The following is a 68,739-nucleotide window of genomic DNA, read 5'->3' on the forward strand; positions in this document are numbered from 1 at the left end:
CGATCATAATAAAAAATTTCTCTAATCAATGGAGACAAAAATTTTACTCCTCATATTACAAGAAACGAGGACAAAACAAAAACTTGCCTAGTGAAACTTGAAGAAAATGAATACAAGAAAAGAAGAAATTGCTGCAACCAAGCAACAATGTACAAACCATATCCCAAAAGATTACCTCGGAACAAAAAAAATGGAACCAAAAAAAAAGGAAAGTCCGGCTCATTTATATATAATGCCTCTGCAAAATCAGGTACCAAGTATCACCACATAAAACTATTATTTTTTGCACCAACTCTTTTAGATGATGCCTCTCGAAAATCATTTACCAGCTCTTCTATATGGTGCCTCGAAAATGCAAATTACTAATTATTTTTGAGAACTGGTATTATGTCACATCCCGGCCCGGGTCCACTCCACCACCGTAGCACGATATTGTCCGCTTTGGGCCCCGATCACGTTTTCACGGTTTTGTTTTTGGGAACTCACGAGCAACTTCCCAGTGGGTCACCCATCATGGGATTGCTCTAGCCCCCTTCTCGCTTAACTTCGGAGTTCCTACGAAACCCGAAGCCAGTAAGCTCCCAAAAGGCCTCGTGCTAGGTAAGGATGGGAATATACATATAAGGATCACTCCCCTGGGCGATGTGGGATGTTACAATCCACCCCTCTTAGGGGCCCGACGTCCTCGTCGGCACACACGCGACCAGGGTTAGGCTCTGATACCAAATTGTCACATCCCGGCCCCGGTGGCACCACTTCCTGGGCCCGCTCCACCACCGTAGCACAATATTGTCCGCTTTGGGCCCCGACCACGCCCTCACGGTTTTGTTTTTGGGAACTCACGAGCAACTTCCCAATGGGTCACCCATCATGGGATTGCTCTAGCCCCCTTCTCGCTTAACTTCTAAGTTCCTACGAAACCCGAAGCCAATGAGCTCTCAAAAGGTCTCGTGCTAGGTAAGGATGAGAATATACATATAAGGATCACTCCCCTGAGCGATGTGGGATGTCACATATTAGCACTTCAAAATCTCATTCTATACTTTTCATAAGTGTTTTTTTTTTCTTTCTAATTATAGAAGGTTTGAAGTGTCAAATGAGATTTTTTGAGTGTTAATAGCATTTCCCTTATTTTTAACACAAGTTTTTTTGAGAATATTTTTTGTCACCACCATATTTATCATGGTTAAATGAGTTTAAATTCTAAGATATGTATAATGAATAGACATAAATCTCAAAAATGCACCCATTTTATTGTCATCAACTTTTGCTATGATCATTTTATACCATTTGTCTTTGTAAGTTGACGAACATTACCAATTATAAAGCATTTTCCACCCAATTCAAGTCGGTCCCCAATTCCAATCCACTTATCTTGTGCAAAGAAGCATATATAATTCGAGGTAGCATAACAACAAATGCCTTAATCGTGATTCATTATTTTTATGTTTTCTGCTAAGTAAATTTATTACACAAAGTTGGTGGACACTAATTAATTTCTAAACTAATATATGTACAGGATTATGGACAACAACTGTGCAAGAAGCCACCTTTTTCATGGCGTCTGTAGATATGTATCTCTCAATCTTTCCCCAGCTGGGAACCATTATTCCTAATGTATGCATACATTATTTTAACTATAGTTAATGTGTTAACTGTAGTGTTTGAAATTTATTCAATATGAGCCATATTTTCATTGAAATATCAGAAAATTACAGTTATTCTTAAATTTCGGCTAAAATCGAAAAATTTCGTCGATATTTTCGACACATCTATTTAATAACAAAGAAACTTTATATTTTGTTTAAACAAGTGTTTTTAACATTGAGCAACTTTCATTATGTCTATTGAAGGTAACCAATATCGATATCGATATTTCCATAAATTTGCACATCGATATTTCTACCGATACCAATATTTTAAACACTGATTAACTGTAAATATACCAATATTTTAAACATTGGTTGACCGTAAACGATTACCTATACTTGATGGTGAAATTTACATGTATATCTGAACACTTATCACATGGATTTTTTTTTTAAGGTAATAAGAATTTATTTTGTTTTTGTTGGTACCACTTGTTGGACTTGGATCCTCCTCAAGGCAAATCTTCAAGATCTTGCTGAGCAAAAAACAAGGGTCGTTAGATTTCGATCCAACGGTTACAAACAGAGAAATTCATTTTAAAATTATAATAATTATAACCGTTTGATCGAAATCCAACAATTCGTGTTTATCACTCAATAGGATCCCGATCGGAGAGGATCCAGTTCCCAACTTGTTGACCAATTAAACCCCAAAATATCTAATCGACGAGGCACCAAATTGTGGGAGTCCCTATATTACAGGGACTAATGGGCCAATAATATAACACTCCGGACTCCATGATAAACAATAAAGCTGAAAGCAAACGGCTGGGAATGTGGTGGTCCCTACCATTTCACCAATCACGACACGTCGCGGTTTCAACAACCACCGAGCACGGGACCCACTCACTAACGGTTGAACCAGATCGTGATGCATGGAGGCCACGCGTCAAGACGACCGCTGCCGTCACCCACCCACAGCCCGGATTTAGCATCGTCCCTGTCCTCACCTGCCCACCGCCCCGGCGGCGTCGCTGTCGCTGAATAACAACCGGCAAACGGCAAGTCGGTAGGCTAAACGGCCACTCGCAGGGTGATGATGGAAACATATCGGGGAACGGTCTGTCATGAATCTTGAGGCGGGAAGGAAAGGGGCAAATGTGTCATTTCATAAATAATAATTTTTTGTTTTTTTTTTTTTTCGTTCCATACTCTGCTTCTTCTCTCTATTAATACTGTTTACGTGTGCTCTAAGCGAAAATCAAGTAAGCCCCAACCCTTCTCTCTCTCTCTCTAAAACCCTTCTCACTGTGCACGATTCTCTCTCTCTCTAACGCTTTAGCAGTTGCGAATTCACAACCCCAAAAACCAATTTTATAAATTTTGATCAGATTTTTCCGGTTCTAGAGAGAGAAAGGGTCGTATATTTCTGCTGCTTTTAGAGAGAGAGGATTTGAGGTGGGTGGAGTGATGAACGTTTAGAGCTTTTTATGGGAGGGATGAGAAAAGAGTAAAAACGATCAGGAAAAGAAAAATGCGAAAGTCCTTCAAGGATTCTCTCAAGGCGCTCCAAGCTGATATCCAGTTCGCCAACACTCTGTAAGAACTCAAATTCTTTCTCTCAAATTTCATACGTTTCTGTTAATTTTTGTAAATTTTCAGATTCTGGGCCGTTCCCAATTTCCATTTTTTCTTTTGGGTTTATGGGATTTTGATGGAAAAAGATCGTATTAGCAATTCGATGATGTTTCAGAATTTGGGTTATCTGTTTCACTTGATATTTGTTCATCCTTCTGGATTTCTTTATGTTGTTTGCATTACAGAATTTACTGACATTTGGTAAAAGTTGAACAACTCACCACTGATTATTACTGTTACTGTATGAGGGTCTGAGCTTTCTGATGATATATATTTTTTCGTGTCCTTGTAATTTAGGGATTCATCGATATGGATTGAAAGTTTCCTGTTTTATAAACAATCGGTTCTGCTCCAAACCCACAATTCACAATTAATTTAATTTGTGGATGGTAGGCTGGTTGCTATAGATTCTTAATTTCTTAGCATACTTGTGGAATTTCGGTTTCTGATGTTCAAACTCTATATACTAATTGGTGTAGCCGTGTAGGAGAGGGATGTGAGCTGCTTCTTTCAGCTTTTACTCTGATTTGTGTGGTGGGAATTGTGGAGCTGCAATTATTGGTGTTTTCAACTGTACCAAAATTTTCCTTTTTCAAGTTGGGTAACTTATTTCTGTAGAACTTCAAAATCTGCAGTTAATTTTGATAGAGGATAATACCCTCATCCTGTTCTCATCCTAGCCAATCTGGGAACTTTTTGTTGGCCCACTGCATATTCAAATGTTTTAGATTCCGAATTTTTTTTGTTTTGATGTCATTTGCTTTGGAATTTTCTGAGGGAAATAGAGGGCAAGTTGTATCTTGTAGGTTTTATCCGTTTGAAATTTAATGTTTCTTGTGCATACAGGGCTTCTGGTTATCCGAGGGAAAATGATGGGGCCTGCTTCCAAATGAGATTATCCTACAGCCCGGCTGCGCAATTCTTTTGGTTTCTCATTCAGTGGACCGATTGTCACCTTGCTGGATCCATGGGATTGCTTAGAATTCTAATATACAAGGTGAATTGTAGTGACCCCTCCATCTAACTTTTAATCTGGTGTATTGGTAATAAAGAATTGTAGCTTCTTGTCATTGTTGTGATGGTGTCAATTTTGTCGCAGGTGTACGAGGATGGGAAGACCACCATGTCTATTCATGAAAGAAAAGCTAGTCTAAAAGAGTTCTACGGTAAGTAAATTGAAAGCAATTTGTATTCTTTTCTTAGAATTCTTGAACAGAAGTGTTTATAAAACAAAGATGTACAACTCTTTAGCAATCCCGTTTTGACTGTTTCAAATCAGGCGTGATATTTCCTTCGTTATTGCAACTTCAGAGGGGATTGACTGAGGTAGAAGATAGGAAACAAAAAGAAATCCTTTCCACCAAGTACAAGAGAAAAGACGAGGCAGTCAAAGGAAAGCTCTCTGAAATTGATTTAGAGCGAGAACAAGAATGTGGTATTTGCATGGAGATGAACAGCAAGGTTGTATTGCCCAACTGCAGTCATTCTATGTGCATGAAGTGCTATCGAAACTGGTAACCAGCTGTTACTTTCTCCTTCTTTATCCCCTTTTGCTTGTTGATCTTGATTTCTCATCTTTCTTACTGAAAGTTTTCTGTTTGTGTTCAATTTTTTGTGCACAAGTGGTTGATGATTCAAGTAATCTTCACTTGCACATAGATAGGCTGAAACGCGATAATTTGGATCCATATACTTTCAAGTTTAGCAATCAACATACATCGTATTAAGAATGTATTGAAAGTGATGTTGTATAGTTCTCTTAAGTGATAACATAGCACCACGGTCAAATAGTCACTGGCACATATAATCTGGATCTAAGATATCTGTTTTTTCCTTGGCTACATCAGTTAATGTGTCTGTTTTTTCCTTGGCTAAGAAGATTTCCCTTTTGATTTATCTAGGCGTACACGGTCTCAATCATGCCCCTTCTGCCGGGATAGTCTGAAACGAGTCAACTCATGTGATCTTTGGATCTACACCAGCAACAATGAGATTGTTGACCTGTCTGCAATCTCTAGGGAGAATTCGAAGAGACTTTTCATGTACATTGATAAGCTTCCTCTCATTGCGCCAAATCCGGCGTATGTTTCTTATGATCTTCGTCGATAAGGGGTTTATACTCGCATGTTGTTTCGGTCCTTGTTATCAGTAAGGGCAATTAACAGGGGCTGGAATATCACCTGGGAAATTCTCATTACAATTCTTTCCGTATCTCCAATTTATTTATATTGGAAAGTGTAAATAGAGTTGCATTACTTTGACAATTTTCTCTTCAATTTGTAATTAATTACGATACTAACATGTCATTTGTGTTAGGTTAGAGGTTCTTTTATCTTTGTAAGCAAGCATGAAAATTGTTTTCTGTTTCGAAATCTAGAAGCCCAATTGGGAACAAACTGATCAAATTGCGTAAGCATTTGTAGTTTAATTATTCTTGAACTCCTCTCTTCGTTAGTTTGTAAATGGGTTTAAGAAGATACGCACCGTGATCCGCCATGCCAGATCTTGGTGGAAAGGCACGGCAGAACTTGGTGCATAAGCAACCTACTTCCGATTTTTCTTCCAAAGGGAACCTGTTTGGAGGAGGACGCGGTGCCACAGCACGCACAACAGTCTACTCCGGTGACAGATGACGATCAAGATCTTCTGACAGCATCCAGACCGCCGTAGACGCCATGCCGATAGTGACTTGCACATGATTCATTACAATTTCCTGTTACTTATGCAAAAGCTTTCTTAAAAAGACAATGACGCATCTAATCCTAAACATTCGAACATAGCATTAACTATTAATGTATTAACATCCAAAAGGGGTGGGTATAATTGGCTTCGCCATGAAGGCATGAAGTAAGAGAGAAACTTCAGTACGGTTATAAAATGGGACAAGCATGGATTTGGATAAGATTATAATATATTGGTCTTGTTTCTTTTGTAAAAAGTATTCTACTGATGATATGGTCGTGACCCGTTGGGTGTCCAAGATTTTTCTCATGAAGTACGTATTCCTTAAGATTTCCATTCTCATCCTGCAACACATTCAATATGAGATGGCTTTTTAGCTAAAATGGTCCATAACATTGACGTAACTCTGCACTTTAGTCTTTGACAATAAAAATCAATAGCAATGGTCTCTGAGTTTGTCCACCGTAATGCCGCATTCGAATCTTATGAGGTTATGCTACACTAAAGATTTGGAACCCCGCATTCCAATCTTATGAGGTTATGCTACACCAAAGATTTGGGTCCTTTACTTGTGGATTGAGCTTTACGAAAACGCCTTAGCTAACCTAATTCACATGCTCACGACTAGTTCTAGTTACCTGTCAAATCACTTTTTTAACCTCAATCCTTGATTAGTTAGTTATCACCCTCGGCTCTTGTAAATCGGAGTTTGGATAAATTACATTTTACACATACTCGGCTCTTGTCATTACAGTTAAAATACAATTCAAACGTTGGCTTACAAAAACATATATGAAACAGAAGAAACTCACCGAGGAAGTGGCAACCACAAGAAAAACGAACTAGATTTTAGGGTACTTGTGAACTCAACCACAAGAAATGCCACAATCATCTCAAAAAGAAAACAGTCAATTTGATGTCCAAATTTCCCAAACCCCACCATCAGATAAGGCAAAGATAAGGCCGATACCCTCACATCCGTCAGATGGATACTCTTCTCAATCCAAGGGCCAGTAATCCGCCACACCGGATCATCCATTCCAACCCGATACAATACTTCACTTCCATATCTCCGCATAAAAATCCCAAACAAATTCACTTAAACACACATTGCAATAATCTCCATCCTACCTCCACCCCCGGCGCACGTTAGCACATAGCCATGGCAACAACCACAGCTGCTGCCGCCGCTACATCCTCCTTCATCGGGACACGCCTCCCGTCCGAGGCGTACTCGAACTCGGGTCGGGTTCAGGCCCGGTTCGGATTCGGTTCCAAGAAAACCCCGCCCAAGAAATCAACAAAACCCACTTTCTCGACTGACCGCCCGCTTTGGTACCCAGGCGCAAAGTCTCCGGAGTGGCTGGACGGGACCCTGGTGGGCGACTATGGGTTCGACCCGTTCGGTTTGGGCAAACCCGCGGAGTATTTGCAGTACGACTACGACGGGTTGGACCAAAATTTGGCCAAGAACTTGGCGGGTGACATCATCGGGACTCGAACCGAAACCGCGGACGTCCAGTCGACGCCGTTTCAGCCTTACACGGAGGTGTTTGGGTTGCAGAGGTTTAGGGAGTGCGAGCTGATTCATGGAAGGTGGGCCATGCTCGCCACGCTCGGTGCTCTCACTGTTGAGTCCCTCACCGGGATCACATGGCAAGACGCCGGAAAGGTACGTAGCTTACATTTTGCATGTTTTTATTTGGCGCCAAATCAAAGTGCATATACATACTCATTATTACTTGCAATATTTTTTTTTTAATTTTCAACCGTTAGAATGAATTAAATAAGATAAACGGCAAAAGTTAATAAGAACGAGTGAAAGATAAAAATGGGTATGTGAATAGCTTGGTGTATTTGTCATTTATTACAGTCTAATAATATTTCTCTTCATTTATAAGTGAAAGATCTTAGTATCGATTATTGCCAAAAAAACAAATTTGAACCATCTTATTATTAGTTCATTGTCAAACTTAACTTACTCTCCCTTCTAAAGTAGAAAATCATTTGTTCAATCGTTGCCAAAAGATAAATTTGAATCATCTTATTATTAGTTTATTGTCAAGCTTAACTTACTCTCCCTTCTAAAGTAGAATATCATTTGTTTAAAAAAAAAAAAAAAAAAAAAAAAAAGTTAGGTGTATTTTTGTCTTTTCACCTCACAGTTAACGCTAATTACAGGTGGAGCTCATCGAAGGTTCATCCTACTTGGGTCAGCCACTCCCGTTCTCACTAACCACATTGATCTGGATCGAAGTTCTAGTGATTGGCTACATCGAGTTCCAGAGGAACGCCGAGCTCGACCCGGAAAAGAGGTTGTACCCGGGTGGCAAGTTCTTCGACCCGTTGGGCCTTGCCGCCGACCCAGAAAAGAAGGCCACCCTTCAACTGGCTGAAATCAAGCACGCCCGCCTCGCCATGGTTGGGTTCCTTGGGTTTGCCGTGCAGGCCGCCGTAACCGGAAAGGGCCCGCTTAACAACTGGGCTACCCATTTGAGTGACCCGCTCCACACTACCATCATCGACGCCTTCTCTTCTTAGACCGCCCATTCTCTACGTGCATATCATGTTTGGTTTTTTAATTAGTGGACAATGATTAATTATGTACCGTTAATTACATAGATGAATCATGATTTGTGATGCTTAAGCTTGTAAAGATTGTAATGTGGTCAAAGGATTAGTGTAAGCAACGGCATGTGAGCTTTTCCTACTTGCTAAATGACTGCATGTTTGATATTTTATGGTACTTGCTTTGGACGGCAAACAATTTATCTCGAGTTAAGAATTTGCTTAACTTAAGTAGCGAGTGAGAATAGTGTAAGGAGTTTTTGATACTTAATGTAGACAAATAAATTAGTATTGAACTCGTCATCCATGAGAGTTTAAACTTAATTTCTTACTTTCAAGAAAAAATAATGTCACTAAATGTAATATTAAGTGAATATTAAGGCATTTAACTTATTGCAAATGAAACCACACTTTAGGACTTGATCGAAAATAAAACATAATTGTATGGCCCATAGTTAAGAAAATTTTCATTTAACCAATCGATCGATTATAAGATGTTTTTATGGGTAAATAAAATCAAATTACACTATCTAAGTGAAAAATTATGGATTTAATTGAAGAAAAAAAAATACATAGTGTTTGTACCATATTTGACCAATCTCGAAACTACCAAGCACCGATCAACTTCATACCTTCAATGACCCACTAAAGGATTTATGCTTATGCCGAAGTATAAGAGTTTCCCTCTACCCAAGATATCAATCACAATACGACACGTGTCAACTTTAGAATAAAAGACGAAAGATAGAGACTCTCCTTAACTATAAAAGAAGGTCCTCTCACTAAGTAACCGAAACAAACGAACGAATGTCGCAAACTCAACACCTTACATTGTTCTAAAGTCTCAATGACTTTGTGCATCAACACATAGCATATTCAGGTTAAACCAATTAGTTGTAATAGTGTGTCTACCCCTTTCACTCAAGTTCGAGATTACATCTCCCACTCCCAAAATGATAACACAACTTAATAATTTTGCAAAGAATGATAATCTCATTCCATATAAATTAGAATAATTAACTTACCATTTTGTAAAATAAATAAATCAAAACTACAATAGATCAACTAGTAGAAGTCATTTTTTTTTTCATGGGAAAATGATTTTGTGCAAGTGACTTATAGCTCGAATGTCATAGAGCATTGATCACTACACCCTGGTCTAAATTCGAACTCCCCCCTCCTCCCCTCAACGCACCAATATCACTTGTGTAAAAAGATAACCAGTGAAATAAAAATTGAGAGTTTCAACTCTATGATTGGATTGGGCTTCGATTCCTTACTAAAAGGATCCAGAGATTATTTTAGAGATTCGTAAATCGTATCCGTTCATCGTATATCGTGCGATCAGTTTTTATCAGGTACTATTTGTATTTAATTTTAAATAAAAATATTTAAAATAATTTCTAACCTCACGATGTATAATAAACGAAAAAAATTCACGATTCCTAAATCCTACAAAGAGAATTCCGCGTGAATCCGGATTTTTTAATTTTTGTCACCCAGTTCAAATTCCTTGAGGTAAAAGCATCTGATATTTAGATCAAAAGCCGAAACATATTCCAGACTGCTTCTCCCCCAAATCACAAGTCCGCGACGGCGGTACACGACCTACCTCCTCCCGCCTTATCTCCATTAACGAAGACTACCACCGGCGAAGGAGGCTTCTCTCGTCCATTCAGCTCACCAGGTGTTTGATTGTTTGCCTCTGAGAGACTGGTTACTGTTTTTGCTTGTATAAATCTTCTTACTCTATCGACATTGCACATTTGATTTTATGTTTGGTAAAATTGATGATAAGCGTTACAGATTGTTGCATTTTTGGCATGAAATGTGAGTATTTACGGAAGAAAAACTGGACATGGGAACTCGGAGTGGTTTGTGGAATTTTGCCAACAAGTTTTTCACATGTGGGATTATAGGTGTATATGTTTCGGATCGATTTGCGAGTGTTGCTCCGGTGCGGGGTTCCTCTATGTCGCCTACGTTAAACCCTGGAACGAGTTCTTTGATGGGCTTGCCAACTGGTTGGTATATTGAAAGACATCTCATTAAGTTGTGTTGTGCAATATAATGGTTTGTTTTGTGGTCTGATTGTGATTTGGTTGCAGATGACTATGTCTTGGTCGACAAACGGTGTCTTCAAAACTACAAGTTCTCACATGGTGACGTGGTAGTTTTCCGGTAATTTCTGCCCCAAACACTACTCGAGTACTTTTTGTGCCTAGTGAATTATAACAAGAAGCTTGAGGGAACATTCTGCAGCTCCCCAAGTAACCACTAGGAGAGTCACATAAAGAGAATAACTGCCTTACCTGGTGAGTGGATTGGAACGCGTCACTCCTATGATGTGGTGAAAATTCCAGAAGGACATTGTTGGGTTGAGGGGGACAATTCATCTTCTAGCCTGGATTCGAGATCGTTTGGACCAGTAAGTATACCTAACTGCTAAGTTTGTGCACCAGAAAAATAAGTAGTTTAACGATAGTATAATCTTTCATCGTGGCCTTAATTATATTGATTTGGTGCCCAAATATGAAACCATAAGCTGACTTGGTATTTGAATTTACTTTTGTATTTTGTATGGCAAATCACTCCTCTTGTTTATATATATTCTGAAAATTTTGAATGTGGAGTAGGATGGAAATTGTTTTTGTATTCTGTTAGCTTGTGGCTTGTAAATGAGACAATATGTTTTTCAGGACACGATAAAATTGAAATGCTATATAGATAATTAGTTTGGCATTTTGGAAAAAGTTTGCAACTCATGGCTCTGTTAGATGATTTTGTTGTCGTTGGAAAACATGGATAGAATCCAATGCTTGACGTATTCTAAGACCTTGTTTCGGATGTTGCTTTCAGTTCAGTTGTCCGCATCAGAATTGATATTGTGCAAAATAATTTGAAAATGTGGCTACTTTTGGCTTCCTTCTAAACCTATGTTACTTTGGCTAACTTAAACAAGCTGTTGTTGGCAGATTCCTCTTGGTTTAGTTCAAGGAAGGGTTACCCACATTTTGTGGCCTCCTCAGAGAATGGGTGCTGTTGAGAAAATAACACCGCACGACACAATTTCATCTTCATAGTTGGACATTACTCGTGCATCCCCTCTTTTGAACGGAAGAATGTATACTTTTCCTTCTGGACCCCTTATATTTTGACCACACGTCACGGAGGCATGCTTTCATTGGAGTTTTATTAATCAAGGAAGATCAAATGATGCCCCTTTCAACTTCCGGCCCTCCTCGAGGTTTAGCCATCAGCTCATCAAGTTTCTTTGTCTTAGCTCTTGTTTGGTTCTCTACCTAGTTACTGTCTTGTGCTAAACCTTGTCCACTGGTCGTCAAGTTAACAAGAATATGTGTTTTGTGAAACCATCTATAGGGGATCACATCCAATTTTTGATTCAATAAAGACTTCATTTATTGATGAGTTATTTTTCAGTCAAGTGGCTTGATTTTTTTTAGAGGTTTGATGAAGTTTTGCTTTCTACACTGACCTAGAGGAGCCCTTTCCTTCCTTTGAGGCGGTCCCATCTACAGGTTTTTCACGTGCTCGGAATACGGGATGATACACATGTCATTATATAAGTGGTGGGACTCTTGAAAAATAAAACCTTCATACACTTATGTAATGACATGTGGTGTTTCACCCCATGTTCCAGACACACTAAAAAATTTCTCATTTCCTTCCATGGAGTTGCGCTCGGTTGCGTGGTGAAAGTAAACTCTAATACAAATTTTAAGGGTAAAAATTGCCCCTAAAAATCGGATTGGAAGGGAAAGGTAAGCAAAAGCTCTTAAAACGCCTTTAAGATACACTAAATGATGTGGGACAATTGGGTTCTAAAAACAATCATGGATCGTCTCTCTTATCACAACGTGAATAGTCAGATGATAATACAGTAAAACACATAATTGCATAAAACAGGTGTCGCTCCCAGTCGGATTGGGTTGGCTTTTTTGCTTTGGTCTAGTCACTATGAGTGAAACGTTTCTTTTGTGAATGAGATTGGTGAATGGCTTCTTTCCGTCCTCCAACCAAATCTGAATCTCATTCGGTTTCATGGCACGGCCCCCCCAAATAATGCGTCCTTACTTTCTACCGTGGCTTTTTCCCATTAGCGACCAGTTTTTTCAACCAAACAATGGGCCACGAGATTCTTCCTTTTCTTTCTTTTTCCCAAAAATAGTAGAGGGAATTTTTTTTTTCTTCTGAAAGCTACTGTGCAAAACTTTTTTATTTGTAAAATATTATAACGAAACGCATGTGGACGTAGTCACATCAGCGTGGAGATTGCACTCTCAATAGTTGAGTTTGAATAATGTCAAAGACGAATTTGAACCATATTATTGCTAACTCATTGTGAGGTTAAGTCTATCATTTCTCCTTACTATAAATTATATCGTTTTTTATTCAAAATAAAAAAAAAAAAAAAAAAAAAAGTTGAGTATGAATCTCTCTTCCCTCCTCTTTTTACAGTTTAGAATCAAATATCACGCGTGTAAAAATAATATTAAAATACAATTTCTTGTAATTTGGGGAGTCATTGGTTCATACAATTAAAGAAAGGCTTAATGGAATAAACGGTTTTTGAGGTGATAACTGATAATGTATTCGGAAGATAGTCTTTAGTTTGGAAAATTTAGGAATTAAACTCATGTAGTAAAGTCAGTTGGGGCATGAATCCTAATGGACTTCACCATGAGTGTTTGATTCCTAATTTTTTTCTCCACAGGCCTAACTTTGGAATACTATATCACCACAAAAATCATTTATCCGTTTAGGCCTTAGAGAAATTTAAAAAAAAAAATCTTCTTAAAGAATTTAACGTTTAAGTTGTCATGTTGGGAATTAAGAACATCATTCGATAGTGATGCAAATATTATTAATTAACAGTCTCTAGATGTAGTACATCAATTTCAAAGAAGGATACTAACGTTTCCACTCATTTTGCTTACCCTAATGAGGAATCAGAGACTACCATTACTACATTTAATAGCTTCCGCGATGAAAATAAGTACATCGCGCAAAGCTTATAAAAATAAAATTTGCACGACAAAGACATACAACGTACCACAACACAGAGAGATTTTTTTGGTATTAATCTTTTCTTTAAAATCTACATTTTTTCCCTTAAATGTTATCAGATTTATTATAATTTTATACTAAAAATATTACATTTTTATAATTTAAAGACAAAATATTTCACTTCAAAAAGATAAAAGAGAAGGAAAAAGGAAATAGAGGGTGTTAAGGTACCTTTGGTCCGATTGTATATTTGCACTCGGAAAAGCACTTTCTCTGCACTTCTTCTCAATTCTCCATGACAGCTCTTATTTCTGTTCAGCTCCCTCTGTAACTACCGGGAAAGATCACACTATATCCCAATTGTACGTCGCCGTTCTGTTCTTATTCTTCATATCACACAGTTATAGGAAATGCACTCCTGCATTGTGTAACATTTCATTTTTTTTCGTAATTTTTTTCTTGGAATTTTCAGGTTTTAATCACGTTGATTTTTCTCAAGTTTTCGTCAAGATAATTTCTGGGTTTCTTTTGGAATGCTTGAATTTCTAACATGGCGGTCGATCTTTGTGTTTTTGTAGGGAAAAGAAAATCAAGAATTAAGAAAGTTTAATTGTATGTGCGAAATGGGAAGGCTGTTTGTGATCACTCTCGAGGAAGACATGTATAGCTGCAAGCACTGCAGAACCCATCTCGCTCTTGTCGACGACGTAATCTCTAAGGTCCGAAATCGCCTTCCCCGTAATTCTGTTTGTTATGAATTTTGACAGTTTATTTGCATAGTGCACGCTACCTGGACATTCAAGAACTCTGTGATATGTAAATGTGTGGCGATTTTTCGATGAGAGATTTATCGTTGGTAGACGTAAGAATTTAGTTTGTGTGGGCTTGTCAAGCTAAATTCCAATAAGTGATAGGGGGTCTAATCATTAGATATTGAGGAGTTGTGATGCGTAAATTGTTGGTTTAGGTTTTGTTTACAGAGTTTTGTTTGTGATATTGAGGAGTTGTGATACCTTTATACCGTAGCGCAATGTGATGGTTCATGTTCAAACTGGTTGAGATTGGAAACTCAAACATTGGGTTGTTTCTGGGTTCCTTCTTTTATTCATGGTGCAGGCTTTCGTTTCCTAATTCTGTTTATGGCTCATCACAATCAGCTTTGGCTTCATGTGAAATGGCTTGCGCGTTTGATGAACGGATATGCAAAATGCTCAAGATTTTGAACCTTTATCTGTAACCCTCTATGATGATATTCCGGGTTTAATTATGCAATTCTAGGAACACAGATTGTGGCTTTACTTGCTGGAGAAGAATTAGGTCTTCAATTCCTGCTAAGATTAGGTCCAAGATATCTATTTTACACTTTCCTGGTTTAATTGTTAAATTTTGGCTGGAAGATTAGACACGAACTTGCGTCTCTGTTCTCTACTCTAATTCGAGGCCAAAATGTTGTCGTGGTTGTTTGTGTTACTGTCACATCCCGGCCCGGGGCCCCACCACATTCCGGGTCCGCTTTGGGCCCTGATATTGTCCGCTTTGGGCCCCGCCCACGTCCTCACGATTTTGTTTCTAGGAACTCAGACGAGAACTTTCCAGTGGGTCACCCATCCTAGGATTGCTCTCGCGCGAACTTGCTTATGATTGCTCTCGCGCGAACTTGCTTAACTTTCAGAGTTCCTACGGAACCCGAAGCCAGTGAGCTCCCAAAAAGTCTCATGCTAGGAAGAGATGAGAATATATATATAAGGCTTACAGGATCCTCACCCTTGGACGATGTGGGATCTTAGTTTGAACGTTGATCATATGGAAACTAAAGCAATGCAGTATGGTGTATGTTTGATATCAGGATTGATTAGTGACATTCTAACCCCTTGATTTGCTTTTGTTTTTGTTCCAGTCTTTTCACTCCAGGTATGGGAAGGCTTATCTTTTCGATAAAGTGTAAGTGTAATACTATTTTACGGTTGAAAATTTGAATAGATTCAGTCATAGCTAGGGATGCTTGTATATCAGTTTTAGGGTTATGAGCATTTGAGTTTATATTGGTCTCACTTGCCACAAAAAACTTGGCCATGTATTGTTTCTTGTCCCCCGATATGATATAGGCCAGAGGATTCATTCCGGTTGATGAATTTTGAAAGCTTAACTTTGAGGATGGCAAAAGAAAGAGAATTAATGAAATCAGTGACAGCATAGCAAATGTATTTTGGAGTATTGTTCTCCCAAATTTCACTAATTAATGCATTTGTCTCAAACGCATTTTCGTTCACTTGAATCCTATGAAGAAGGCTTATTCATAACTCCCATCAAATGCAACTTACACATATGAATGCTGAATTAACCTTTCGCTTTCCCAATGTATGGCAGCGTGAATGTCACACTTGGAGAGAAAGAAGAGCGGATCATGATAACAGGATTGTATACCGTTGCTGACATATTTTGTGTTTCATGTGGATCAAATGTGGGATTGAAATATGTAAGGATATCTTTTCTTCAAAACGATGCTTTATTTGTTTTCGGTATTTGCAGTACTTGCATCAAAGTGACAGCTGAATGAGAGTTTTATTTTGGTTATCGATTTCAGGAGGCGGCGCATGAGAAATCCCAGAAGTACAAGGAAGGAAAGTGCATCCTTGAGAGGTAAAACCAAATTGACGTCCGTGATTGCTGCATTAAAAGCATTTAGAGTGATTTTCTGTGTTCTTGAGCAGATTCCAGATTCTCGGTCCTGATGGAAGCGACTACTCAATTGCTCTCGAAGCTCAGATTGGCGGATGATGAGGCTTGATTTCCCATCCATTCAGGAAACTGCACTATTAGTTTCAATGTAAATTCTTTGCAATCTATTTTCTTTGTTGAGTAGGCTTTTGCTAATTGATTTAGAACATGGTCATTATTGAAGACCAATACATTTGCTAATCAAGTTCTTCAAAAAAAGTACTAGCGTACATTTGGTTTGCTATCGCTCTTTTAGGTTCATTGGAAATATACAGACATGTTATACGGTCACATGATAAGTGAGACACTTGTACGGGGATATGTTCCAGATGATAGGGCAAAATCTCGTCTTTTTGGCATCATGGATTGAGGTTTTGATGAGACCTTTGAACTTACAAAGGTCTGGTTCCTTGATTCTTGACTTCCGCAGTGCCTATGAAGGTATGCTTAGAAAAACTAAACTATACTCTCAGCGGTAGCAAATTTAAAATAATGAAAAGAGTATTGTACCAAAAGTAGTTTAGAGCACTTGCGTTTGCATTCTCGAGGTTATGCGGTTGATTTTCTCCTCCCAATATTTGTTTTAATGGAAGAAACAAATAGGTTTAAAAGTAGATACTTTTAACCACTTCAATTACAAACCTTTTTAAAAATGAATTTAAAGACGTTGGATAAGAACGACCACTCACATTATTTAGTAAAAAAAGTAGATGAGTCGAGAAGCGGTGCAAATGTGACTTAAATAAGTAGGTCAAGTCAGTTTGACGTTTTGACATCAAGTTTATATCTTTTTCTATAGAATATAATAGTGTTTCAGTATTTTTAAGTCATATAACTTAGTCACCAGAATTAGGTGGTATAAAACTCACCATCTACGAAAATCAAACGTAACATTTCACTTGTGTATGAATAAATGATTATGTGGTATTTTTTTGTTAAGCGCCATTTTCTGATTTGCCTATCAAACAATTAATATCCTTAATATGTATTTGGGGATTTGAATTTTATCTCAAAGGGGTAAAACCGTAAAATGGCCAAAGCTCGCGCCACAGCCTCTGTTGTCATCCCCTTCCTCACTTCATCACTCCCGCCACCAAGCCGAAGCCTTTGATCTCCATTAGGGTTTCTGCTATTTCTTCTTCAGCAGCAAAAACCCCAAAACAAAGAAGTCTCTCAATTCCTCACCACTCCCTGCACTACGTCGCCTTCCTTTCTTAAACCCTAAATTCCTTACCTCACAACCCCAATTTCCAAAACCCCATTCAGAATCGCCGCTATTTTCCAGGAATTCCGATCCAAGCACAGATTTAACGAGAAAATCACATCAGAATCTGATTTTCCTGAGAAACCCACATCAGAAATCGAATTTCACGAAAACCCAGTTGCATCAGACCCCAATCATGGCGAGTTCGCCGCCCCGATTTCAGAAGACTCGGAATTAACACAAACCAGTGTGATCAGTACTCTTCTTAGCCACAAAAGCAAGCCAAACTCGGCAGTAAATTACTTCAAATGGGCTGAGAAGGAGCGATGTTTTGTCAGAGGTGTCGATGCCGTTTGTGTGTTGCTTCACATTTTGATGGGCACTCCGAAGACTCATGGGCGTGCTAAGATGTTGCTTAACCAGTACGTTTCCGGCGATTCGGGCCCGGCTCCAGGAGTCTTTGTCGATCACTTGGTGGACTGCGCCAAAATGTTTGATTTTGAACGAGAATCTCAGGTTTTTGGCTATTTATTGAACAGTTATGTTAGAGCCAATCGAATCGAATGTGCCATTGATTGCTTTACTAGAACGCTAGAGCTTGAGATGTATCCTTGCGTTACATATGTGAATATTCTTTTAACAGAATTGGTTAGGAGAAATATGTTTGGGGAAGCACAAGAGGTGTATGGTAAAAGGCTTTGAGAGGAATTGGAGGTGATCGTGTCACTCTACGCGTGGTGATGCATGGTTGTTTGAAGCAGGGGAAGCCAGATGACGAGGAGGAGTACTTTAGACAGGCGAGGGCAAGAGGGGTAGAACTTGATGCAGCATCCTATAGTGTTGCTATTGAGGCTTTTTGTAAGAAACCCAATTCGTGTTTGGCTTTGGAGTTGTTGAATGAAATGAGAGAATGGGCTGGGTTCCTTCTGTTGTCACGTTTAGTAGTGTCATCACGGCTTGTGTGAAGCAGAGGAATATGGTTGAAGCCATAAGGATTAAGGATGGTATGGTAAGTTGTGGGTACCCAGTTAATTTGGTTGTTGCTACAAGCTTGATGAAGGGTTATTGTGTGCAAGGGAATTTGGAGAGTGCCTTGGATTTGTTCAGTATGATTATAGAGGATGGACTTACTCCAAACAGGGTTACGTATGCAATTCTTGTAGAATACTGCTGTAAGAATGGGAACATGGAAAAGGCTTATGAGTTTTACAGGCAAATGAAAGACATGGATATTTTGCCTGATGTCTACATTGTAAATTATTTGATACGAGGATTTTTGAAATATCGGTCGTTTGAAAATGTGTCTAACTTGTTTGATGAGGCCGTTGAGTGTGGTGTTGCTAATGTTTTCTCATATAATAATATATTATCAAGGCTTTATGGGAACGGTAAAGTAAGTGAAGCTTGTAGTTTATGGGATAAAATGATGTGTAAAGGTGTGGTACCAAATGTAGTATCCTACAATAGCAAGATACATGGCTATTGCAGAATAGGGAATATGGAGCATGCACGCAGTGTATTTGTGGAGATGCTTAAAAGGGGTTTGAAACCAAATTATGTGACTTATTATATCTTGATAAACGGCTACTTCAAGAACGGTGATGTAGAGCATGCCTTTGATGTCTTTGATGATATGGTGGCTGCCAAGATTTCTCCCACAGGCTTCACAGTTGGCGTTGTCATTGATGGCTTGTGCAAAGCTGGTCGTACATCCGAGGCAAGTGACATGCTAAAGAAAATTGTTGGGAGGGGTTTTATTCCGGGATGTATTAGTTACAATAGCATTATCAATGGGTATACCAAGGAGGGTGACATTAATCCTGCACTGGCTGTATACAGAGAAATGTGTGAAGGTGGAGTCTCTCCTAATGTTGTCACGTACACCAGCATTATTAATGGGTTTTGCAAAAGCAATCAAATTGATATGGCTGTGAAAATGTGGAATGAGATGAAAAACAAGGGCATTGAACTGGATGTTACTGCATATTGTGCTCTAATTGATGGGTTTTGTAAAAGACGAGACATGGGAACTGCGGGTGAACTTTTCTTAGAACTCCTTCAAGTTGGTTTATCTCCAAATGTAGCTGTTTACAGTAGGCATGATATCTGGCTTCCGGAGTTTAAATAACATGGAAGCGGCTCTTGACTGGCACAACAGGATGATTAGAGAAGCTATTCCTTGTGATTTGAAAGCATACACTACATTAATTGATGAGAGGGAGAGTTATAATCTGCTATAGATCTCTACTCAGAGATGCTTCAGAAGGGAATTGTACCTGATAAAAGAACATATACAGTTCTGATAAATGCCCTTCGTAACAAAGGACAGCTAGAGAATGCACGCAAGAACTTGGAAGACATGAATATTAGGGAATGACTCCTAGTGTTCATATTTATAATACTTTGATTGCTGGGTACTTTAAGGAGGGGCATTTGCAAGAGGCTTTTAGGTTGCATGATGAGATGCTTGACAAAGGCCTTGTACCAGATGACGATACGTATGATACTCTTGTTAATGGGAAGTTCCAAGGAACAAATGGTCTTGTTGAAACTTCATGTCGAGATATGTGCCAGATTTGACTATTTTGTTTATGACATGCATTTCTGCATTCCGTACCCAAGAACTGGGTAGGGAACTCAGCTTCATGCTTCAGATGTTGGGTGAGTTCTGAAGCATTGGTGCATGCAGTATGGTTTCGACAAGTAGGAGACGACGGCTTTTCCTGATGCAGTTCCCAAAGGTGTTGCAGCGCTGGTATGGATTTATTGAAGCAGCTGCGGCGTGTCTTGTCATGGAAGGAGCTTTGTCGGTTTCCATTCATCTGCTGGTATCTTTGGAGTGAAACGAACAATGTTCTACATGATCAGACTCCTCGCGACCTTGCCCTTCTTCTCCACCATGTGATGGCTATTGGGGTTTTTTCATGAACGCCATTCTCCATCTCCCCATATATCCATATCCAATTTGTAGTGGAGACTCCTAGTGTTTCAGGGCTATTAAAGTTGATACAGATGCAATGCCTCTTCAGGTTGAGAGTTGTTGGAGCAGTGGTTAGTCCATGACAAATTGAGTTGCTAGACACCTTCCCTAAAGAACCAACTGACAGCGTTACAGTTCTTCCGACAAAGTTCCAACCTTCTGAAACTCCTAGGAGTATTCGACTGTCGAAGGTAATATCATGGAAGAGTTGAAACGGATGACTTTGTTTAGTCCGAGCAAGTCTAATTAAACGGATCATTTTGTTTTTCTGGTTAGAAAAGAACCTGTTCGGCTAATCAACTGTGTTCGAGATTCACCTTCCTATGAACTGTTGCTTCTAGTTAAAAAGTTGCCTATCAGAAAATTGCATTCTTCCTGTGCTCATTATTCATTCATGAATCTAATTCTGTGAGAGTTATTCTCCAGCGATATTGCGAGAGGAGGGAATCAAACGAATAACCTCGAGGTCAAAGCTAAATGCTCTTAAGCACTTGAATTACGTCAACTTTTAGTGACATATAAAAATGGACATAAATATTGCATGATGATTCGAACCCTCTATTTTCTAGGTCGTTGTACCAATTCCGAAATTCTTTAGTCATCTAACTATGATTCAATGATTAGATGAATCATGTTCTTCAATCAAACAATTAAATATTGAAATTTTAACAAAATTAATTGAATGGTTAAAAGTTGATTGATTTGATAAGTATTTTGCAAAGTCGATCTTTAAAGGACGACCTAAAATGTTTATTGTTCAAGTCATTTTCAATCATTACAAAACAAGAAGAGAACCAAAATAAAAAAGAATCAAAAAAGCAGAACAAAAATGTCGAATTGAGAATGTGATTAACATCTCCCTTGCAATAATGTGGTGATGCCGACCACTTGCAATTATTGTTCTTATTCTGCAGCTACAAATGCTTTATATGGTCTCGGGACGAGACAGGACCTGATGGTGTAAAAACATCATTGTCTTAGGCACTGATTGCTCCGACCATGACCAAAAATTCTACACTCGATGCGACAGCCACGTGCCCCTTACCCACAACAAATAACACATGAGAGAAGCATGGGGCTCAAACGCATTGAGGATTGAGCATGCAACATGCCATGCACGTCTCACTTACTTCCAACCCAAAAAATACAAGAAGTTTTTCAGTGTCGTCTCACTTACTTCCAACCCAAAAAATACAATAAGTTTTTCAATATGATAAGAGCACGGTTTAGTATACAAGTATCATTATATAAGCGGTTAAATATTTGAAAAAAAATTTCAACTAGTTGCATTATGACACTTGGCCCTGATTTGACATTGAGGTGCTTAAAAAAAAAAAGTAGGGATGAAAAAAAATTGGAGCAAAATTTGCGTTTGGTAACTTTGCTTTCAAAGTCACTGTCATTTTAAGCTGTATTTGGCAAAATGCTGCTTCTCAAAATCAGCTTTTTTTAAGAGGCGGGTGAATAATAACAAAGCTAATGAACTTTTCAATCTTCCAATCCTACCCTCCCCTTTCTCGTGCTTGCCAAGTCCTCTCACCGGCGCCCTCCCGCCACCCTCCCCGAGCTCCCCAACCTCAAATGCCTCGACCTCACCAGAGATTGATCAACCTCAGATATCCACTTAGTGATCTACTTAATTCAACATAATTAAGCAGTGAAAACCAAAATTCGAAAACAAATCAACAAGTTGGACCAGTCGCGACCCGACCCCAGCAACTCCATAGCGCGGCCGCCGTGGAATCGTCGTCAACGATCAGGATCATCTCCTGTGCCTCGTTGTCGGTTGGCTTCTTTACCTGAATGCCACGACCACAGAGACAGAGGCTGTGGCTGCACCAGCTTCGACGACTCGTCGTTGTGTTCGCACAATCGGGAGACTGGTGAAATGGCCTTAATTTGACAGAAATTCCAGGCCCTTAATCTTCTTCGCGGAACCAGAATTGGGGGTTGAGGGAAAGCTTTTTTATATATCAATTTTGATTTTGTTGAGTAAGATTGGATCGGCGTTTACGGTTAGGAAATTGGGGGAAGAAAGGACAGAGAAAAAGTTTTTTTTTTTTTTTAATTAATGGCACATCTAGTATTATATCATTTTTTATCATTCCACAGCCACAACTGTTTTACATAAAAGTTTATCAAACACTATAATACTGTTTTTTTTCTTTTTCCAAAAGCACTTTTACAAAAAAGTTTACCAAACACTCAGCAGGTTTATTTCACAACTGCTTATTCTCACAGCACAGCAGAAGCAGTTTTTTTTCAAAGCACAACAGCACCAAACCAACCTTGATGTATTTGGTCATTTTTCCGAAAACACTAAAAAAATCTCTTAAAAAAACACCACAAGTAACACAACACATGTATTTCTATCCTCACCCAAAATGTTGTCATATTCCATTTTACTCTCGAAACTTACACGCAAACTATGTTTGATTTGTAAAAATGAATGTATGGATATTGATTCCCGAATTACACTGTAGAGGATTGAAAATGGAAGGTTGATTTTTTGTTTGGAGTTTGATGGTAAGAAATGCATTGTCTTGTTTTTCTGATTTTAGGCAAATCTTAATTTTGTAGTTTTCTTACTTATTTAATTTGGTATATTATAGTTTGTTGATTCAATTGCTACCTTCGTTAAAATTAAGAACTGAAATTTGACATGACAGCACATGTGTGAGTATCAGTAACATTTAACCTAACCACAACGATTAATATTTTGTCAAGAATCTTGAAAATCTAGTTTAAACGTTCAAAATTCTTAATTTTTCAAATTGATTTAAAACACACAATACTATAAAAAGTCAACATATGAAACATGCATATACTGCTACGCGAAATTTCATTCTCAAATCTAATGAGTTAGCAAGTTAAATCAAATTACAAAAGTACAAACTTTATGTCCAAAAATTTTAAAAATTGAATCACGTGATCTAAAGTGAAATTTTTCTTAAACTACAGAGCCTAAAAGTGTAGATTGATAAAGAAATTAATTAAAAAACTTTTGAGCTGAATAAAAATAAGAGTCATTTCAGGTTGGGCTTTGTGACCAATCACAGCAATCTGCAATCTCATCCGGACCCACGAACTGCATATTGAGGAGAAATTATTAGGGAGGGAGATTGTCTGACCTCCAGTTTGAATGCTCTTCCCATCTTTTACTATTTATGTGGTTACGATTAAATTACGGTAATATTTTATATTAATTTTTTTTATAAAGATAATAAGATAAAAATCAATAGGAATATAAAAGTGACCGCATAAAATATTTTATATTGACGTGACTTAATTGTGACCTTATAAAATAAGAGGGGATGCGAAGGACACCAAACAGGAGGGCAAACAATCCGCCTCCAATTATTAGTGTGCTACAAATATGATCTGGTCAACAAAGTATTTTAATATAAGTGATTGAAATATATTTTTTTTTAAATATCAAACCTTTTGTATTATGACATTTAATGACATATTGGAAATTTTTTTATTGTTAAGACATATCAAAATTTAAACCACACGATTCTCGAGGTGGGACCCATGAACACAAGCTCCTTATAATTCTGCCAACCAGCAACAGCCGTCCGATGTGGAGTAGGTCATCTCGAGGAAAGGAATCCAACAACCCACGTTTAAATCCGAGCATCTTTTGAACAAGAAAGTTCGAATTAAATTCCTCGGCGTTTTAATACGACATGTCGTCGGTCAAAGGCTCGCGGCTTCCACCATGTGCCATTACGTAATGGGAATGTTACTCCCGAATTTTATATCTCGTTTGGAAAATGGGTTTGCCTGAGCACTTAATTACGAAATTGTCACTGATTTCGTCATTTGCTTGAAATGTGATCATCTTTGAACAGTTTTGGAGCTTCTTGTACTTGTACATTCAATCAACTGCATAGAAGATGGGGGTAGAATAGTATTTTTAGGAATTGAGGAGGTGACCTATTAATTATAAGATTTCTTGTATTGCAAGTAATCAAGTATTTAATGTTAAGTTTCTTGATTAGTTTGGAAAGTGTATTATTAACGCAAGTGTAGGTAGTTGTTATTATAAAAAAAAACAATTCATTGATCGTCAAAGTTATAGGGGTTATCCATTGATTGACGAGTTTCGATTGTTTTTATCTTATGTTTGACCACAAAATCTCGATATAGTTGAGGTCATAGTTGACATGTTCACATGCAAACATGACAAAGGAGCAAAGTATTCTTTTATCACACAGTTTAACATATTATGTTGTCAGACTGTGACATCTCTCAACAATACATTTTATGTAATTAGAGTGATCAAATGTAATATGTATTCACAATCTTGAACATATTTTGCAACATACTAAAACTAATAGTCTAGTTACAAGCAATATAAAAATCTTATTAAGAGATTTTCCTTGTGACATATTGAAATTTAACAATCTAACAAGCTACGCTTTTGTTTTTGATATATTTGGAGGGAAGTGAACCAGTAACTTATTTCTCTCTCGTCTTTTAATCCAATCCCAAGAGCTTCTAAGATGCTAAACTTTGATTACCATTCTAGATAAGATACTTATATATAAAGTAATTAAGAGCGTTTACTCTGCACTTGAAGTCAAGCATTCAAATCTCAATCTTCTCCTGCAAAATCTTATCGAAGAAGTTCTAAGTTTTCACTAAACCAAAAATCGATTTTGTTCCAAGTCCCAAACTTTACATGAAACTTCATAGTTCACATGCATCACGCATACATGTATCCAATTCAGTCCAGCTTTATCTTCACATGTCTACAGTTGATGAGGAAGATGACTTAGGCCACGTCTCGCAAGAACAAATACAATGGCAGAGTCGTAATTATCGCCACCTCTTAGCCCATAAATAAAATATTAATTTCCCAATGCTTCGTTTTCGTATTCAAATTTCTGAATGCTTGCAAAACAGAGAGAGAGGAGAGAGAACTGCCAAGAAAAAACAGCACCTGAAAATTTCCGCTACCAAAAAACTCCGCTCCTCCCTCTCTCTCTCTCCTCGCAGCTGCCTCTGTGTTTGCTGAGCTGCAGAGACAACCATGGAAGTTACATTGGAGTCGAGGGCGCGAGAACGGAGCTTCGGGAAGGTGGTGAACGCGAACGACAGAGACGAAGAGCTCGCTTTGTTTCTCGAGATGCGGAGGCGCGACAAGGAGAAAAGTACCGGCTTTCTTCTTCTTCCTCCGAGCAAGAACGCCGATGAGCTCGACGCTATTGCCGCCGCTGCTCCTCCGGGTACGACGGCCTTTTGGGTTTCTTGTTGGTGGTTTAAAGTTTCGGTCTTTGTCTGTTGGTTTTGATGGTGTTTGCGTTTGTTTGTGCAGAATCTGATAACCGCGGAGGCGCGGCGGTTTCTAGGACTGTTGGGGCGCCGCCGCGGAAGAGCCGGGTGGATGAGTTTTTGAATTCGGAGAATGAGAAGTCTGATTACGATTGGTGAGTAAATTAGTGTTAAAGTTTAAGTCTTTGATTTTATGCTTATTTTTTGGTGGGATTAAATTTTCCTAGGACTAATCAAAGTTCAAGCCTCCGATTATGGTAACTTGTTGAATTGATGAAGATAATTGCTCGGTTGCTAAATTGGATGGGATTAATTATCCTAGGACTAATGAGATGGGATCTGATTTCCAAAACATTCTGCTGAGGTGTCCCAAAAATCGGGGGCTGTTCTGTTTCTAAGGGTTGTTTTCAAGAAAATTTGATTTGAGCCTTCACGTAGAAATTCTTGTTCAATTTTGTAGACTTATAGTTATAGTTATCACTCTAATCTCTGTGCTTTGGTCTGGACTCCGGAGTTGTTCTGCTATCGTTTATCGGTGATCTTTTCTATGTACAGGCTTCTTACTCCACCGGCTACTCCACTTTTTCCGTCCTTGGATATGGAAGTGCAGAAAACAAGAACGAATCAGACTGAGGTTACTAATGACCGTGTATCCGCTCCAAAATCTCGGGTAAGGACTCGTTAAAATGATTTCTAGATACATATAAGCATTCAATTCTATGAGATGTATGTGCTGCATTCGTATATTTGACTCATTGTTGTTAATTCTATGAAATGTATGTGCAGCATTTGTACATTTGACTCGTTGATCGTAGATTCTATGAGATGTATGTGTGTCATAGTAATGTTGGACTTGAATCTTCCCATAGTTTTAGTCTTCCTTACGATTTACAAACTTATGACTGCACATGGTGTTTTATTGTTTGTTTTGGGACATTTCGTTTTACTTATGAAGTCATGATTTGCAAATTTATGCTGTTATGTTTACCATAACTTGGGACTTTCAGCTAGCAAACAACCAGATAGAATCTGCTTCAAGGAACAATATAACATCTAAGCAGCCAACATTGCCGTCTGGACTGAACTCTTCCAGTACTGGTAACAGAAGGCCCTCAACACCCAGAGGGTCAGGAGCTGCTACTCGTAGGTCTACAACTCCAACTGGACGGCCCACAACACCAACTGGGCGGTCCACATTACCTTCATCAACCAAGCCCTCACGATCCTCCACCCCAAATTCACGAGCCACCTCATCATCCGCAAAGCTTGCGGCTCCTTCAGTGAGATCTTCAACTCCTCGGTCCACCCCTCGCTCTTCTACACCAACTAGCAGACCTTCTGCACCAACTTCCAAGTCAACATCAAGATCAGCAACACCAACCCGTCAACTAAGTTCATCAAGTGCATCTGCCATATCTGCCCCTCCTGGTCGATCTTCTTCAGCATCAAAGTTGCGTCCCACAAGTTCAAAAACTCCCGTTTCATCATGTGGAAGTTCTCCAACAGTAAAACCAAGGCCCTCAAAATCCTCTAAGATTCCTGGGTTTTCACATGATGCTCCGCCAAATTTAAGAACTTCATTGCCACAAAGGCCGGCTTCAGCCTCTAGGGATAGGCCTGGAGCGCCAAGTGTTAAAACATCTTCTGTTGTGGCTGGTTGCAACGGAAAACCAAGACAGCAATCGTGTTCACCTTCTAGAGCACGGGCTTCAAATCTTAGTACCGCCGCCAGTGGGAACTCTCATCGAGTCATAAGCAGAGCATCTGCCCATGACAATGATGATGTGAACCCTGTACTTATGGGAACACAAATGGTTGAGAGAGTAGTAAACTCGAGGAGATTGGCACCACCTAAGCAATATGACCATTACAATACTCTTAAGGGTTCTGCTGGGAAGCCTTCATCCTCTGAAAGCTCAGGCTTTGGAAGAAATCTTTCTAAAAAGTCCTTTGATATGGCTATGAGGCACATGGTATGTATCACTTTCGTTGTTCAAGTGCACTTTGTTTCACTTAATGCATAATGTTCTGCATTCAGATCTTGCAACCCACTTAGTACTATCCAAATTATGCTTGGTGTGATACATAATCATCCGCGTCACTAGCAAAGCACTCGTTGTAAGAAGTAGTTTTTAACTTAATTTTGAAACTTTTTATGCAGGATATAAAGCGAAGCATGGCAGGCAATCTACGGCCAGTTCTGACAAATGTTCCAGCCTCCTCTGGGTATAGCGTCAGAACGAAACCAACAAAAAGCAATACAATTGGTGCTATGGACTCTCCTCTTGCCACATGCAGCAATGCTAGCTCCGAACCAAGTGTCAACAACATTCCTGTTAGTTTAGAGGGGTGTGAAGTTGAAGATATTGATCTTGGAAGTGAGAGAGGAAATTCCTCTCCTGCAAGCCATCGAGGTAGGTGACCACCCCATGTGACCATCAACCCCGGATTATGGTTTTACATCCATCCTCGTCATTCTCTCAACACTATTATTTGACATGGGGTTGGCCTACTCAGCGTGATAATTAAGCGACAACTCATTCCTGAAGGAGCTGATGGTAGAAAGCACGCGATAATACTGTAAATGTTAGAGAAAGCTTGTGAGTGCATGTCTGTTCTGAATATCGGTCCTCACATTGCTAGCGGAACAAATATCAGGTGCATCCAATGAACCATATTCTCTGTAGACTTGATTGTTTGTATTATATTTTGATGATTGGAAGCTGAAGACCTCCTTCGGCATTTACATTTTGCCGTTCACTTCAAACTACGAAACTTGAAATTATTAAGGTTTCATTCTTCATATTGTTGTCATATTAGAACATTCCACGTCGAGTTGCTGAAGGTAGTGAATTTCACATTCCTATATTCTCCTTTTGCACTTGTCTCCTTTTTTCTGACTCTTGATTCGCTTATGACTTATTCAATCCAAATCCTAAGAAAAGGGGAGGAATGCAGGACAGAAAAATGAGTGCGGAAATCACTTCCGCGTACTTAATTATGTCGGACAGTAAATAAGGGGTGTTTGAAGTGAAGGGTATGTTGATAAAGGTAAAGCAATTGAAAACTAGAGAGACAGACAAAAATACAGACGTTTGACAATCGAACAAACGTTCAAGTACGTTCCACATGAATAAATAGATGTCCCTGTCAATTATCAACATAATATAACTATTCTGCTCGTTCTTCACCCACTGGACACTGGCAAATAACAACGGCTCTCTCCCATGTTTTACTAAAACTTCCTCATTGAACCCACTCTGTCGTAAAGTAAAGATTAGCAAAAGAGGAATAAAACATTCAAACTTAAATCTTTTCTTTTTGCTTCAAAAGTTCAGACAGAAAACTCGTAGTATGAGACCCTATTTATATTAGAGAATGACAATTTTGCATGTTTACTTTAAACATAAACACGTTAAAAATTAACCAGTTGGGTTGATAACGTCCACATGTTAACCCAAAAATCTCTGGTGCGTCAAGAAAGAAGGATTTTCCATCCTAGCAAGAAAAAATCAACTATGATATATTTTCTTTTGTACAAAACTTGGTTTTGGTGAGTTTGAAACTCGAGCAGTTTCTGTGTGACTGACTACCTACCAGTACCAGAAAATGCCTAAAGAATTATGGAGGAGAATGCCCAGATCAATCAAATTTGACTTACGAATGTGATCACTCCCATTAAGTCCCTCTCCACCAAAACCCCCACTTTAATTTTACCTAATCTGTCCCTTCCCTTGCCGTTTGGGGAAGAGATTAAACCTAAGAAAAACAATGTCAGCCGTCATAAACAGTCATATGGCTGGTTTGGTATTGTTGTGCTTTAAAAAAAAAAACTGTTTTTGCTGTGCTGTGAGAATAAGTTCATTTTTGCTGCTTCACGTTTTCAGCTTTTTTTTCACTCAAAACTATGAAAATAAGCTGTTTTTAAGTATTTACTAAACACATTTTTTAACTCAGTTTTTTTTTATACTCACTTTTTATAAAAGAACCTTAGTACCAAACCAGTACATAGTCTCTCCTCTCACTCGTTTCCGTAATTGGTACTTCTGATATCTTCAAATTTATCAAATTTCCCACTGAAAAGTGATAATTCACTAAACCCAATTCCTATTTCCTAAACTTTTGTTCATATGTAACATGGGTTTTCAATTTAATCCTCCCCCGTTCCTCTCCCACCTTCCATCTGCCTTCTCTGTTTCTATGCCATTTGGGTTTTGGTTTTTGGTTAAAACCAAACAGGCCCAGGAAAAGCAAAAGCACATTTCCGTTACAGAAGCAGGATTCCAGAGCTTCCCATTTCAGCTTAGGGTTCCAGATTCCACAGTAATCTACTTTTTTTTCAAAGTTCCCAGCTTTTGTTTTTTCAATGTCATTTTACAGATGAGAAAGTTCTTGACTTTAATTTTTGGTTCTTTGTCCTTTTGCTTCTTTTTGCTTAGTGGGTTAATTATGCTGGATTTTGGAGCTTGGTTCCGTGCTTTAGGATTAGGGTTTTAGGAGATAACGTGTTAGGGTTTTGCTGGATTTTGGAGCTTGGTTCTGTGCTTTAGGCTTTTATGTTTAACTGTCTTAAGACTTTAAATTAATTCGTTGTGTTGTGCCTCTATACCATGCCAAATGGTTCTGTCCAAGTTTCATTTTCTTTCGGGGGGAAGTGTGGTAGGGATTTGAATCTTGATAGCAAGCTAGAATGGGAAGTATGTAGTTTCAAGTGTTGTATGTCTTTAATTTAGGGAGTTTTAACGAAAAGTCTGCAGTATTGTTCACTTTAACGAAAAACCACATTTTTACACTAAAAAATCAATCGTGGTACTATTCACTGTACCTTTTATTTTGTTCTTATCGTTAAAACTCAAAGTTTTCAAACTTTTTTTATTAGTTTTCCTTTTAATTTTCTGCTAGACCCCGTTCTTTTATTTGTTCTATCTTCCACCTCGTTGACCATCCGTTCGAGTAATGGATTTATCGTATATATGGGGATTAACTGTGTTAGGATAGGCTATGTTGTAAGATGCATACCTGCTATTAGATCTTTTTTTTAGGGTTGGTCGTATTATTATTTCTGACATAAGGATGCGTTCGAGTTCGATAGACGTTTTCTCTGATTCTCGCAAAGTGAGAAGCTGGCTTGGGATCGGCTTTTCTTTAATGTGCGACTGTGTATCTGGTAATATGCCTATGCAAGTAACGCACAAATTCCTTGACCACAAAAAGTGAAGCACCAACCTTGAAAAGCTTCATTTCAAACCAATCTCCTTCAGGTCGATGGATTTAGAAGGTAAATGGATATTTTTGTTGGCAAGTCTTTCCATTTATGGATGCTATTATCGTATTTGTTTGGAGTTTTTCATGTAGATTTCGTTTTGAAGTGTTTTTGAAATGACTGCAATCGTTTTTAAGAAACAATTTCTGAATTCCAAAAGCACTTAAAGTTCTTCCTACAAGAAACATCAGTTATGTGCTTATTGTCGGAAGTACATCAAGTGTTTTTTCAAAATTCACTTACTAAAGATTGGTTCCAGAAACATTTTTTGCAAAAAACAATTTCACTTATTTTAAAAGAAATTTCAAGCTATCCGTATATGATTTTTTTTGAGAAAAAAATTAAAATTAGGAGAGGAATAAATCTGAGGAATCCTGTATATGTGTGGTCATGCAATTAACCTAACAAGTAGCAACCTTTTATTTATGAAGTAAATGTTTTTGAAAATATTTTTATTTTATTATTAAAAAATAGAGATCAACTAATGATTTCGTCATTACTATCCACATTCCGAGGACAGGAAGAGTCACATCTCACATATAACAAATTGAGTTGTCAAACCCTATTTGAGACTTCTAATTGGATTTTGAGGGCCAAGTATCTCTAGAGGCCCATTTTTACAGCCCCAATTTAAATAGAGTCCAATGGATCTCTCCCAGCTTATTAACATTCTTTATGACCGCGACGTTTATTCCTGGTCAATTGTATACCAAAACATTCTAAATACAACTTTTCCTGTTTCAGCTCATCCTATGTGGCCCGTCCGATAAAAAGAAAATCAGTCGATGCTCTTTTTATATAATAGGAAAACTAATGAATATGGTTTGAAAATTTTAAGTTTTAATAATAAAGATAAAATAAAGGGTAAAGTGAATAATATTATGATTGACTTTTTAATGTAACAATATGGGTTTTCGTTAAACTAAACAGTTCCGGAAGCTTTTCGATAAATGTCCCTTTTGTAGGTGGCTCAGCAACTGGATCTCAACCATTAATCTTAGTCCGTTTTCTCGGTTAAATTTGTCCCAAAAATAAGTCTTAATCCAAATCATTTTTACAGCCCAATGATTGGGGAAAATTTGGACGAGTTTAAAATAATTTTTACAGCCCAATGATTGGAGAAATTTTGAATTTTAACTCAACCATTAAGGTTGGTCTTATAATTAGATATACTAGCATTTTCTTACACACTTTATGTGTATAAACACCTTTTTTCAGAAGATAAGGAGAGAGGGAGAGAAAGAGAGAACGTGAAGGGAGTGAGAGGTTTTTGTTTTTGGTTTATTTTTTATTTTTTTTAATATTGGAAATATTTTAACATCACATGTAGGTGATGTTTTAATAAAAACCAGTAAAATTTGGACTTGTGTGTGTATAAACACCTTTTTTTAGAAAATAAGGAGAGAGGGAGAGAAGGAGAGAGAGAGAGAACGAGAGGGGGAGTGAGAGATTTTTGTTTTTGGTTTATTTTTTATTTTTTTAATATTAGAAATATTTTAACATCACATATAGGTGAGGTTTTAATAAAAACCAGTAAAATTTGGACTTGTGAAATAACATTATTGCCTATCAATTTTTGTGTGTGATAGAAGACTAAGTTGTTTTTTCACTATCTTTTAGTTGACAATGAGAGTTTCATTAATTAATAGATATATATATATATATATATATCTATATGTATGTATAAAATATATTTTCAAATTGTAATTTCACGTAAGTAATAACAAAATTCAGCCTGGTTTCCATTAATTAGTTGACAAAAATCAAATTAACTGTATGAATTACAAAAAAAATATCGTACTTTTCACGATACACGAAAAAGAAAATATTCTTGTTTGAACTGTTGCTGTTAAAACATCACAATATTCGTCTTTTTAGAGTTAAACCTCTCAATGATGAATCAATTATTCGATATTCTTTTTTTCGAATTTTGGACGGAACGAAAGAAAAGTAATGAAATTCGTGATGGCTATTGAATAATCTCATTTTGCTTTCGCAATAATAAAGACCTTTACCTTTGTATTTCGGTGGCCAAATCTTGATGCCTCTTGGGCTGAAAGATTCGAAAAAGTCCTAAATACGGCCCACGATCCAACGGTCCAGATCCGTACATTCAAAATCAAGGGACTCCTCCATACGACACGCGTACAAATTATTTTCTCGGCTACCCGCCAAGGGCATGACACGCACGGCAATGGGTCCGAACTGAATGGATATAATGGTAATTTGGACACATAACCGCCCCCTTGGGCGTATAAATACCCGGCGAGTCTCATTGTTTGAAACCGTAGGCAGAGAGAGGGAGATGGAGAGAGAAAGTTAGAGAGCGAGAGAGAAAGAGAGAGGTCTGAGAGTAGTGAGAGAGGAGGAGCAGAGAGCGAGGCTGGAGAATTACTCCCAAAATTTTCACAGAAAACCCCCTGATCTTTTCAATAATTACGAATTGGCCTCAAAATTTCGCGCTTTGGTTCGCGGATTTGATCTAAATTAATGAGCCGTTTAGGGTTTAAGTCCGTGGTCTACCATGGCGAGCTGTGTTTAGGGGAGCTGGACGCTATTCCGGTGACGGAGGGGAGTTTCCAGTTCCCAAACAATGAGATTCGAATCCACCGGATTTCGCAGCAAAGCGAGAGGTGTCCTCCCCTCTCGATTCTCCAGACGATTTCTTCGTTTTCGGTTCGATGCAAACTCGAATCGTCCTCCCCTGTCGAACAGCCGCATTTAATCAATCTCCACGCCTCCTGTTTCTATGAGTTCAAGGTCCCCACTCAATCGCTTCCATTTTCCGAATTTCGCTTTTGTTTATGTTGGTTTTGTTAGATTGAGCTTTTTGTTTGGTTCCCTAGAAAATGTACCAGCAGCGTAGAAGTTTAATCTGAAGTTTTTGGATGTAATTTGATTGGATAAACTGACCTAGTAAAGTTACCTCAGTATCTTGATTAAAAGAAGAATGTGATCCAGATTTTGTTTTTATTTTCGAGTTAATCAAGCGGAGTGTACTAATGCGGTGATTAATTGTGTTACGCAGACGGCGACTGTGTTGGTTGGGGAGGAGGAGATTCACTTGGTAGCCATGCCGAGTAAGCAGAAGAAATTTCCGTGCTTTTGGTGCTATGCGGTTCCTCTAGGTCTGTACAGTGCTTCTCTAGGAATGCTGAATCTGAGGGTTCTTTCAATTGTGTTTGATCTCGATGAGACGTTGATTGTTGCCAACACCATGAAGTCTTTTGAGGATAGAGTTGAGACTTTACGAAGCTGGGTTGCACGCGAGAGTGATGGGGTTCGAATAGCCGGAATGTCTGCTGAAATGAAGCGGTACATGGACGATAGATGGCTGTTGAAGCAGTACATAGATAATGATTTCGTGATGGATAATGGAAAGTTGTATAAGGTACAACTGGAGGAGGTTCCTCCACTGTCTGATAACCACGAGAAAATTGTTCGGCCTATCATTAGATTGCCAGAGAAGAACATTGTGCTCACTCGCATCAATCCCGAGGTGATCCTCTAGTCATGTTTGTTTCTGTATGTTTTATGTGTTTGTGTCCTTTTGTTTTATATGTTTGGCCTGGTGGATTGGGAAGCGCGCTAAATGCCTTCGTTTAGAGATAATGAATGAGCGGATTGAGACAATACGTTGCAATATCTCTCATTCCTAGCACTTGAGAACAACACCATCCTAATGCAAAAGTTATGAAAACTACGTAGTGTGTCCTTTAGGCAGACAAAATTTGGCTGCATGCTAAGAGCGTAGGCGAATGTTGTTTGCAAATCAGTTTTAGATTTTTTTTCGTTTAGCTAGACCTTTGTAGGTTTTCCGGACACCTGCATTGCTTTTTTGATCAACGTATGGTTGTTAACTTTTTTATCCATTGATACATGCACCCGTTCTGTCCGATATTTACCCCTTAAATTTTCCAAAATTCATGTGGCGGTTTGATTAGTCAGGAAGCTGTCAGAACTTATATAGTAAAACATCTGTCCTCTTACAAAAAAGTAGAATGAGTGATATGTAGTTAATCTCATTATAGTCGCTACATGTTCTCATACAAATGTGCAGAGGACTACAATACAATGTTGTTGTTTAATGCAGAATCGCGATACCAGTGTGCTTGTGCGGTTACGACCTGCATGGGAAGATTTGAGAAGTTATTTAACTGCAAAAGGACGCAAGAGGTTTGAAGTTTACGTCTGTACTATGGCTGAAAGAGATTATGCCTTGGAAATGTGGAGGCTTCTTGACCCAGGGTCACACTTAATAGGCTCAAAGCAGCTTCTGGACCGTGTTGTTTGTGTTAAATCAGGCTCCAGGAAATCTTTACTCAATGTCTTCCAACAAGGAGTGTGCCATCCAAAGATGGCAATGGTTATTGATGACCGTTCCAAGGTCTGGGAAGATAAGGATCAACCTCGAGTCCATGTTGTTCCAGCATTCACCCCTTATTATGCTCCTCAAGCAGAGACAGCTAGTGCAGTTCCAGTCCTCTGTGTAGCAAGAAATGTTGCATGCAATGTCAGAGGTTGTTTTTTCAAAGAGTTTGATGAAATTTTGTTGCGAAGAATTTCTGGAGTTTTTTATGAAGATGAGGTGGTAAATTTGCCTCCTGCGCCTGATGTGAGCAATTACTTGATGTCCGAGGATACTGGTTTTGCACCAAATGGAAATGCTAATGCTACCATTAGTGAAGGAATGAATGGTAGCGAAGTGGAACGAAAATTGAACCCATGTGATGATAAGGGTAGCGTGGAGTCAGTGGTTCAACCTGTGAAAAATGCCGAGTCAAGATCTGACAACTCTCAAGCACCGGCTGCAATTCTTCCCAATGCTGCTGGTACATTTTTGAGGCCGGTCATGCCTTCTCAGAAACCTGGTCTGCTTGGACTTCCTGTTAGACGAGATAGCTTTTCCGATCGTGACCATGAAATGAGGAGAGGACTCCTTGGTACAACTCCTGGTCTAGATATAAGGAGTCAAAGCTATGCTGAGCCCCCTCTTCTATCTAGAGTGCCTGTACAACTGCCAGTATCCTCAATAAATGCACAAGGAGGATGGTTGGTTGATGATGACGACAACAATAGAGGACATCCGAGTAATCGCCCTTCTGGGCTTGTTCAGCAGCCTGATGTTTCAAAACCTGAAAAGTCAGTTTACCAGAATCCTTTCGGTCCTGCTACACCAGGTTCGACACCCACCGGTTTGCTCTCACACAAATCAGATTTGAAGAGGGAAGAGGTATGGTCAGAATTTGTTAAAATTTCTTTAAGAGACTTGTTTTGACAATTTGAATTAAGGTGTTACCATAAGAACTCCAGAAACGTCTCAGTGGCCAAAACTTTCTCTATTTGCAGATATCATCTGGGTGTGATTTGCAAAATCTTCCTGTGCCAAGTCAGCCATCAGGTAATTTAATTTAGGATTTTTACCCAAAATGGTTCCTAAGATTGGCATAACTCCTCACTTTGGTCCCTAACAACGAAAATCGATAGAAGTGGTCCCTTAGTTTGTTCGTAAATCATTTTGGTCATTCCATGAATCTTAAACATATAAGGGAGACATTGATGTTCCTTGGAGCTCAGAAAATCTTAAAAATAGATATTTTACTTATTATCCATTAATTTTCAAATTACCTTTAACCTTGATTTTTACGTTCCCTTTTGAGTTGTCCTTATCCTCTCAAGTAGTTTGAAAGGTTTCTTTTATAAAATACTTGCTGCCTAACATCATTCTACTTTTTAAGTTTAAATGAGGAATTTTTTTTGAGATATTAAAAAGAACTGGAGAGTCCAATAGTCTTTCCAGTAGTCTTTTCCAATAGTCCAATAGTCTTTCCAACTTAGTATGGTTTAACATCATTCTGCTTTGTTCCTACTGAGCCTTTCCCCTTGTCTTTATCTTTTTCTCCTTCGTTTTAATTTTATTAACTTGTAGCCTGTTAACCCCACAACTTGGAAGGATAGGAATGGGATTATCATTTCGTCCTTGTATGGTTTTTGTTCAAAATGGTCATGAGATAAGTTATAATCTTCTATTAGAATTAATAGTATATGGTATTTTTGAGGAGTGATTTGGTTCTTTGGTGCAGAGGCTGGTGTATCCCAGATTCAGGCATCTTCTTTGAATATAGAATCTCAAACAGAATCTGGTAAAGTGAACCTGGTACCATCCCCTTTATCTATTGGAGTGCTGCAGGAAATTGGACGGAGGTGCAGTTCAAAGGTATGAATAGCTTTAGTTTTATGCTCCCGTTGTGGCGCCCCATGCCCTCCTTTCTTTCTTATCTTTTTAATTTTTCCTAATGGAGTTATCCATGTTATGCCCGTTGCTCAGATTGAGTTCAGGTCTGTTTTAAGCACCAGCAATGACTTGCAGTTTTCTGTTGAGGTCAGTGAACTTCCCTTCTTTCCCTTTGTACTTTGGTAGTTTTATTGCTTATTGACATCACAGCTGTTGTTCTGTGTAAATTTTATGCCTTATACGTATGAAGTTGTTGTGAAATGACTTAATTATACCCAATAGATGTTTTATTTGAAATGTTGTCTTAAGGAGTGCTGTTTTCCAAATATAAGCTGACCCTGATTTGTCATTAATCTTTCTTTAGCAGAACAAATCAATAATACCCAGCCCGGAGAAAATGTCTTTTTTTAAGAGCAAATTTGGAAAAAAAATTTAAAGCTCCTTTCTTAATTTGTTTGTTTATCCATTTTGCATTTGTATTTTATTTTTGTTTTGAGGAGCTATCTTGTATCAAATTTGGACTCTAACGTGCTCATTGTTAATTTCGTTTCTAAAGGTTCTTTTCACTGGAGAGAAGATAGGTTTTGGAATGGGTAGGACGAGGAAGGATGCTCAACAACAGGCTGCTGAGAATGCCCTTCACAGCTTGGCTGGTAACTTTATTATTTAACCACTTTTTTTCCTTGCAGTTTTCTGTGGTATTTTTGTTTGTGTGTTGAATGTATTTTGTGTGTCGGATGACAGATAAATATGTAGCATATCTTGCACCTCGTTCTGGTGCCGTGGACAGAGATTTAAATAAAGGAAATGAAAACGGATTTCTATTGGACATGGTTGGTCCAGGATCGGCTGAGCTGCTAAGGGATGGATTGCCTAAAGAAAGAACTTCAGAGGTGGGGATAATTAATGATGCTTTCATTAGTTGATTTGATTTTCTATGTTCAAAAACATAGGTGATGCTTGGATAAAGGGTATGTGGGCAAGACACTGAAAGGAGAACCACTCCTAATTTGAATTTTTCATCTCACGAAGATGTGATGGCTAAAACACTGTAAGCGGAATGAGCCGGCTTCAATGTTTGCTACTGCTGCTTTATTGGCTCCATTAATTCCTGTTTTGAAAGGTACGGGCTTGGTTGTCAGTCCCTCATTTCTACCCGTTATCCAAGTATTCCCATGTGCTTGATTTACCTCTGTTCTTTTCTCTTTTTGGTTTGAATGAATAGCAATTATTCGTACCTCAGTTGGTCGGTTTTTAGATATCCTCATCACCATTACCACCCCACTGTATGGCTTCTACTTGAATTTTAAACTTCTCATAGACTTGTTTTAAACTTCTCACAGATTTCATTTTTCTTCCCAATATTTGTGCTGGATCTAACTTGTGCATGTGGTGAAACCATTTCCATTTATCTCCTGTGAGAGGGAAGCTTCTGAACCCAAAATTACTATCTTCCTTTAACTGGAAACAGGAGACCTCCATCTAGCGTGTAATCTTTTTGACTTTTGCGTTGAATTTCCTGATTAATGCCCGTGTGTTCAATGCCAAATATACAGGCTGCTGAAGTTGAACCTGGGAGTACTTTTACGGTGAGTCAGCAAGTTCTAAAGCGTGCCAGTTCCCCAAGGTAACACAACACTTATTTTCACCCTGTTTGATCTGAGACATATCTGAAACCGAATCTTTGTTATTTGCTGGGCTAATTCTGGAAGCCTGAAGGGTTCTTGGTTGGATATAACATGGCCAAGTCATACTTTATGTTGATTTATGGCTTCTTTTGTGTTTCTGCTTGGATATTAGATGTCTTTATGGTTCATTTAGGCATTTCTTAAGTTTTTTTTTTTCGCTTGGTGTTGCTAGGCCAGAGGTCAAATAAAACGAACTCCTAGCCTAAGCGCAAATGTATATCTGTAAGATTGACGAGTAGTTCAAGATGATGGTCAGACGCTGCCTGGGATATACAATAAAAGGCTCCGAAAGATTTTTGAGTTCAATGTTTACTATTTCATGAATGTCGGTGTTTCCTAAATTTTTCATTTTAGTTACTATCTTTTTGCAGATTGATAGAGTCGGTTGCAAAACGACCCAAGGAAGACATATTGCATGGTTCACGAAGTTTATCATTTTCTCGGCAGCAGAAGAATGGGGTTACAGACAAACATTGACACGAGTCATTTCAATCTTGGCTCCTGCTAGCGCATTCTTCCTCTCGCACTTGACAAATGAAACAAAGGTCTCGGTGAGGTCCAGGTGGCTGCATCTCTCCCCAACCTCCGAAGCTTTGTGAAAACTAATCGAACAAGGAAGTGAAAGTAGAAAGACTGGCTTTTCAAGGCACATGACTTCGGCATCTTGTACAATTCGGAATATATTTACCCCTTTCGGAGAGCCAGTTTCAATATTGCCAACGCGGGTATGTGTAAATTTTGTTGGTGGAAAGCTGGGCAAATTCTGTGTGTTTTTTTTTTTTTTCATCTTGCCTCATCTTTTCCTGCTTACATATTGAGGTTGGGGATTGCATCTCTGAGTATAGTTCACATTTTTCCCCTTGAAAATTTTTACGTAGATTTTACTGATCATAAGATTGCAGCATGGAACCTGAAATTTAAGACCCATCTTGTTCACAAAACACAAGAATTGTATTATCCCGTCAAAGTCCATAAGTACTTACATTGTGTTGGTTCCTTTTCAATTCTTTTTCACATCTTCGTACCCTAGTCATATGATTTCGATACAGATAGACTAGACTGATTTTTGCATACTCATGTTTATGTGAATCATTCGATTATCTTTTGATTACTAAAAATAAATAGTGGGAAGAAGTATACGGAAATCATTTCTCCAGAAAATATGTTGGAAATGGTAAATTTTGATGTCCACTCTATGTTCTTGCTTCATGATCTATGGGAAGAATCAAATGCTGTAAATTAAAACAAGATTTAAATTTTGCTTCGGAATCTCAGATAATTAATCTTGCTGTATATCTCAATAGTCAAGCGCACTAGCATTTAGGGATAGGCTGACCTCGCAAGGGCTTCTAATTCGGTCAGTTAAGAGCATTTACTCCTGCACCCGAAATTTTGAAGAGCACCCAATTCCATACGCTATGTGCTTGTTGATAACTAACATGGATCTCAGTCAGTCCAGTTTGTTCTCCAGCTACATGTTAGCTGGTAGGCATCGGCAAGCAACTTCTTTGATACCCTCTTGGACTCAGAATTTCAAGCTGCATTTTGCCTGCACAGCATAATTTCCGTTTCGGTTACAATGGAGGGAATCCAACTCTCCCGAGACTCGACACAATTCATCGCTAACTGGTTTCCTAATTACGCCGTTACTTGTCCTAACCCGAGGAGCTATGCACAACAGAAATTTCAGACACGCACGCTGCTTGGCTCCTTCGCATTCTTCATATCGGCATATAATAGTTCGACACATGAAAACATAACTCATCAAAAACACAAAAAGAAGGCGTTTATTTTACATCCAAAAGACGTAGTCAAGTATTTTCGACTTCGACCAAAACTACATTTTATGACAGTACAAGAAAAAAGCAACCAAATCCTCACAAAACTTCGTATTTGGTATAAATTTTCCTCTCGCACATATCATGCCACAGTTATATGACAAACTAAAAGAATACAAAAGCCTGAGCACTCATACATGTCTACATATAACCGTTGTTTATAAGATTGCCTCTCTCTCCTCTTTGCAGGCTACCACAAAACTTCAGCAACAAAGCCGGAGAGTAACAGCAGGCTGACGTGAATGCCGGAAATTCTCTACCCAGGTTTCTGGAAAAGTCGATACCAAAGCAATCTGAAGTCAGACAGAAGGTTTTGCAGCATTCTACGACCCCATTGCATATCATTGTGCAAGACCTCGTTGATTGGCTCTGAGTCGGACTGTCCTCGCCACTTAGCAGAATTCTCTCTGTCACTGATCGCGGAAACTGTTTCCACTTGAGGTTGGCCGTTGCACAAGACACTATCATCGACTGGCTCCGAGTGGAATTGTTCATCGTCAAAATTCTCCTCATCGCCATTGGTCATTACACTTGTTTCTGCTTCAGGTAGGTCACTGTATGGTTCTTGCGTCTCGTCTAACTGAATCCATTAGTTTGAGTACATGAAAAGATAGCAGAAAAGAGGACATCAATAACAACATTATCAAGGGCCAAGAACATCTAAATCAAATACTGATGTTCGACAACAATGCATCGCCTTATGCATAGCAACGAAAAATCATTCATCATGAACTCTCACATTTTTCAGGAACAGGGTTCCTCTAAATGCTCATAAATTGGCAGCATAAACAAAAGATATAAACGAAATGCTTGATAGAGAATTCGTTGTCATATTGCGAGTGTTAATAGTTTCAGTTTGAAAGTGCAGTTTCGATTTGCAATAGGAGAATACATGGCTACGGATTTGTATTGTAGCATACAACGTTTATTACACTGCAATGATATTGTGTGAAGAATCGAAGATGGTCAACTTTGTTGGTTAATGATTGTAACGAAAATACATGAACAGTTTCTTCATGCAAATTTATAGATGATTGCTCAATTTTGATGAAATAAAATAATTGCCTTGCGATACATCATCATCTTGAACTTCTCTTCATGGAAAACATAGATTCCTACAACATACAAGATGAAACCAAAAACTACCTAGTAGTATAGAATCTCTCCTATAGCCCTGGACAACTCGTGGTCTTATGGAAATGGAATGGATGTTATTTCAGGCTGAGGTAAATGCAGTCCAAGAAGAAACAGCAAAAGATAAAAGATACTTCATTCTCATCAAGCAGTTACCTCTGGCATATTATGATCCTTAGCTTCAAATGCTCCAACTGAGCCATCAAAAGACATCTGTTTCTCGATTCCCTCTTTGTTCGCTTCTTCATTTGGAACAGCTGGTGAAGGAGTCAGCCCAGGTACCAGAACAGGACCTTCTTTGTGGTTAACTAGGCTTCCCTCGACGTGAGTGCTCGAAAGGTTCATTACTGTTGCAGCTCTACCATTATTTCCGAAGATGTTGTCTGCCACCAACAACTTACTTGAGATGGCTGCAGAATCCTCGCTTGGAAAAATAACTCTCTCTTCATTAAGCACTGCAGTTCTTGCGGCAACTCGTTCCTTGTATGATTCCACATATGCCTTTGCCCATTTAGGGTTCACATTCTCTTGAGAAGGAGAACCATTATCAGCACCATTTTGTTCCTTCCTTGGTTCTACCGATGGTTTCTCTGCCAAATCAGTGTTACTATTGGTGATTTTAGGTTCATTGGTTGTATTGAAGGCCAGTTCACCATTCGGCTGTGTCAGGTTCTCATCCATAATCAACATATCTGCGTTAACATTTGAACCATCGCTTTGATTTGAAACCCGATCTTCCTCTATTATTTTCTGAAGCTCAGCATCTGCCCAATCTTCGGAAACAGTGATCCTGTTCTTAGTTTCCCAGGTCTGGAAAATCCGATCAGGGCCAGGCTGCCACGAGATATTCCCTGTGCGTTCTTTTAGTATGAACTTGAACTGAATCGATTTCCCAACCGGTATATCCTAATCAAACACAAAGGCATTACATTAAACCACAAATTCGGCCTATACTTGACCCCAAAAAAAAAAAAAAATTACACTTTTTAGTAGATTTCACTCACCAGCTCAACAGTCCACACATTCCCATCTGACCAGTTCATCGGTATTGCGCTTGCAGGATCCCACAAACCAAACATAGGATCATCCCCTACAATGAGGAACTCCTGCCCGAACGAGCATTCCTTCTGCAACTGGAATTTCACATGAATAATTTTTGTATGATCTGCACGACATGGTATTGTTAGCAAGATTAATATGCACATATACACACACAGATATATATATATATATATATATATATATGTATGTATGTATGTATGTATGTATGTATGTATTATATAATATTTTAAAAGAAACAGCATGAACTTACGTGTTTCCTGAATTTGAGAATCTGCAATCTCCAATTCTGTCTGCAGAGAGAATGCTCAGAAATCAGATTGACCATCTCAGTGCAAGTATATTCTCCAGTAACTAAATAACCATTAACACTTTATGATATGGAAACAAATTCTTCAAACAAATATTCTAAATTATGACCACATTCCTAAAGAAAGAAAACAAATTATGAGAAAGATCACAAAGCTTAGACAAGATTAAACATAAATTAAACAAATAAAATCACATGATTATATAATAAAGCATCCAAATAATAATCTACTCCAAAATAGGAAAAAATAATGAGAATCTAGCAAAACCCTCTTGAGCCCCAACCCAAAAAGCAAGATTCCTAAACTTTACACAAAGAAAAGAATTATGACATAAAACAAGAACAACATCACACTCCAGAATTTTTGAAAACGGAGAAAGCGAAAATGGAAACTTCATCAAAATTTCAAAAACCAGGAAATGAAAAAACTGAATCTATGATAACTTTTCAGGAAAAAAGATAAAAGAGTCCACCTGGGTTTCTGATGAGAGGCAAATGATTGGTCTGATCACGGGCTTGCTCTGTTTCAGAAAACACACCAAATTCAAGAACCGAAGGTTCCCACTTCTCTTTGGCCGTATGCATAGCAACGAAAAAATCATTCATCATGAACTCTTTCACATGTTTTTAGGAATAGGGTTCCTCTAAATGCTCATGAATTGCCAGCAGAAACAAAAGATATAAACGAAATGCTTGATAGAGAATTCGTTGTCATATTGCGAGTGTTAATAGTTTCAGTTGAATCAGACAGCGCAGTTTCGATTTGCAATAGGAGAATACATGAACAGTTCTTCATGAAAATATATAGATGACTGCTCAATTTCGATGAAATTAAATAATTGCCTTGCGATACATCATCATCATGAACTTCTCTTCATGGAAAACATAGATTCCAACAACATACAAGATGAAACCAAAAACTACCTAGTAATTCAATCTCTCCTATAGCCCCTGACAACTCGCGATTTTGTGGAAATTGAATGGATTGTTATTTCAGGCTGAGGTAAATGCACTACAAGAAGAAACAGAAAAAGATAAAAGATACTTCACACTCATCAAGCAGTTACCTCTGGCATAGTGCGATCCTTAGCTTCAAAGGCTCCAACCGAGCCATCAAAAGACATCTGTTTCTCGATTCCCTCTTTGTTCGCTTCTTCATTTGGAACAGCTGGTGAAGGAGTCAGCCCAGGTATCAGAACAGGATCTTCTTCAAGGTTAACTAGGCTTCCCTCGATGTGAGTGCTCGAAAGGTTCATTACTGTTGCAGCTCTACCATTATTTCCGAAAATGTTGTCTGCCACCAACAACTCCTTACTTGAGATGGCTGCAGAATCCTCGCTTGGAAAAATAACTCTCTCTTCATTAAGCACTGCAGTTCTTGCAGCAACTCGTTCCTCATATGGTTCCACGTATGCCTTTGGCCATTTAGGGGTCATATTCTCTTGTGAAGGAGAACCATTATCAGCACCAATTCGTTCCTTCCTTGGTTCTACTGATGGTTTCTCTGCCAAATCAGTGTTACTATTGGTGATTTTAGGTTCATTGGTTGTATTGAAGGCCAGTTCACCATTCGGCTGTGTCAGGTTCTCATCCATAATCAACATATCAGTGTTAACATTTGAACCATCACTTTGATTTGAAACCCGATCTTCCTCTATTATTTTCTGAAGCTCAGCATCTGCCCAATCTTCAGAAACAGTGATCCTGTTCTTAGTTTCCCAGGTCTGGAAAATCCGATCAGGGCCAGGCTGCCACGAGATATTCCCTCTGCTTTCTTTTAGTATGAACTTGAACTGAATCGATTTCCCAACCGGTATATCCTAATCAAACACAAAGGCATTACATTAAACCACAAATTCGGCCTATACTTGACCTAAAAAAAAAAAAATTACACTTTTTAGTAGATTTCACTCACCAGCTCAACAGTCCACACATTCCCATTTGACCAGATCATCGGTATTGCGCTTGCAGGATCCCACAAACCGAACATAGGATCATCCCCTACAATGAGGAACTCCTGCCCAAACGAGCACTCCTTCTGCAACTGGAATTTCACATGAATAGTTTTTGTATGATCTGCACGACATGGCATTGTTAGCAAGATTAATATGCATACACACACACACACACACACAGATATCTATATATATATATATATATGTATGTATGAATGTGTGTGTGTGTGTGTGTGTATGTATTATATATAATTTTAAAAGAAACAGCATGAACTTACGTGTTTCCTGAATTTGGGAATCTGCAATCTCCAATTCTGTCTGCAGAGAGAATGCTCAGAAATCAGAATGACTGTCTCAGTGTAAGTATAGTCTCTAATAACTAACTTAATCACCATTAACACTTTATGATATGGAAACAAATTCTTCAAACAAATATTTTAAATTATGACAACATCCCTAAAGAAAGAAAACAAATTATGACAAAGATCATAAAGCTAAGCAAGATTAAAAATAAATTAAATGATCGTATAATAAAGCTGCCAATTATTAATCTACTCCAAACAAGAAAAAAGAAAAAAAGAAAAGAGAATCTAGTAAAACCCTCTTGAGCCCCAACCCAAAAAAGCAAGATTCCAAAGCTTTTGGCAACACAAAGAAAAGAATGATGACAAAAAGCAAGAACAACATCACACTCCAGAATTTTTCAAAACAGAGAACAAAAATGGAAACTCCATCCAAATTTCAAAAACCAGGAAATGAAATAACTGAATTTATGATAACTTTTCAGAAAAAAAGAAAAAGAAAAAAGAATCCACCTGGGTTTTTGACGAGAGGCAAATGATCGGTCTGATCACGGGCTTGCTCTGTTTCAGAAAACACACCAAATTCAAGAACCGAAGATTCCCACTTCTCTTTGGCCTGAGGAAACAAGGTTCCAGCTCGCGGGGAAAGACATTTTCTCTGCCCACCCACTTCTTTTCTACCGCCACCCTCGAACTCGGACTCGACAGGGTTCTCATGACTCGTTCACTGACTCACCCGAGTTGCACTCGCACTCAAAGCTTGTTGCTTTCTGGATTTCCAGAGAGAGACAGAGAGTATTTGGTTGTTTGGTAGTGGGGGTCTCTGTCACTTTTATATAGTGAGCAATCCAGTTCAAGTGGTAATTGGTGGGGTCCTCCTGGGGAGAGGTTCGGATCCGCCTCCACGTGTAGGTTGGGGACACGTCATCGGTCATTTGGGTTGAATTGAATCTGGCTTTGCAACCCCAACCAACTGTTTTGTAACTGTTTGTAAAGAGATTGACCTGCAAGAATATGTCGTGGCCTTTGATCCTCATACACTCCGTGATGGCTGCTTTTTCCGATCGGACAATCTCAACCCTTCATTCGTTTCAGTGTCAAATTGTAAGCACCACAAAGGTGGCAAATGTTACGTTGCTATGTCTAAATTGGTTGAATGTTGAACTAGTAACTTCATAATTGTTCTCTATTTTTGTTTTATCATAAATAAAATATATTGACGAGAAAAAAAAGAAAACAAATAGTAAAGAACAAAGAGCTGTCGTCATAAGAAAAAAAACAGTAAAGCCAGCAACGCCGCATCAAAGCAGCAACAACAAGCACCTGCTATTCATATATATATTTCATTCTCGTAAAAAAACTCATTAGCAGCGAAATGAGCGATTTTCAAAGAATTCAATCGAATTCCAACAATGGGATGGGAAGCAAGGTTACAACGCACATCGATGTATATAGCTTCGGAATACTTTTGTTAGAGAAATTCACAGAAAAAACACACACTGACGACATGTTTAAAGACGGACTACAACTCCATAACTTTGTTAGCAAAGCATTGCTTGAACAAATATCCGAAGTTTTGGACCCATCGTTTGTTGAAGGAGGGGAAGGAGAGGATGAGGAATCAACTTGCAAAGAGAAAAGTGTCGTGAGGAATCAACTTGCATAAACATAATATATAACTATTGCTTGTTCTGCTATATAAAATACAGAATTCGTATGTCTCTCTTTATTTTTGATACATGATACAAAACTATGCTTTTATTAATAATCTATATATAGATGAGGCCTGCATGTTGAGATTATGAAACGAACTTTGGCTATCTGATGCATTGCTAGCTTCTTCTTCTTCTTCTTCTCAAACCGAGGTACGAGTCTCTGATAGTCTTCATTTTGTTCACAACGACATCCATATGCATCCGCTCTCCTCGTGAAATCGCAGAGCATGAAAGTCCTATCTCCATCACCGAAACCAAGCACTCCTCCAATTTTCTTCCTTGGACTAGGTCGTGATCCTGATGTCTTCCAATCGGTCTTTCTTGTATGTCATTTCTGTATCTGCTATCATCAGCCTCCATATCATCTCCTTCAAGGAGCCATGAAGGGTCAACTATGTCAATGACATGGTCAGGCAATGCCATAGCAGTAAATTGGTGAATGCTTATACCATCTCCGAACATGTCACCTGTAGGTCTTTTTCCTGTGAACATTTCTAGTAACAGTACTCTGTAGCTATAAATATCTCCGAATATGGAAACTTGGCCTCCTATGCCGTACTCTGCAGTTAAATCCATGTGTTAAGATATCACAATATAACAAATGTAATTTCAATCTTATTCAAGAATGTTCTGATACTTTCTTTTCAAGAGAAGAAATCCAAGTTTAATTTTTTTTCAATAAAAATTTGGCTTGTTAACAAGGACCCATACTTGGAGGAATGTAGCCTACGGAACCTTTCAGTCCCACTGTCATTGCTTGACTTTGGGTGGAATCATTTGGTGATTCCAAGAGGAACCTTGCGAATCCAAAGTCACCAACATGGGCTACCATATCTTCATTAAGAACATTGCTTGGCTTTAGATCACAATGAACAATGGATGTTTCACAATGGTTGTGCAGATAATCCAACGCGGAAGCAACATCAATGGCAATATTCAATCTTTGGATAAGGCTTAATCTCTTAATCTGAGATTGCTCCTCGTCTCTTGGATACAACCATGAGTCTAAACTTCCATTTTCCATGAACTTGAAAACTAGACTTTTGAAGTCATTTCCCAGATTATAAATACTCGAGCATGCAGTTACAATCTTTAGAAGATTACGGTGCCTTACACTTCTTAAAGCTTTGCATTCATCAATAAAACTCTTAAAAGCTCCTTCTTGTTGAAGGTTTAATACCTTCACAGCAATTATTGTTCCATCACTTGGGATCACTCCTTTGTAAACAGAACCAAAACTTCCCGACCCAATCAAATTGTCCACAGAGAACCCATTAGTTGATGCAAGGAGTTCAGAGTAAGAGACACCTGATTTTCAATCCTTATTAGAACGTGAAGTGGCCAGTCCACCTCGTAAGCTTTTCACCTTCGAATAAGTGGCAATAGAGCATGAAACAGCAATTATAAATGCAAGTGCACAAGCTATAGGCACGACTACGTTTCTGGAAAATAGTCTATGAGATGAATGGGGCTTTATGTTGGGGCATGGAGGTAGACGGAATTGTGAAATTCCACCACAAAGCCTTTCATTACCAAGAACTGAGACACCACTTGCATTTGAAAAGATCCCTTCTTTGGGCAATTCACCCTCAAAATCATCCTGAGAAATATTGATATTCATAAGAAATCTAAACTTGCCAAAAAATTGAGGAATCTGCCCAGATAAGTTGTTGCGGGAAATATCTATGTCTTCCAGGTTTCTTAAATCTTTAAGAGATTGAGGAAGTGATCCTTTAAATTCATTACCTTCCATATGAAGGCGCCGCAACATAATACAACAGCCGATAGTTTTGGGGATTTCACCTGATAATTTGTTTCCTGATACATCGAGCTCCGCTAGATTTTCCAAATCTCCCACTTCAGGCGGTTGCGGACCAGTAAAATAATTGTTAGGCATGATCAAAGAAATTGAAAGGGATGAAATTCTTACAAGCTCTGTAGGTATGATGCCAGCTAGATTATTACTAGAAAGATCAAGTATCAGCAGCTTTCGGCAGTTTCCAAGACTTGGAGGTATACTTCCTTCAAACATATTCTCCTCCACGTAGAGTTGTGTCAATAAACTCAAGTTGCTTAGGGAGGAGGGAATCAGACCAGAAAATTTGTTTGTATTTAAAATCAATACCTCTAACTTCTGAAGCTTCCCAATCTGAGCGGGGACACTACCATCAAAATAGTTAACTTCCATTACCAGAAGGTTCAAGTTTACCAGACTTCCGATACCGATAGGGATACTTCCTTGGATCAAATTCCTCCCAAGAGTAGGAACTTCGAGTTTGGTCGAAATGTTGGCTATGGATGTTGGCAATAGTCCTCCAAAATGATTATTATAAAGACCGAACTCCTGAAGACTAGTACAATTAGCCAAGAAGCTGAGAAAATTCAGGTCACCGGGTTTCCCACTTCCTAGTTGATTGTATTCAAAGCTTAGCACAACTAAGCTTTGCAATTTTCCAAGACTTTCCGCAGGGAGTGTCCCATTGAGACTGTTTTGAGAAAACTCAAGCAACTGGAGTCCAGAAGCATTTGAAAATGATGCAGGAATACTTCCTGTTAACTTGTTACCACCGCACGAAAAAGCCTCGAGATTAGGAAGAGTAATGCCCACAGTTGGTGGTATCTCTCCATGCAGCTGGTTGAATGTAACAGTGAAATAGTATATGGATGAAATATTATAGATTGAAGAAGGAATTGTACCAGACAGTTTATTACCCGGAAGCATGAATCTTCCTAAGCGTATTAGACGCCCGAGCTCATTGGGTATGCTTCCATGAAATTTGTTGTGGCCAAAAGAAAGAGCATACAGAGAAGAAAAGCTCCCTATCCAACTCGGGATAGTACCAGTGAGATTGTTATCACTAATCCATAGATGAGTTAAACTCAACAATGAACTGAGTTGGTCAGGAATCGACCCAATAAGCTTATTGAAGTCAACACCGAGGACTCTTAGTTGTGCACAATGAGAGATATTATTCGGAACATTCCCGCCAAAGAAATTGTGAGACAGGTTGAGATGTCGCAGGCGTGGTAAACGAGACACGTCTTGAGGAATTTCACCATGAAAGCGGTTGTTTCTCAGGTTGATTCCTGTAAGATGAGTAAGATTCCCAATAGAGGGTGGCAAGGAGCCCTCCAAGTTTTGAGCTTGCAGGTTCAGAATCAATACTCTTTTGGCGGAACGGTTGCATGTAACGCCTACCCAACTGCAGAAATGGGCGGAATCATTCCAGGAGCTCATGACATGGAGAGGATCCTTAGGTACTCTTTTCTTCAAATCCAGCAGCGACATACGATCAGTTTCATTCGCCAAAGTAGTGCGGGGATGCATTGCAGATTCAGCATGTGTGCTCATGCTTAAAAGAATGAACCCGTAAACGAATTTGAACAAAATTTGCCTTCCATGAGCACGTGAACGCTCCATTATTTTGCTCGTATTACGAAGCAAATTACGAAACCCGAATTTACACAAATGTATAACAAAGAGGTTATCTTACCACATAGACTTGATTGTATGGCCAAAAAAATTGAGACAGTAACAGCGAGGACAAAGAATAATAAGCATAAGATATTGAAGACCAATATAATAAGCATAAGATATTGAAGACCAACTTGTTAGTCCATAGATTTGGTTGGGTCGTTCATGGAAAACTAGCTATTAGGTTAGGACCAAAAACTATAGTCAGCTCCAGTCATAGTCTGTGATCACAACTGCTTTCAATTTCAATATGACAATCTCAACCTTAACAAATTTGAATGTCAGTAATGGGGACTAAGGTGGAAAAATCTCATAGTCCCACGTACCAATCATACTGAATTGAACAAGAGATTTTTCAGTGCCCAGAACACAAGACGGTACGTTATATGTTATTATACAATTAAAAAGAAGATTAATTTCAAGTATTCCTCCACTTATATAATGACATATGGCGTATGTGCCCGTATTACGGGCACATTGAAAATATCACAAATTGAATTGTTCCCTTTGTGTTGGAAAAATCTTTTGTTCTTTATTACTTTATAATTTGGTACTTAATCATCGACCAACGCAAATAAATTTCCACATCAAGCGAACTGAACTAAAACGATCTTATTTGGTTGGTTATGATCGTTGAGATAGTTGGTTTTGTTATCAGTTTAGGTTGCAGAACCAAACAAGACCACGTCCATCCCTAGATAATCTTAACTGGTAAACCTAGTAAAATGTGCGTCATGTGTTTAACATTAGAAGTTAGGGTTGGTGGAAACTGCAAATATGGTTAAACATTTTTTTTATACTAAATATGATTACCCATAGCATAAGTAGTTTTGGTAGACAAATTTCTGTCATAATCGTGTTCATTAGTCAATACTATCAAAACATGAAATGAATGTGAAGTTACAGAGAAAGTTATTTAAGAAGAAAATGAGAGTGTGTGCGAGGAAGAAATAAGCATGATAATAAAGAATTTGCCGATTTTTTAGGAGTTCTAAGGTTTGCGCTCGATGGGCTTCGAGTGACTAGATTTCCAAATCTTTAAAAAAAACAGTATGGGTTAATACTCTACCAGCATCTTTATCCAAATGTCTGAAATATCTGAAATTCAATATTGAAGGAAGCAAATTTGAATGGAAAAGTTACAATTGATTTTGAGGTTGTGCCCACTTTTAAAAGATGTAAAAAGACGTAAATTTGCATTTTTATTTACATCTTGCAGCAAAGATGAACATTTTACATCCTGCTATTGGAGTATTTGCTTCCGGTTGAGGCAACTTTCTTCCCCCAGCCAATGACTCAATGGAGCCAGAAAGTTGAATTTTCTCCCTTGCACGTTAAAAATGTACTTTTAAATTACTCATATGAACAAGGGTCGTTAGAGTTCGTTAAACCGAATAATTTAATAACTCTTGTTAAAATGTGTAATTTAAATGTGCATTTTCGATGTACACACTAGAGAAAGCCTTGTGAGGAAGTGCCTATAATTTTCTTTGGGTGAAGTGCCGATTTAGTCCTTGAACTTAGGTCCATGAATTTTTTTTTTGGTAAGATAAGTTCCTAAATTCATTAAAAATTGCTAATTTCTTCCCTACTATTATATTCAAAGTTATTTTATCCATGTTTTTGTCAACTTAAGTCATTTGACAGACTTTATAGTGTGATACTATAATTTTCTCGCCTATAAACCCTTAACATTTCATATAGGTTGCAAACCTGTCGTCTTAACTCCATACACTAATTTTTTATTTAAAATTACCAATCTACACTCCAATGTGTATCACACGCAAGTAACGTGACTTAAAAATTGACGGAAAACTGAATATAGTAGCTTCGAAAATAATATTAGGGATGAAATTGACAGATATTTATAATTTAAGGACTGGATTTTCTGAAAAAATAGTTTAAGGACCTAATTTTCACTAAGTGATAATTCATGGACTAAATTGGCAGTTCATACATTTTCTTTAGACTGCTAGAAGAGCATTATGGGCCTCTATACAAAAAGCCCATGTGATATGAAATCTCGATAAAGCCCAGTACTAGCTTGCTGAAATGTTTGCTAGTATTGATCTCTATGTAATAGCCGTTTTTGATCTCTTTTCTGCATTTGTCCGTGAGCAAAAATCTGAGCACTGTTCTTGGCTCATCTGTGTGAGAGTGGATTTGGAACCTGGGTTTGTTCTTGGTTCATCTTTATGCTATTAAATTTTGCCTCACCTTGACAATTCCTGGCTTTGCATGTTCACAGGAAAAAGGCCCACCGACAACATTTTTAAAGACGGACTACAGCTCCATAACTTTGTTAGCAAAGCATTGCCTGAACAAATATCCGAAGTTTCAGACCCGTTGTTTGTTGAAGGAGGGAAGGAGAGGATGAGGAATCAACTTGCAACAAGAATTGTATCGTGGGGCAGCTAAAAGATGTACCGAATCAGGACTGCCTGAATGAAATACTCAGAATCGGAGTTGCTTGTTCGGTGGAATCGCCGCAGGTGAGAATGGATATCAGTCATGTTGTGAAGGAATTGCAGCAAGTCAAAGACAGGCTTATTGGATCTGCATTGAATTAAGGCCAATGCAGCAGGTACTTAAACTCTTCCCTAAACAAATTAATAAACTTCTCAATTCTTTCGGAGATAGGAACGTAACGAATATGTACATAAAGAGTATTTGGTTTTCTTTTTTGCAGTGACACAATAGAAGAGAAGAAGCAATGCCTTCAAAATTGAAACAGAATGTCTTTTATTTTTCAAATGAAAGGAATAATATATTGCGTAAAAAGAATATATAATTATTGCTTGTTCTGCTATGTAAATACAGAATTCATGTCTTTCTTTATTTTTCATACATGATACAAAACTATGCTTTTAATAATCTTTATATAGATGAGGCCTATATGTTGAGATTAGGAAACGAACTTCGCCTATCTGATACATTGCTAGCTTCTTCTTCTTCTCAAACCGAGGTACGAGTCTCTGATAGTCTTCATTTTGTTCACAACGACATCCATATGCATCCTCTCTCTTCGTGAAATCGCAGAGCATGAAAGTCCTATCCGCACCACCGAAACCAAGCACTCCTCCAATTGTCTTGCTTGGACTAGGTTGCGATCCTGATGTCGTGTAATCCGTCTTTCTTGTATGTCATCTCTGTATCTGCTATCATCAGCCTCCACGTCATCTCTTTCAAGGAGCAATGAAGGGTCAACTATGTCAATGACATGGTCAGGCAATGCCATAGCAGTGAATTGGTGAATGCTTATACCATCTCTGAACATGTCATCGGTAGGCCTTTTTCCAGTGAACATTTCTAGTAACAATATTCCGTAGCTATAAATATCTCAAAGTATGAAAACTTGGCCTCCCATGCCGTACTCTGCAGTGAAATACATGTGTTAAGATATCACAACATAACGAATATAATTTCAATCTTATTCAAGAGTGTTCTGATACTTTCTTTTAAGAAGAAGAAATCTAATTTTAATTTTTTTTTGTTCAATAAAAAATTTGGCTTGTTAATAAGCCAGTAAGGAGAAAAAAACAAGAGTGATAATGACTCATACTTGGAGGAATGTAGCCTACGGAACCTTTCAGCCCCATTGACATTGCTTGACTTTGGGAGGGAACATTCGATGATTCCAAGAGGAACCTTGTTAGTCCAAAGTCACCAACATGAGCTACCATATCTTGATCAAGAAGAACATTGTTGGGCTTAAGATCACAATGAACAATGGACGTTTCACAATGGTGGTGGAGATGATCTAACATAGAAGCAACATCAATGGAAATATTCAGTCTTTGCAAAAGGCTGATCTCTTAGTCTGAGATTGCTCCTCGTCTCTTGGATACAACCATCAGTCTAAACTTCCCTTTTTCATGAACTAGAAAACTAGACTTTTGATGTCATTTCCGATTATCAATGCCCAAGCATGCAATTATGATCTTTAGAATATTACAGTGCCTTATACTTCTTAAAGCTTTGCATTCATCAATAAAAATCTTGAAAGCTCCTGGTTGTTGAAGGTTTAATACCGTAACAACAACTATCGTTCCATCACCCGAGATTACTCCTTTGTAAAAAGAACCAAAACTTCCTGAACCAATCAAATTGTCCACATAGAACCCATTAGTTGATGCAAGAAGTTCAGAGTAAGAGAAACCTAATTTTCAATTCTTATAGGAACGTGAAGTGGCTAGTCCACCTCGTGACCTTTTCACCTTTGAATAAGTAGCAATAGAGCATGATAGAGCAATTATAAATGCAAGTGCACAAGCTATAGGGAAGACTACATTTTGGGAAAATAGTCCATGAGATATGTTGGGGCATGAAGGTAGACGGAATTGTGAGATGCCACCACAAAGCCTTTCATTACCAAGAATTGAGACACCACTTGCATTTGAAAAGAACCCTTCTTTGGGCAATTCACCCTCAAATTCATTATGTGAAACATTGAGTTGCTTTAGAGCTCTAAGCTTACCTAAAAATTTAGGAATCTGGCCAGATAAATTATTGCGTGAAATATCTATTTCTTCCAAGCCTCTTAAGTTGGCCAGAGATAGAGGAATCGTTCCTTCAAATTGGTTACCTTTTAAATGTAGGCTCACCAAACAAGCACAACTGCCAAGGGTTACGGGGATTTCACCTGATAACTTGTTTCCTGATACATCTAGCTCTGAGAGATGTACCGACTCGTCCACTTCAGATGGTAGAGAACCAGTCAAAGAATTGGTCGACATGGACAGATAAATTGACAGCGACGAAAGCCCGATAACCTCTTTAGGTATGGTGCCACTTAGCTGATTACTAGAAAGGTTAAGCAGCAATAAGTTTTGGCAGTTCCCGAGACTCGGAGTAAAGCTTCCCTCAAACCTATTCCACTCCATGAAGAGCCTTGTGACCGAAGTCAAGTTGCATAGTGTCGATGGGATTGTCCCAGAAAATTGGTTAAGTTCTAAATACAGCCCCTGCAACTTCTGAAGCTTACCGATCACATCAGGGACACTACCACTAAGATAGTTTTGTTCCATTCCTAGATTGATCAAGTTTACAAGATTCGCAATGCCGATAGGGATGCTTCCACGTATTAAATTTCCCCCCATTGTAAAAATTCTTAGTTTTGTCGAAAGGTTGGCTATGGACTCTGGCAATTCCCCTCCAAAACGATTACGACTAAAACCTAAAACCTCAAGATTAGTACAATTAGCCAGGAAGCTGAGAGAATTCAGGTCACCTGTTTTCCCACTTCCCAGCCTATTGTCATCAAAGTTTAGTTTAAACAAGCTTCTCAAACTTCCAAAACTTTCACCGGGGAGTTTCCCCGTGAGGCCATTTTCAGCAAAATCAAGAATTCGAAGTTTAGAAGCATTTGACAATGAAACAGGAATACTTCTGGTGAATTTGTTGACACCACCAGAAAATTTCTCAAGATTAGGAAGTAGTCCCCACATTTTGTGGGAGCTCTCCCTGCAGCTGGTTCTGAGTAAATGTTATGTAGTATAACGACGATATATTATAGATTGAAGAAGGAACCGTACCAGAAAGTTTGTTTGGTGGAATTACGAATCTTCCCAAGCTTGTCAACAGCCCGAATGCATTTGGTATGCTTCCTTCAAAATTGTTGTCATGGGGCAATAGCTAGGAGAGGTGTGACAGTAGCGAGCAGAAGCAAGGTTATTAGTGCACATAATAGACATTACTAGAAAATTGGTCCTGCGTTGCTGTGGGTAGTTATTACGTAATGCATTTTCAATTAGATTAATAAAAAATGTACATTTAACCAACCAATTCAAAAAGAAAAAAAGATACACAGGCGAACACAGATAATTCAACATAATTTGAAACCATTAAGCATAGATATGAACTTGAGTTTCAAACCAATGCAAACCATTAAGCACAGATACAAACCTAAGTTTCAAACCAACTTATTATCATATGGTGTTAGTTAACTTTCCATTAGGCTTATAAAGTTGTGAGATTAAGTAGTTCATTAGAATTTATCACAAATTGTAATGAAAACTTCCTGTCGAAAATGAATGACTTTGACTTGAAAACATAAAATGTTGATTGACCCAATCTTAGTATTAGAAATATTTTGTGACCTTTACACTAAAACCTCCAAATCAAATCCCTCTATTTTTTTCTCTTTCCTTTATTCCAAATTTACATAACCAGATAAAAAGCCTTAAAGAACCTCTTTTCCTGATTCCTCCTCCTCTTTCCCTAGGGATCATTTTGCGAAATTTAATCCCAGACCAATCAAAATTCTCTCCCTCCTTTTTCAAGAAAATCAAACACAAATTCTAACTGAATAGTTGATTCTTTTTACTGTTATAGAAAGTCAAGTTGCAGTAATTTTACTGGGAACACTTATTTGCGGTGGTGTGCAACTTTGTTGCTACCTCATGACCTGGTAAGTATTCCTGGTAAGTATTCCCTTATCTATCTAATAATATCTCTTTGTTTTGTTGGCGTATATCTCTTCCTTCAATCATAATTGAAAAGTTTTGTTTTAGAAAAGTAGTATCAAATTGTGTGATTGGTGTTTTTTTATACAACCAAAGTAAGGAAAAAGGTAATAGAACTCTGAGTTCAGGTGCAAGCATGAAATGCTCTTAAACCAACCAAATTACAAGCCCCGAGATTATGAAGAGACAAATATATATAGTGATAAAATATTGATTCAATCTTACATGATGTCACATACATGTATACAGATAATTTATTGCACACAGATAAAAGCTATGTCTAGATTGGAATAGGTAAAGAAACTTAGCCTGGTGTTGCACATTGCAATCGTCGTCATCTTCATCTTCATCATCTTCTTCTTCTTTTTAAGTTGAGATATGAGTCTCTAATTGCACCCATTTTGTTGACAACAACATCCATAAGCATCCGCTCTCTTGGTGATATTGCGGAGCATGAGATGCCTATTTGTATCACCGAATACAAGCAGTCCTCCAGTCTTTTTGCTTTGTCCGGGCCCGGATCCTTGTATCTGGCCAGTGGTCTTTCATGTATTTTGTATCCATCGCCATCATCATCTTCTTCATCATCTTCGTCATCTGTTTCGAGGAGCAATGAGGGCTCAACTACGTCCTTGACATGGTCCGGCAATGCCATGGCGGTGAATTGGTGAATGCTTAGACCATCTTTGAAAATGTCATCGGTTGGCCTTTTTCCTGTGAACATTTCTAGCAACAGTATCCCATAACTATAAACATCTCCTTGTATGGAGACTTGTCCTCCCATCCCATACTCTGCCATTCAAAATAGTTGATGCTTAGAATTTATAGCATATTTGAAATTTCTTTAGTGCTAAAAGAATAGAACAAATGAGGATTATAGAAATCCATACCTGGAGGAATGTAGCCTATGGAACCTTTTAGCCCTACTGACAAGGTTGTACCATTTGATGCTTCCAAGAGGAACTTCGCTAGGCCAAAGTCACCAACATGAGCCACCATATCTTCGTCAAGAAGAACATTGCTTGGCTTTAAATCGCAATGCACAATGCATGTTTCGCAATTGTGGTGTAGATAATCAAGTGCAAAAGCGACATCAATGGCAATATTCAGTCTTTGGGTAAGGCTCAATCTCTTGTTTGGAGATTGTTCATCGTCCCTTGGATGCAGCCAAGGTTCTAGGCTTCCATTTTCCATCAACTCGTAAACTAGACTTTTGAACTCATTACCTTGACTGTCAATGCTCGAGCATGCAGTTATGATCTTGAGAAGATTGCGGTGCCTTACACTTCCTAAAGCTTTGCATTCATCAATGAAACTTTTGGAAGCTCCTTCTTGTTGAAGGTTTAACACCTTAATGGCAACTATCATGCCATTACCAGAGAGGACTCCTCTATATACAGAACCAAAACTTCCTGAACCAATGAGATTTTCTGGAGAGAACCCGTTGGTTGATTCAACGAGTTGTAAATAAGAGACACCTAATTTTGATTCTTCATTAGAACGTGAAGTTAAAGGTCTACCTCTTGACCTTTTCACCAATGCACAAGCAGCAATGAAACATGACAGAGTAATTATTAATGCAACTGCACAAGTTAGAGGGATCATTACTTTCGGGGAAAGTAGTCCTTGAGATTTGCTGGTGCATACATGTAGACGTAAATCTCGGATGCCACCGCAGAGCTTATTATTTCCAAGAACCGAGAAACCACTCGCATTTGAAAATATCCCTTCTGTGGGCAATTCACCCTCAAATTCATTATGTGAAATATTGAGTTGCTTTAGAGCTCTAAGCTTACCTAAAAATTCAGGAATCTGGCCAGATAAATTATTGCGTGAAATATCTATTTCTTCCAAGCCTCTTAAATTGGACAGAGATTGAGGAATTGTTCCTTCAAATTGGTTACCTTCCAAATGCAGGCTCACCAAACTAGCACAGCTGCCAAGGGTTATGGGGATTTCACCTGATAACTTGTTTCCTGATACATCTAGCTCTGAGAGATGTACCAACTCGCCCACTTCAGATGGTAGAGAACCAGTCAAAGAATTGTTCGACATGGACAAAGAAATTGAAAGAGATGAAAGCCCGATAACCTCGTTAGGTATGGTGCCACTTAACTGATTACTAGAAAGGTTAAGCATCAATAAGTTTTGGCAGTTCCCGAGACTCGGAGGTATGCTTCCCTCAAACCTATTCCCCTCCATGAAGAGCCTTGTGACTGAAGTCAAGTTGCCTAATGTCGACGGGATTGTCCCAGAGAACTGGTTAAGATTCAAATACAGCCCCTGCAACTTCTGAAGCTTACCGATCACATCAGGGACACTACCACCAAGATAATTTTGTTCCATTCCTAGGTTGGTCAAGTTCACAAGCCTCACAACCCCGGTAGGGATGCTTCCATGTAATAAATTTCCCCCCATTGTAAAAATTCTCAGTTTCGTCGAAAGGTTGCCTATGGACTCTGGCAATTCCCCTCCAAAACGATTACGACTAAAACTAAGCACCTCAAGATTAGTACAATTGGCCAGAAAACTGAGAGAACTCAGGTCACCTGTTTTCCCACTTCCCAGCCTATTGTCATCAAAGTTTAGTCTCACCAACCCTTTCAAAGTCCCAAAACTTTCAGCAGGGAATTTTCCCGTGAGGCCATTTTCGGCAAAATCAAGAAATCGAAGTTTAGAAGCATTTGACAAAGAAACAGGAATACTTCCGGTGAATTTGTTGACACCGCCAGCAAATAACTCAAGATTAGGAAGAGTAGTCCCCACATTTTGTGGAAGCTCTCCATGCAGCTGGTTCTGAGTAACTGCAAATAAGTATATCGACGAGATATTATAGATTGAAGAAGGAACCGTACCGGAAAGTTTGTTTGATGGAATTACGAATCTTCCCAAGCTTGTCAACCGCCCGAATGCATTTGGTATGCTTCCTTCAAAATTGTTGTCACCAAGAGAGATTGCATACAAGGAAGAAAAGTTTCCTATCCAATCCGGAATTGTTCCGGTGAGATTGTTTTTACCAACCAAAAAATGAGTTAAATTCAACAACGAATTGAGTTGGTTCGGAATTGACCCAATAAGCTTATTTACACCAACATCAAGCATTCTCAGCTGCGTGCAGTGAGAAATATTAGCTGGAATTTTCCCGCGGAAAGAATTCGAAGACAGGTTGAGATACTGCAGGCCTAGTAGACGTCCGATTTCTTGAGGAATTTTGCCGTGAAAGTTGTTGCCTTTCAAGTTGATTCCAGTAAGATAAGTAAGATTCCCGATCGAAGGTGGTAGGGAGCCTACCAATTTTTGAGCTTCCAAGTTCAAGATCATGATTCTTTTGTTCGCATGGTTGCACGTAACGCCAACCCAACTGCACAAATCGACCGAATCATTCCATGAGTTCATGATATGGAGAGGATCTTCTGTTATTCTTCTCTTGAAGTCCAGCAGAGCGAGGCGATCAGATTTGTTTCCGAATGTGGATTCCGGGCACGTGATCATGCATAAGAGAAACAATCCGGGAAGGAACTTAAACAACAAATTTGCACAGTAAGTATACGAAATCTCCATTTTGTTGTAAAAACTGAATACAGATTTCGTTTTTCTTTTTTTGTTGTGGTTTGTTTGTTGAATTCAGTGTTTAAAAGAGGAGTCTGCTTCTTCGTTGCTGGGTTCATTGAGGAGTTTGACTTTCCTTGGGAAGCAATTAATGTGATCCTTTGGAGACCTACATTTATTACCTATCAGTAGGCCCATCCACTGGAGAAAGGAAGAGGATCCTCTCCTGAGATGGTGGTGGTAGCTCCACGATAGATGACCTAATTTAATGAATTTTGGGCAGTTGAGATGGTGGAGCCACGATAGATGACCATTGACTCAATTTGCATCACAAACTTCTTTTACGGGTATGGCCAAGATATTTCCAGCTTGGCCTTGATCTCGCTTCCTTCCTTCGGGCCATCCTTCCTTTCTTCCTTTGGACCGTTGTTTCTTTGGGCTCCTACTCTTTTCGGGTTTGGAAAGGACCCTGTGTTAACAGGTTGTTTTTTATTTAAAGGAAAACATTGCTTTTTGCAAAATGCACGAAAGAAAGTAGGAAAGGATCATATCCAATATTGACGTAGGATGAAGAGAAAGTTATTGTAGAGGTATGATTTTCGTTTGAATATAATTTGTATCTTCTAAGAACGGAAAATGCTACTTTCAAAGACAAAGTAGGTGAGGAAAAATCATTTGATGATCCCCTATGCCAAGAAAAGATGGAGGAAGAAATTGAAGAAAAGGAAGTAGAATCGCCAGTTAAAAGTGTGTCATGATTGAAGAGGAAGCCATACTAGAAGAAGACAATCAAGTTAGCATCCATGACGAATAAGGTATTGATAAAACTCAAACTATCAAGGTCAATATGGTAGTAGGATATATAGCATCATCAAACCAAGCATGTGAACCCGGACAACAAGATGAGTCAACTACATGTTCAAATCTTATTTAGGGAGTCGATTATATGGTTGTACAATCCAAGTTTGAAGAAGATCTGGCTCCTCATGTTAGAGATTATACATGCTTATCTAGGTTCGTGATTCTTGATGTTAGAGGCAATTTTAAGACGAACTCGATTCAAGTGGAGGAGTGTGATATAGGACAAGATATGGGTCAATTCTGATGAAGAAAGATAAAGAAAATAAAATATTTCAAATTCTGAAAAAGAAGAATTAAGGTTCGGAAATATTGGATTCAATCAATATGTGACAAAAAAGGTAGTAAGAACCATCTGGTGGTAGAATTGAGCGTATAATATGTCCTTATATCGATTGACTATTAAATACCTAATTCTGACACTAAAATATTTCTTAATGCCTTTTCTGTCACCATATAGATTGAATTCAATATTTCCGAACTTTAATTCTTATTTTTCAAAATTTAAAATACTTTATTTTTTTTATCTTTCTTTGTCATAATGGATCCATATTTTGTTGTATATCAGTTTTTACATAGTACAAATACAAAAGGACTAGAGTATAGGAAAAGGATCTGGCGAGGATCCTTTTCCTAGGGATCTTAGGGATCCCGTGATCTTACATGTTCATTGTACATTGTATGGTCAGAAAATATTTCAAAATTTAAAATTTAATATTAAATATGACTAGTACCTAACGAAAACTGATCACATAATGTACGATAAACATGTGAGATCACTTGATCCCTAGGATCCCTAGGAAAAGGATCCGGCGTGGATCCTTCTCCCAGAGTATAGACATATAAAGTCCTCCGCTTGACCAAAGAATAAGAATAAGAACTGAGATCATTTCTGGAGGTAGATTTAAGATGGTAAAAACTGCACTATGGTCCATGCCTTTTTTTGGCTTTTGTATTAAATTGTTCACCAACTATAAAATTATAAACCAAGATTTATTATATTTGGCTGGTCCTGGGGGTGACATGTTAAAGGTGGCACTGGTTGGAAGAGTTTCAATTATGTACATCTTCAGTGGAATCGCTAAATAAAAACAATCATCATATTAAATATTTATAAAACAAATATAGGGACAAAATAAATCTCTAATAAATCAGAAAGTGAGTTTCTAAAGTATAAGGACTCACTGGATACATAATGTATGTACTCGCATATAGAGACTTTATATGAACACAACCTTAAGTGGAAAACAAAGCCCACAATCTTGATTAAAGCTTGCAATACTTTTAATGTTTTTAATTTTGGAAGTTTTAATGAAAGAAGTGTGAATCACCTTTTTTTTTAACCAAACACTACCCTAAATTTTTATTTAACCAAAAAAACTTGAAATTAAATCATAAGAACAAAACTATTCATATTCTAACCCTACCCCGCAATAAAATATGTTTTTCCATAATTTACCCCTAACGGTGCCTAACCCAAGCCCGTCAGCCACCAATCAGAATATATGAGAACAACTGGAAGGAAATAAAAGACGTCTTTTAGATATCTGTTGGTCAGCTTCCTAGAAAAAGCCTTATCAGCCATTTCTAAGAGAGAAGGTAGGAGGTTGCAGTTTATCAATTCATATGAGAGAGTGGAAAGAGCTGAAGGGTGGTTTAAGCGGCGGAAGTGCAGCAGTTGTTGTGATGTTGTGGGCAGCTCTGGCCACCTTTGTTGTTATCTCAGCCATCATGTTCTCCTGTGCAGATGGCGTGCCCAAGGGCAAAGACTCCACCATCGGTCACGATACTTACGGTTCTACTTGCGCCGCTGCAGCCCGCGGTGCCGGATGGTGTGCTTGATCATCAACTTCCACACGCACACTACTGAAACTCAATTTCCAAGAACCACCCATGTGGCTGGTGAGATAGCTACAAATACAACTTAGAAACAAACAAATGGAAGTGGAATAGGAAATTGTAAAATTCTCCTAAATTTCTACTTTTTACTTTTTATTACTTGATTTTGATTTTGATAGCCTGGAATACGTACGTCATATGTTATTATACAAATAAAGGAAGTTTATTTTTTTTGTCTTCCTCTACTCGATAATGATATATGACATATGTATTCGTATTTCGAGTATACTAATTTTTTTTTTTGTTTTTATTTAATTGTTTTTATGAAACGAAAGCAGATGGACATGTGGCATCACTAGAGGGGAACTCCAGCTTAGTCAATGTACCAGTCATCTAGAAAAAATTCTTGAGGAATGGATAGACCACTTTCGAGATAAGAGGAAGATGGTGTTCGACCCCCAACGCATTTTAAGCCCTTCATCGGTTTCTTCTAGTCTTGGGGTTGGTGCAAGTCCTATCTTCGTGTTAGAGAACCACTTTGGAGATAAATAGACTCATTCATCTACTTTTTCTTTCCCATGGAAATTAAGGCTCAAAGGTTGCTTATTTTCCTTTGGCCTTCAAGGGACCAACATCGGATTTTTCACGGGCAAAAAGATTAATTAATTAATTAATTCAAAACATATTCATTTATTTTATAGAAAAAACATATAATCTATCGTCTATGAGATAGATGTATATTTTGTTGTTATTCTAAAAATAGTATGCATTATTTTGTTTCAGTTTCATAAAATAGTGTAGATTATTTTTCTGTAGTTCTAGAAATAGTGAGCTACTAGCAATGGTGCCCGCGCGATGCTGCGGGTTTTAAAACCATATTAAACATGCAGAGAGTTCTAAATACCTATGATATACAACACTATTTGCATTCATGTGGAAATCTATTTACAACGATATGTTCAACAACTAACATATATGTGCCTATATCGTAGTCATTGGTTTCTGGTGCGAAGTTCACGGATTTGCAGAACCAGAAGGGAAGAATTGCTGTACAAAGTTAAATCAATGGTATATACTACTACAACTATTAAAATTAAAACAAAATTCAAGTTTTTGTATTGAAATTTAATTGGGTTTATGCGATAATTAATCGCTCAAACAAATAAAATTGATAAAATGAATTGATGATGTTACCTCAAATTGTCCAGAATTGCTAACGGAGGGGATGAGCTTTGCAATGTGAAGGGATACATCATTGTCATTGTTAATCAAGTATTTAGTAACTTCTGTAGAAACTTCAATTACATCTTCATGTTCCATGTTGAAGGACTCCTTTTTGTGTTTAATCAGAAGCGTACAAACACATTGTTCTGAAATTACAAAACAACAATAAAATGAAGATATTACAGCTTTTGATAATATAATATAAAAAATTGTGTTAAAGAAGATATTAGATGCTAATCACAAAAGAGTCCGCTCCACCTCCTAAAATTTGCAATACTAATTTTGATCAACGAAAAAAAAAAATCTATCAAGAGACAGTAAAATAGTAAAACAACTTAATTTCTTTAAAAAAAATTGTGCAAAAATTTCATGAAATTTTGGTAAAGATGGAAAAGAAAGGGGTTAAGACAATCAAGACTAATGAAAATTATGATATTGTTTTAACATTAACTCAGGTTGATCTTGATCACCAGCATTAATAAAACGAATGACTTCAACTTGGGCAAGCAAATGATTAAATTAGACGTAAGCCAAGTAACGTAGAATTTAACCATATCAAAAAAGCAATGATAATCAAACTAACCTCTTCTTTTCATATGAAGTAGAATCTGTTCTTTATTTTGCCTTTGTGAAGAATGTAACTTTCACCCTCTACACACAAAATGCATGCATTGAAAATGGTCAGCAACAATATCAAAACTATACATATACAGTATTGTATATGTATCCTGGAATATATTGTATATGTATCATATACTATATTGTATATGAATTTGGACATAAGGTATAAAGATTTACTAACATAATTAAGCTTAAATTTATCAAAAGAAGTAATTACAAATTGAAATCAAACGATATTATAGTTGTTAAAAAAATCTGGCTAAATTTTACAAATAGCATTATAAATTGCTAAGAAAAAATAACACTACTGAAAATACTCACTACTCAGATCTGCAATCCTATTAAAAACACATCACTAAAAATTAACTCCAAGGAAAGGGGGATTAGCAAATTATACCTTTTAAAGACTTGAAATTGTTTTATCTATATCTTGAGCTGGCCCCGCTAGATTTGAATCCTCAGTTGACTTAGAGGGAGGACAGACATGAAAATAAGTCATCTTGCAAGCAGAGACTAAATGCTTTTTTTTCCTTTTGATCACCCAGGTTGTTATTCGACTCAAGAAATCCTGAAACCAACCACGCAATTAAATTAAGACCACAATGCACTAAAAATATCCCAAACGATCCCAAATTTTGGAACTGCTTTAAACCAACCTACCTTGAAATTATAGCTGCTTGAGAAATCTTCTTCAACCTGAGAGAAGCAGAAGAAGAGTGCCACCCGTCCCCTTCCTTTCTACGACGGCGGACACTCGTACAGAAGGGGTAAATCCGTGATTTTACTATACAATACATAAAAAAAGTCGAGAATTGTTAGCAAATGAAGGGTAATTGCGTCAATCAACTAACACTCTTGAGTCTAAATAAAATGGCAGCATGAGATCACAAAAGGTTTTGAAGCAAGGCACCATTTATTAAACTTCGAATCATATAAAAGAGAAACTTAACTCTCCTGAAAGATGAAACTATAGTATTGTCATCATTGACTTAATTAACTAAATAATCAGAAATGCTAAGTAGCGTGTCAAAGAACCATTTGAACGTTGAGCACACTTATTAGTAGCCTAGAGATGGTAAAGCAGGTTTCCATATGAAGCAAAAGAGAAGTTCAAAACTACTTAACCCATCGTGAATAAAAGCCTACACACACTGAGGGAATAGCCAAAACTCTCAATAACATATGCATCCATTTATCAAAACATTTTTTGTTTGTCCTAATAAGCAAGCCTCAAAGGAAAAAACTAAAATTATTTACCTTGAGCACAAAGGGCTTCGAAAGCTGCACACAAAAGCCCGAAGAAATGTAGACCAACATCTCCTGAAACAAAAAACAGAAGCAAATCATACACTCAGGCGACGAATCTAACGATATAAACAGAACACCCTAAATTAGATAAACAAAATTCATACGCCAATTCCATCTGAATATCGAAAGTTGTCAGCAAGATTCTATCACCTATGCAAATATCTCCATCATCATCACATTCAAATCAACTTTAGTTAATTGAATTAACTTTAATAATTGTAATAGGAAGTAATGATTATGTCCAACCTTCAGGACAACATTTGTAGGCTATATCTACAAAAAAGTACTAAAAAAGTAGAAAAACTCACCAACGAACGCCAGGCGTTAAAAAAAGGGACCCTGATAAAATCGAAAAACCAACAAAATTCGTATCAACAGGAGATAAGATAAGGTGTAATAATGAGGCTACATACCTTATTATATACCTTGAGCACAAAGTGGTTCCAACGTTGCATACGAAAGCCCCAAAATTCCAACATGACCATCTTCTGAAACTGAAAATCAAATCAGATTAGATACCACACTCAGCATCCATACGCAAACACAAAACCCCCAAAAGTATAAACGCAAAATTTAAACACAAAACCCCCAAAATTATAAAATCAAAATATAATGTACTACCCCTTCTCTCCTGTTTTTCTCTCACCCTCTGCAAATCACCCACCTCCGTCTCTCCCTATACACTCCCTACCTCCCTCATTAAATCAAAACTCTCAAACCCAATTCAATGCCTCATCAGAACCCATACAGAATCTAATTAATTTTTTACCCAAACAAAGAATTCAATTTTTAATGTTTTAAAATTGAAGAAAACAAAACCCACAGCTTTGGGAAAAAAAAAAAAAAAACTCCCAGATGCAGGATTCAAAGAACTTACCAGAAAACATTAGCCTTTTTGGCTAAAAATCATCTTCAATCCAAATCAAAAGGCCGAAGAAGCTCGGAGAAGCTTAAACTGCTTCCAGTTTTTTTTAGCGAGCCAAGATTTGTCAGGGACAGAAAAACCTAAAAATATCCCAAAAGATCCCAAATTTAGGAACTGCTTTAAACCAACCTACCATGAAATTATAGCCGCTTGAGAAATCTTCTTCAAATCAGAACAGAAGAAGCAGCACAGACTGCCTTTCTTGAAAAATCCAAAATTTGAGTGTAATGAGAGAGTAAATGAGGTGTGGGAGAGACTGAGAGAGCAATTACTGGGGTGTAATGATGAGTCTGATGGATTGGTTGGGTGACGGAAACCAAAGGAGAATTCTAGAGATCCACCCGAGAGAAGCAGAAAGAGTGCCGCATGTCCCCTTCCCTTCCACGATGGCGGACACGCGTAGATAAGGGTTTAAAAAAATTAAGAAAAAACTAAAAGAAAGACTCCAGAGGACTGGGTGAATAGAAAGGGCAAATTCGGAATTTTACTGTACAAAAAAGACAAAAAGTAATGGCTGGAGACTAACTTGAGGGGCGTTTTGGTCCGCACACTGCCCTAGAACAGTAACCATATGTTTGGGTTTTAGTATATATAAATTTTGGTTCAATTTTATAAATAGTGTAGGTTTGTGGTAGTTTTAGAAATTTATTTTCTTTTATAAATAGTGTGGATTGTTTTAGTTCAGTTTTTTTTTTTTTTTTTTTTTTTTTTCTTTCAAAAATAGTGTGTAATTTTGTTGTAGTTCCAGAAATAATGTTGGTTATTTTGGTTCAATTTCAGAAATAGTGTTGATTATTTTGTTGTAGTTTCAGAAATATTGTTTATTTTGTTCCCTTCAAGAAATAGTGTTGGTTATTATGGTTTAGTTTTAGAAATAGTGTGAGTTATTTTGTTGTGGTTCCAGAAATAACATGAGTTATTTTGGTTCAGTTTCAGAAATAATGTGGGTTATTTTGCAGTAATTTCATAAATAATGTGAGTTATTTTGTTTCAGTTTCAAAAATGGTGTAGATTATTTTGCCATTGTTTCAGAAATAGTGTTTATTTTGTTATCTTCCATAAATAATGTGTGTAATTTTGATTCAATTTTTTGAAATAGTGTGGGTAATTTTTCTATAGTTTCATAAATATTGTCTCTTAAAATGAACACTGATTATTTCTAGAACTGAGCACGGATACCATCACTGTTTCTTAAATTTAACACTGTCTGTTTCTAAAACAAAAACACAATTTCAGAGCATCTATAGATGCAACACATAGAATTTCATTCAATGGTGTTACAAAAGTACT

At 37.9% G+C, this 68,739-nt stretch overlaps 8 protein-coding genes, 1 long non-coding RNA gene and 3 pseudogenes across 17 annotated transcripts; 7 read left to right on the top strand and 5 right to left on the bottom strand.

Moving 5' to 3' along the window:
- Positions 1-2,836: 2,836 nt before the first annotated feature.
- On the top strand, positions 2,837-5,491 carry LOC137745980 (E3 ubiquitin-protein ligase AIRP2-like). Its single transcript, XM_068486017.1, has 5 exons — positions 2,837-3,188; positions 4,074-4,224; positions 4,327-4,393; positions 4,507-4,741; positions 5,129-5,491. Exons 1-5 carry the CDS (start codon positions 3,124-3,126, stop codon positions 5,334-5,336), a joined length of 726 nt encoding a protein of 241 aa, XP_068342118.1. The 5' UTR covers positions 2,837-3,123; the 3' UTR covers positions 5,337-5,491.
- A 1,505-nt stretch (positions 5,492-6,996) lies between these two features.
- LOC137744747 (chlorophyll a-b binding protein CP29.1, chloroplastic-like) lies at positions 6,997-8,673 on the top strand. Its single transcript, XM_068484538.1, has 2 exons — positions 6,997-7,581; positions 8,091-8,673. The coding sequence occupies exons 1-2, from the start codon at positions 7,072-7,074 to the stop codon at positions 8,448-8,450; spliced, it is 870 nt and encodes a 289-aa protein (XP_068340639.1). The 5' UTR covers positions 6,997-7,071; the 3' UTR covers positions 8,451-8,673.
- A 1,344-nt stretch (positions 8,674-10,017) lies between these two features.
- LOC137744156 (uncharacterized) lies at positions 10,018-11,860 on the top strand (annotated as a pseudogene).
- A 1,875-nt stretch (positions 11,861-13,735) lies between these two features.
- On the top strand, positions 13,736-16,463 carry LOC137746063 (protein yippee-like). Its single transcript, XM_068486120.1, has 6 exons — positions 13,736-13,867; positions 14,084-14,224; positions 15,403-15,446; positions 15,873-15,981; positions 16,090-16,145; positions 16,217-16,463. The coding sequence occupies exons 2-6, from the start codon at positions 14,120-14,122 to the stop codon at positions 16,281-16,283; spliced, it is 381 nt and encodes a 126-aa protein (XP_068342221.1). The 5' UTR covers positions 13,736-13,867; positions 14,084-14,119; the 3' UTR covers positions 16,284-16,463.
- Positions 16,464-17,253: 790 nt separating this feature from the next.
- On the top strand, positions 17,254-20,727 carry LOC137744269 (pentatricopeptide repeat-containing protein At3g54980, mitochondrial-like; annotated as a pseudogene).
- A 4,535-nt stretch (positions 20,728-25,262) lies between these two features.
- Positions 25,263-28,555, top strand: LOC137745186 (endochitinase A-like). The gene is made up of 5 exons (XM_068485092.1): positions 25,263-25,641; positions 25,731-25,842; positions 26,243-26,357; positions 26,695-27,660; positions 27,849-28,555. The coding sequence occupies exons 1-5, from the start codon at positions 25,446-25,448 to the stop codon at positions 28,107-28,109; spliced, it is 1,650 nt and encodes a 549-aa protein (XP_068341193.1). The 5' UTR covers positions 25,263-25,445; the 3' UTR covers positions 28,110-28,555.
- Positions 28,556-33,251: 4,696 nt separating this feature from the next.
- On the top strand, positions 33,252-41,039 carry LOC137746331 (RNA polymerase II C-terminal domain phosphatase-like 2). 8 transcript variants are annotated; one of them, XR_011069806.1, is made up of 11 exons: positions 33,252-33,710; positions 33,979-34,449; positions 35,044-36,183; positions 36,300-36,351; positions 37,034-37,167; positions 37,279-37,332; positions 37,742-37,838; positions 37,930-38,078; positions 38,742-38,812; positions 39,245-39,598; positions 40,901-41,039. XR_011069806.1 is itself a non-coding variant. In XM_068486417.1 (10 exons), the coding sequence occupies exons 1-10, from the start codon at positions 33,441-33,443 to the stop codon at positions 39,348-39,350; spliced, it is 2,544 nt and encodes an 847-aa protein (XP_068342518.1). In that variant the 5' UTR covers positions 33,252-33,440; the 3' UTR covers positions 39,351-39,877. The 8 variants fall into 8 exon arrangements, 2 of the variants coding, with proteins under 2 accessions (XP_068342518.1, XP_068342519.1); XR_011069810.1 differs by lacking the exon at positions 40,901-41,039 and adding an exon at positions 38,218-38,308 and having other exon boundaries at positions 39,245-39,313; XR_011069807.1 differs by lacking the exon at positions 40,901-41,039 and having other exon boundaries at positions 37,930-38,308; positions 39,245-39,313.
- On the bottom strand, positions 40,968-46,478 carry LOC137746332 (uncharacterized). Of its 2 annotated transcripts, none has more exons than XM_068486420.1 (9): positions 45,985-46,478; positions 45,448-45,487; positions 45,130-45,290; positions 44,282-45,034; positions 43,688-43,735; positions 43,158-43,197; positions 42,850-43,010; positions 42,002-42,751; positions 40,968-41,291 (listed from the first exon to the last, which is right to left on the bottom strand). In XM_068486420.1, the coding sequence occupies exons 1-9, from the start codon at positions 46,186-46,188 to the stop codon at positions 40,968-40,970; spliced, it is 2,481 nt and encodes an 826-aa protein (XP_068342521.1). In that variant the 5' UTR covers positions 46,189-46,478. The 2 variants fall into 2 exon arrangements, with proteins under 2 accessions (XP_068342521.1, XP_068342520.1); XM_068486419.1 differs by having other exon boundaries at positions 43,688-43,783.
- Positions 46,479-47,303: 825 nt separating this feature from the next.
- Positions 47,304-50,607, bottom strand: LOC137744270 (probable LRR receptor-like serine/threonine-protein kinase At3g47570; annotated as a pseudogene).
- A 2,992-nt stretch (positions 50,608-53,599) lies between these two features.
- Positions 53,600-56,108, bottom strand: LOC137744271 (probable LRR receptor-like serine/threonine-protein kinase At3g47570). Its single transcript, XM_068484127.1, has 4 exons — positions 55,034-56,108; positions 54,629-54,754; positions 54,224-54,421; positions 53,600-53,970 (listed from the first exon to the last, which is right to left on the bottom strand). Exons 1-4 carry the CDS (start codon positions 56,106-56,108, stop codon positions 53,600-53,602), a joined length of 1,770 nt encoding a protein of 589 aa, XP_068340228.1.
- A 1,008-nt stretch (positions 56,109-57,116) lies between these two features.
- Positions 57,117-60,767, bottom strand: LOC137745965 (probable LRR receptor-like serine/threonine-protein kinase At3g47570). The gene is made up of 2 exons (XM_068485998.1): positions 58,016-60,767; positions 57,117-57,917 (listed from the first exon to the last, which is right to left on the bottom strand). The coding sequence occupies exons 1-2, from the start codon at positions 60,684-60,686 to the stop codon at positions 57,475-57,477; spliced, it is 3,114 nt and encodes a 1,037-aa protein (XP_068342099.1). The 5' UTR covers positions 60,687-60,767; the 3' UTR covers positions 57,117-57,474.
- Positions 60,768-64,263: 3,496 nt separating this feature from the next.
- On the bottom strand, positions 64,264-67,775 carry LOC137746171 (uncharacterized). The gene is made up of 6 exons (XR_011069779.1): positions 67,402-67,775; positions 66,474-67,018; positions 65,877-66,000; positions 65,614-65,784; positions 65,179-65,246; positions 64,264-64,741 (listed from the first exon to the last, which is right to left on the bottom strand). It is a non-coding gene; the product is annotated as an uncharacterized lncRNA (long non-coding RNA).
- Positions 67,776-68,739: the final 964 nt, after the last annotated feature.

The sequence above is a fragment of the Pyrus communis genome, chromosome 9, assembly GCF_963583255.1.
Source record: "Pyrus communis chromosome 9, drPyrComm1.1, whole genome shotgun sequence".
NCBI classification, from domain to species: Eukaryota; Viridiplantae; Streptophyta; class Magnoliopsida; order Rosales; family Rosaceae; genus Pyrus; species Pyrus communis.

Coding starts and splice junctions, on each gene's coding strand:
- LOC137744747 (XM_068484538.1), top strand. CDS start 7,072: ATGGCAACAACCACAGCTGCTGCCGCCGCTACATCCTCCTTCATCGGG. Junction 7,582..8,090: donor CATGGCAAGACGCCGGAAAG/GTACGTAGCTTA, acceptor CGCTAATTACAG/GTGGAGCTCATCGAAGGTTC.
- LOC137745186 (XM_068485092.1), top strand. CDS start 25,446: ATGGAAGTTACATTGGAGTCGAGGGCGCGAGAACGGAGCTTCGGGAAG. Junction 25,642..25,730: donor TGCCGCCGCTGCTCCTCCGG/GTACGACGGCCT, acceptor TTGTTTGTGCAG/AATCTGATAACCGCGGAGGC. Junction 27,661..27,848: donor ATATGGCTATGAGGCACATG/GTATGTATCACT, acceptor CTTTTTATGCAG/GATATAAAGCGAAGCATGGC.
- LOC137746063 (XM_068486120.1), top strand. CDS start 14,120: ATGTGCGAAATGGGAAGGCTGTTTGTGATCACTCTCGAGGAAGACATG. Junction 15,447..15,872: donor GCTTATCTTTTCGATAAAGT/GTAAGTGTAATA, acceptor AATGTATGGCAG/CGTGAATGTCACACTTGGAG. Junction 15,982..16,089: donor CAAATGTGGGATTGAAATAT/GTAAGGATATCT, acceptor TATCGATTTCAG/GAGGCGGCGCATGAGAAATC.
- LOC137745965 (XM_068485998.1), bottom strand. CDS start 60,686: ATGGAGATTTCGTATACTTACTGTGCAAATTTGTTGTTTAAGTTCCTT. Junction 57,918..58,015: donor CATAGGCTACATTCCTCCAG/GTATGGATTTCT, acceptor TTTGAATGGCAG/AGTATGGGATGGGAGGACAA.
- LOC137746331 (XM_068486417.1), top strand. CDS start 33,441: ATGAGCCGTTTAGGGTTTAAGTCCGTGGTCTACCATGGCGAGCTGTGT. Junction 36,352..37,033: donor TGTGCCAAGTCAGCCATCAG/GTAATTTAATTT, acceptor TCTTTGGTGCAG/AGGCTGGTGTATCCCAGATT. Junction 38,079..38,741: donor CTAAAGAAAGAACTTCAGAG/GTGGGGATAATT, acceptor CCAAATATACAG/GCTGCTGAAGTTGAACCTGG.
- LOC137745980 (XM_068486017.1), top strand. CDS start 3,124: ATGCGAAAGTCCTTCAAGGATTCTCTCAAGGCGCTCCAAGCTGATATC. Junction 3,189..4,073: donor ATCCAGTTCGCCAACACTCT/GTAAGAACTCAA, acceptor TTGTGCATACAG/GGCTTCTGGTTATCCGAGGG. Junction 4,225..4,326: donor TTAGAATTCTAATATACAAG/GTGAATTGTAGT, acceptor ATTTTGTCGCAG/GTGTACGAGGATGGGAAGAC.
- LOC137746332 (XM_068486419.1), bottom strand. CDS start 46,188: ATGAGAACCCTGTCGAGTCCGAGTTCGAGGGTGGCGGTAGAAAAGAAG. Junction 43,011..43,157: donor TTCTCAAATTCAGGAAACAC/GTAAGTTCATGC, acceptor CATGTCGTGCAG/ATCATACAAAAATTATTCAT. Junction 42,752..42,849: donor ATGTGTGGACTGTTGAGCTG/GTGAGTGAAATC, acceptor GTGTTTGATTAG/GATATACCGGTTGGGAAATC.
- LOC137744271 (XM_068484127.1), bottom strand. CDS start 56,108: ATGTGGGGACTACTTCCTAATCTTGAGAAATTTTCTGGTGGTGTCAAC. Junction 54,755..55,033: donor AAGTGGTGTCTCAATTCTTG/GTAATGAAAGGC, acceptor TGATTGGTTCAG/GAAGTTTTGGTTCTTTTTAC. Junction 54,422..54,628: donor TGAATGCAAAGCTTTAAGAA/GTATAAGGCACT, acceptor CTTCTATGTTAG/ATCATCTCCACCACCATTGT.